At 42.1% G+C, this 60,947-nt stretch overlaps 2 protein-coding genes across 2 annotated transcripts; one reads left to right on the top strand and one right to left on the bottom strand.

Annotated features, from left to right (window-relative positions):
* The first annotated feature begins 18,147 nt into the window (after positions 1-18,147).
* Positions 18,148-47,298, top strand: TGFBRAP1 (transforming growth factor, beta receptor associated protein 1). The gene is made up of 11 exons (XM_004686187.2): positions 18,148-18,843; positions 25,461-25,655; positions 27,879-28,033; positions 31,542-31,624; positions 34,585-34,926; positions 36,488-36,545; positions 38,686-38,829; positions 39,561-39,704; positions 40,230-40,392; positions 43,529-43,962; positions 46,191-47,298. Exons 1-11 carry the CDS (start codon positions 18,156-18,158, stop codon positions 46,365-46,367), a joined length of 2,583 nt encoding a protein of 860 aa, XP_004686244.1. The 5' UTR covers positions 18,148-18,155; the 3' UTR covers positions 46,368-47,298.
* A 12,085-nt stretch (positions 47,299-59,383) lies between these two features.
* Positions 59,384-60,502, bottom strand: GPR45 (G protein-coupled receptor 45). Its single transcript, XM_004686186.1, has one exon. It carries the CDS (start codon positions 60,500-60,502, stop codon positions 59,384-59,386), a length of 1,119 nt encoding a protein of 372 aa, XP_004686243.1.
* Positions 60,503-60,947: the final 445 nt, after the last annotated feature.

Genomic DNA, 60,947 nt, shown 5'->3' with positions numbered 1-60,947 from the left:
CGAGTTCCCTGCGGGTGGGGACGGAGGTGTGCTGCTAGGGTGTGTGCGCGCGCCGACCGGAGTGCAGGGGGCGGGGAGCTAGTGCCAGTAAGATCGGGGGCAGGTGTGCAAGTGTGGGGGTCACGGTGCCTGGCGGGGTGAGCGAGTGTGTTGGGGCAGGTGTGCTCGAGTGTGCCTGAGCTCGGCGGGTGTGGATGCGGTGGTGTGCAAGGAGGGAGTGGGTGTGGAGTGGTTGTGTTTATTGCAGGGGAAGATCTGAGAACCCTGGTCCAGGATTTGCTGTAGGCATTTGGTTTTGGGGGGAGGGGAGGCCGAAGGGGAGGGACTCAGAACTGCACCCCAGGGCCCCTGGCTTCTGGATCCCTCCATTCCTTGTATGGAGTGGTCTTGTCGCTGCCACTGCAGTTGATGTTTCCTGGTGCTCCTGGGATTTGAGAGCTAAAATTCCGAATGACAAAGCCTGATGTAGCCCTGAACTGAGAGAATAGGCAAGGATATGATGGGGAGGAGGGCGGAGGCCTGGCATGCCCCTGTTGCCAACACAGGTCATGGGTGGGGAGGCTGTCACTCCCATAGGGTTTTTCTTTTTCACTGAAGGTGCACGTGGAAGTTGAGTTTTCTTCTCTCTTTGCTGTGTGTCTGTGTGTTCTTTGGGGATGACTTTAAAGACAAGTTGTGGTCTCCAGTTGCACCTGTCATTGCTTCTCTCCATTGGGCAAGCCTCCCCGTCTTCTTGGCTATTGAAAATGGGTTTCATAGGGTGCTTCTTAATGCACAGGGACTGTATTGAGTGCTGGAGTCAAAACCTGTCACAGCAGGGTTTAATCCCTGATGAAATGCTGGGGGCAGAGTCCTGTTTGCCTTCATGGAGGGCAGCCTCAGCTTCCAGTGTGAATGTGTTGACAGCTTAAAGCACTGAGAGAACTGTAGGAGAGGGTTCTATTGCAAGTGAGCTTGTTTTTCTCAAGTCAGAACTTAGCACAGGGGCCTCCCAGAGACCAGTTCTCCCTCTTTTTGCGTGAGCTTCCTGGTTAGCCAGAAGCTGGTGAGCCACTGGGTCTATGGGTTAGATAGGAAGTAACAATCTGGCCAACTCCTTCCTTTTTTTTCCCCCTCTTCCATTCTGCCAGCTAAGCAGCCTCAACAATCATCAAAGTGGCCTCTGTTGTGTAGAGAAGGTGGCTTGTGGCACTAGAAAGCACTGACTGGAGTCCCGTGTAACATCTGGAGCTAACCCTTCTCAGCCTCAGGTTCACCTATGCAGTGGAGACTGAGCTGCTCCATAGTGGTGATGAGCACTGAGCTGTGGATTCGCATCCTGCCTCTGCCACTCCTGTGAGCTTTGGACAACTTATTGTACTTTCTATCTCAGTTTCCTCAGTCAAAATAGGGGTGATGTTAGAAAAAACACATGCATTCTAATAATAGGTGCATTTTCAGGTCCCGGGGTTGGTGGGAGAACTATGAGGACCACACCTGAGGGGAGAAATCAGATATTGCACAAAAATAAACAACATTGTAAGAAAGTGAAAAAAAATATATAATAAAAAAGGTGCATGTGCATTTGGCCCAGGACTTGGCACTTAGTATAGGTACTTGTTGAATCATTAAACCTCAATATAAATGAGGTTGTAGGGTTATATCTCAACTTTAACATCAGTGGTATTATGAGTCATTTTTAACCCAGAGAATGTGCTTCCTTGGAATTAAACTTATGGGTTCTAAATTCCATTTTGCTGCACACATCATGGTATACATTTACAAAGAAATCAGGTGAGTGGTGTTATAATGCCCTTCACCTGCATGTCCTTGGCCTTTTCTCCTCCATGTACAACCATGAACAGTGAGACAGGAATGTCCTGGTGTGGAGGGAGTTGCCCACTATTGCAGGCCCCCCAGATACTCCTGCCTCAGTCTAGGTCTAACCTTGGGCTACAGAGATTTATTAGGGGACTCTTCAGTGAAGACTCACCAGTTCATGAGTTTTAAAAGCACACAGCTCACTGTTTTAACAATACTGAATTCTCTAGGCCTATTTGTAGCAGGCTTTTCTGTTAAGGGAAAAAAAAAATAGTGATTATGGCTTATTACTCCATGTTTAATATAAAATTTTCTGATGCTTTAAGAGAACCCAAGGACATTTAACTTACTGAGTTAAGCATCTTCATCTTGGTCAGAATCCAGTCTTCATTAGAAATGCATTAAAGCAATCATTCGTGCCGATCAGGTGTTTGGATACTGTTGAATAAATTGGCCCAGACTTTACAACCCATCTCCTCTATGGCACATCTGACCCATTTTTCTTTATTAAAAAATACATAACTTCTAAATTAATGTAGAAGTAATGGCTTAATTTGAGGCAAATTTAAAGCTACCCCAAGTGAGCTTTTGAGTACTTCATGTAGAATAAGCTTAATCATTGAATGTCTGGTGAAATTTTGCAGGTGATTTGAAATGAAATTCTTTTCTTGATAGTCAAGTGGTGAGTAAATTAAAGATTCAGAATAAATAGTGTATGTCAAAGGGGACAATTACCTATCAGTCAGTGGGTACTTGATGATTCCTTATGGCTATTTCAAGGTCCAGTATCGAAGTGTGTTATGAAGGAAATGCTAGAGACCCTTACTCCTATGCTGTGCCTCTTCCAGCCCCTTCCCTCCCCGTCTCCAGCTATAACTGTAGTTGTCACTATTATGGGATGCATAGATACATATGCACATGCACTACACCCACCATCGATATATACATATCTACATGCCATCTACAGGTCATGTGCACGTGTGTGTTTACATGTACATGCATCAGAATACTTTTGATTAGTATTGCACAGGAAAAAGGATGTCAGCTATTGTATATGTATATCAGGATAATATCTAGCCAACAAGTTAATATGTTAGACTTTGTCTTCTTTTTCATTTTTTTTTTTTTAATGTTCTTTCAGGTCACTGAAATAGATTTATTGCTCTGTAACTTGTCTTATGCTACCTCTGCCACAGGAGTGTATAAGGTAACATCCAATCACTGACAAGTAGTATCTTAATTTTCAAAAAGAGAAAAAATTATCTTTGGATCAAGTCAATAAATTTGTTATTCCAGCAGATTTTAGTATTGAGTCATTTAGGTGGTGTGTAAATGATGGATGTTTCTATTAAATGAAATCTTAAATAAGGAACATGTATTTTGTGAATCCTACTGCATTTCCTAAATTGAGGTTCTGCATTTCCAAGATAAGCTGATTTGGGGAAATGCATAGGATTATATATAATTTTAATTAGAATGTAATATATAATACATATAAAGGATATGTCTAGTCTGTATATGCTGCACAAAATAATAAAAACAGTCTCAGTTTGAGAGCATAGCTAATACCTGTGAAATCTAGGATATACACAATCTCAGTTCTACCCTCACTGCATTTATGTTTATTATTTCCTTATTTTTCTTCATGAACTTCTGGTATATGACTGAAACCCCAAGTGTTAGTTAGATTTTCATGTTTGTGAATCTTCTGCAAACCCTATATATTATTCAGGATATAATATTCTGCAGATTTCCCCCCTCACCATGAGATTTATCTTTGTAGATAGCTATAGTTCATTCTCTTGCTGCTAATACTTCGTGTCCGGGAAACTTGAGTTGTTTCATTGTCCCCTACCAGGACAAGATTGCTGCAACCTTCCTTGCTTATGCCCTGAACATAAGCAAAAATATAAATTCTTTAGAGTATATGTGCAGAAGTAGAATTGCCAGTTTTTCTCAGTAATGTCAAGGACTTTGGCCATACGTAAAGCCAGAATGTTCTTGTTCATTTAGAAGCTTCCAGCAGTAATATAAGTCTTCATTGCTCCATATTCTTGCAAACACCTGATATTACCAGACTTTAAATATTTTGTCAATTTAATAGATATGAAAGGAAGTTTCATTGTAGTTATTTGCAATTTCCAATGGTCAGTCGTGTTGAATATTTTTCCTCTTTTTTTGGCTATTCCTATTTCCTCTTCTGTGAGAGCTAGTTTCTCTATTTTATTCATTCCTCCATTAGATCTCATGTTCTTTTCTGTCTGTAGGTATTCCCTGTATTATCCAGGGGGGCGGTTTTCATGTGTATATCAGTGCTTACTGCTCCCATCTGCACCCATTCTTTTGCCCTCTTTGGTTTTCATTTTACTGTCTTTTGAAGAACAGTTTTATACTGCTTTTATATAATTTTAGAAATGTTTCCTCACCCTGAGGTCATAAGCACATTTTCTGTTTTCTTCTCAAAATTTTAAAGTTATGTCTTCCATGCTTAAGGATCCCAGTTCATTTGGAGTAACTTTAATGCATAGTGTATTGTCGGGATTTAATTCGTTTTCTTTTCTTTTTCTTCTGTATGATTAGCCGTTTGTTCCAGCACTGTGCATTGAACATCCACATACCCCATCTATACCCCATGCTGTCAGTGCACACTTGTTAACTCGAGGTTCTGTATGTCCTGTTTCTAGACACCCAGGTATATTCCCTTGGTCTCACCTCATACTAGCCATGTTATCTTAATAACAGTAGCTTACTACTTCCTCTTAACCTGTCCAGTCGAAAGTCCCTGTACCTTATCTTTCAGAAGTATCTTGTTTTGTTTTGGCTCTTCTCTGCCATATGCATTTTAGAATCTGTTGAGTTGTATGCACAGACAAACACACATACACACACACAGAGCTACTAGGATTCTTAGAGCAATTATGTATTTTTTCTGGATCAGTTACAGGATTTTTTGTTGTTGTTAAAAAATAATTCACATACAATAAAATATGTAAATCGTGTAAGTGTGCATAGTCAGGGCATTCTGACAGCTCTGTGCCCTTTTGTAACTAATACCTCAAATAAGAGAGACTATCACTGGAGAAGGTTTCTTTGTATTCTTTCAGTTTAGTTACCTCTTCCTCTCCAAAGTAAATGCTGTTCTGATTTCTGTCACTGAAGACTAGTGTTGCTTAATTTTGAATTTCATGTAAATACAAATAGACATTATATATGTTTTCTTTCATTCAGTATTATTGAGATTTGCCTATATTGTTGCTTTTATCAGTAGTTTCTTCCAAATATTATTTCACTGTATGAATCACACCATCATTAAATGGGTAAAACTAAGTTATTTCCTATTTGGGACTATTATGAATAAGGCTGCTACACAAGTTTTTAAGTATATAGGTGTATTCTGAAGAGAAATGGTACTGGTAGGTGTAGAATTGTGGGATAACATGATAAATGCATGCTTAACTTAATTAAAAAGAAGTCAAGCAGGTTTCCAAAGTGATGATACCCTTTTATATTCTTTCCATCAAAGTATGAGATTTACAGTTGTTCTTCAGCCTCATTAACTTTTCATGTTGTCAGTCTTTTTAATGATGGCCATTCTAATAAGTGTGAAATGGTACTGCATTGTGACTTAAATAAGTTTCTCTGGTGACTAATAATGGTGAGCATTATTTTCATGTTCTCGTTAGTCACTCATAGACCTTTTGTGAAGTGTCTATTCAAATTTTTTGTTCATTTTAAAATAAAATTATCTTTTTGTTATTACTTTGCAAATGTTTTTATATTGTCTAGATGTAACCCTTTGCCATATAAATGTGGTACAAATTTGTCTCCCTGAGTTTTTAACTTTTATCAACTTTATCAACTGTAAAGTTAGTGCTTATTGCATCCTAAGACATCTGTGTGTGCTCCAGGTTTCAAAGATACTCTCTTGTTTTCTTTTAGAAAGTTTTATAATTTTAGCTTTTGTTTCTATAATAATTTGATGGATCTCAAATTTTTGTATGTGGTATGAGGTAGAGATAATTATTTTCCCCCAAAGTTTACCCAGTTGTTGCAGCACTATTTATTGAAATGATTTTCCTTTTCCCATTCAGTAGCATTGGAGCCTTTGTCAAGAACAATTCAGTATATATGTGTAGATCTGATTTTGGTTTTTCTCTTCTGTTCCATTGATCTACTTGATATCTTAACCGCTGTAGTGTTTATTAGTAATTTCTGTAGTCAGTTAGTGTAGGTTATTCAACTTTATTCTTCATTTTCAAGATCATTTTGACTATTCTAGCTCCTTTCATGTCCATTTAATTTTTTAAATTAAGGTATAATTGACATATGACATTACATTAATCTCAGGTTTTCAACTTAATGATTCAATCCTAGTAGCTCTGTGTGTGTATATACATATATATTTGGGGAAGTGATCATCACAGTAAATTTAGTTAACACCCATGCACATTTACCTTTTTTTTTTGTGTTATCTCAAAGATCTACTGGTTTACCAGCTTTGAAATATATAATACAGTATTGTTAACTATTATGACCACACTGTTTCTGCCCTAGGACTTATTTGCTTTGTAGTTAGAGGTTGGTACATTTTGATCCCTTCCAACCACACCTACTGTCACCCCTGGCAGCCACAAATATAATTTCTGTATTTATGAGTTTTTATTAATTTCACATATACGATGTTATGCAGTATTTGTCTTTCTTTTTTTGAATTGTTTCATTTAGTATGGAAACTTTTAAGGTCCACCCATTTTGTCACAAATGGTAGGCTTTCCTACTTTTTTGTGGTTGAATAATATTCCATTGTATGTATGTAAATGTGTGTGTGTTTACATACATATACATATATAGCCAAATATTCTTTATCTGTTCACTTGTTAATGAACACTTAAGTTGCTGCCATATTTTGGCCATTGTAAATGGTATGCTGTGGAAATGGGGTAGGATACATATTTACCTTTATGTATTTTGGATATTAACCCTCAGCAGATAGATAATTTACAAATATTTCTCCTACTCTATAGTTTGCCTTTTAATTTTGTTTAGATAGTCTCCTTTAAATGTCATAAAAATTTTGAAACCAATTTGTTAATTTCTACATCAGAATCTGCAGAGATTATTTAAATCTTCCTTAATGTCTACCAATAAAATTTTATATTTTTTCATAAAGATTTTGTACATCTTTGCTAGAGAATTCTTTCATGACTAATTTTTATACCACTATAAATGTCTTTTTAAAAAAAATGTAGATAAGTGCACTAACATACTTTTGCATGTTTATTTATGAGTAAGGATAATCTTACGATCTTCCTTTTCCCTATGTTTTTATCTAGCCTGGATGTCAAAGCTATACTTTATACTGGCTTCATAAAGTAAAATGGGATGTTCCCCCCACCCTTTTTTATCCTCAAAAAAAAATTATGTGAAACTGGGATTATATGATTTCTGAAGGCCCAGTAGAATTTGCTGGGAAAAAAACTTGTACCTGGGGCTTACTTTATGGGACCATGTACTTGAAATCAGAATATAGCTGATATACTTGCATCATTCATAAACACAACCAAATCAGCTCTCCTGGGCTTGACTGTGTGCTTTGAAAAGAATTAGAAGTTCTAGGAGTGTACAAAGCTATTGTATCAGGTCTTCAAGTACAGAACACAGAAAAACAATGTTGAGATGGATGGATAATATAAAAATCTCTGTAACTGAGCACCAGAAAGAATGGAACTGGTAGTTTTGAGCTGAGGATTAGGAAATCTGAAGAATTTAAGTGAAAATGTCAAAAGCTACACGTTCCTTCAACAGTGGCTGCAGGTGTTAGCTAGAAGATAATTTTTCTGTGTACATCTGTCGAAAAAACTTACAATTTTAATGTTAGCATTTTCAAAGACACTAGATTCTACTTACCACTAGATAATTAGATATCATAGAGCTCATCACAGAATCTTTAAAATAAGTGTCTATATTCTTAATTTGGTAGAAAATAATTACTAAAATTATTTTGGACTTAATGCATAGTGCTTTATACTGTTGCTTGATTATTTTTCTAGTCTTATTCTGTTAATGAGATTGGGAGTCTCATAGGAAATGAACAGTGTCATATAATGTTGGGGTTTTTTTTTTTTTTGGTACATTTAAGAAATCTTGACTGCATTTATCTGTATTTGTACTATTATCCACTAATTTACTAGTATTTTTCAGTCTGCTTTTCTAACTACATGTATATTTTGGAGTTTTGAGAAAAAATTTAAAACATTGATCTTTAAATTATGGCTGTTTTAAAGGTGAAGTTTTAACAAAAAGTCAGTTTACATTTCAGATTAAATCAGTTTGCAATCATACAACAAAATATGAATTCACCTTAAGGGAATTTTAAATTTCATTATGTTAAAACTTCTCTGAATTCAAAACATAGTAAATTAGACTTGATGATATTAATACAGTGAAGTCTGGCCTAAAGTTTGTTTTATGATTCCTATTTTATCTAGGTAATTGTATTACATGAACTAAATGATGGAATTTTCCCTCTGCTTAAATAAATAAACCCATTTTAAGTAATAAAATGTTATTTTTTCAGCTTTTATTTACCTCCATGCCATTCTATTTTAGTCTATAATGTGTTATTGTTGGTGATTACTATACTATACATTTGCTTGTTCTGATTTATCTACTAGCTCCAGATTCGAACCCTTAAGCAATATATGCCCAGTTCCCTCAACTCCCAACCCCTTTTAACTACCACTCTATTCTGTCTTTATGAGTTTGGCTTTTAGATTCCACATGTAAGTGATGTAATACAGTCTCTATCTTTCTTTGTCTGATTTATCTTAACATACTGTCTTCAAGGTCTAGTCATGTCACATATAACAAGATACCCCTTCTCATGGCAGAATAATATTTTGCTGTGTTTGTGTGTATGTGCACATGCATGTGTGTATGCTCAGAACTGCTGTATTCATTCATCTGTTGACACTTAAGTTGTTTCTACATCTTGACCATTGTGAATAAAGCTGCAATAAACATGACAGTGTATGTATCTCTTTGAAATCTTGTTTTACATTCCTTTAGAAGTTTACCCAAATGTGGAACTGGTGAATCATATGGTAATTCTATTTCTAGCTTTGTGAGGAACCTCCATACTGTTTTCCATAATGTCTGTACAAATTTACATTCTAACAGTGTGCAAGAATTCCCATGTCTCTACATCTTTGCCAACATTTGTTGTCTTTTGTTCTTGCTGGTAGTCATTCTAACAGCTAGGAAGTGATACGTTATTGTGGTCTTGATTTGTATGTCCCTAATGATTTTATGTAGCTGTTAACCAGCGATATTTTTCTTTGGGTAAATGTTTTGTTTTGAAGATTTATTCATGCATGCAAGAATTGGGGTATAAGTCAGAGGTGTGTGGTTGGGATGTGAGAGGATTTACCACATAAAGTGGGGAACCTAACAGGCAGATATACTGAAATATACTGCTGTGGGGAGCATCAGATGAGACAGGAGACATCTGCTGTGCCATGTAGGTTATCTCCCTGGGCAGCTAGGCCAGGGATCGAACTCTTGTTGTAGTGGCTGGCAGTAGCTAAAGAGCCCTGTCTTTAACCCCGGCACCACCAGGGAGGCCCTCTTTGGGTAAATGCCTAATTAACTCTTTGCCCATTTTTAGTGGAATTTTTTTTTAAATTATGAGTTTTCTGTATATAATTGAATATTAACCCTTTGATCTACAGTTTGCAAATATTTTCTCCTGTTTTGTTGAGTGTGTCTTTTGCTGTGCAAAGGCTGTTACTTTAATGTAGATGAACTTACTAGTTTTGTTTTTATTCAGATTCTGTTATATCCAAGAAAAAGAAATAATTTTCCTGTACATTGTCAAGGAATATTCTTCCCTATGTTTTCTTCTAGGATTTCTAGGGTGTCAGATGTTTAATTTTCTTGTTTTCGATGTACTGTGAATGGGACTGTCTACTACTTCCGATTTTTTGTATAGTAACAAAAACTAAATTCTATATGTTTATTTTTATGTCCTGCAACTTCATTGAATGTTGTGATTATTTTTAATAGCTTCTTGGCTAAGTCTCTAGGATTTAAGAGATATCATCTGCAAGTAATGAGTAAAAAGTAATTTTACTTTTTCCTTTCAGATTTTTCCTTCTGCCTTATATTTCTTTGTCTTGCCTTATTATGGCTAGGACTTTCAGTACTCTGTTGAGTAACAACAGTAAAACTGAGTACCCTTGTTTCTTTCCTGACTTTAGAGGAAAAGCTTTGATTTTTTTGACCATTGAGTATGTTAGCTGTCAGCTTATTGTAGATTACTTTTATGATGTTGAGGTATATTTCTTCTGTACCCAGTTTGTTGAGGATTTTAATCATGAAAGGATGGTGTGTTTTGTCAAATGCTTATTCTGCATCTAGTTAGGTAATGATGTGGCTTTTATCTTTTATTCTATGAATATGCTGTGTTACATTTAGTGATTTGCATATGTTAAACCACCCTTTCTTCTCAGGGATAAGTCTCACTTGGCCATAATACTTCAATATTTTATTGAATTCAATTGGATAATAATTGTTGAGAATTTTTACATCTCTATTCATCAGAGATATTTGTCATTAGTTTCCTTTCATTGTCTTGTCTTTATCTGGGCTTGGTATCAGATCACAGTAATGCCAGCATTGTAAAATGAGTTTGGAAAGTGTTCACTCCTCCTCTGTAGTTTTTTGAAAGAATTGGTGTTCTTTAAATGTTTGCTAGATTCACCAGTGAAGCCAACTATTTCTGGACTTTCCCATTTGGGGTTTTTGATTACTGATTCAAACTCCTTAATCACTAGTGGTTTATTCATATTTTCTTTCTTCCTGGTTCAGACTTGGAAGGTTGTGTTTCTAAGAACTTGATCTTTTGTTTTAGTATATCCAAGTTGTTGGCATGTAAATGTCCATAATAATAGTCTCTCATAATACTATACACTTCTGTAATATGAATTGTAATATCTCCTCTTTTATTTCTGATTTTATTTGTCTTCTGTTTTTCTTATCCTTGCTAAAGGTTTGTCATTATCATTTGAAAATCTAGATTGTGAATTTGTTTTTGCTGTTATTTTTCTGGTCTCAATTATTTCTGCTCTCTACTTTGCTGTTTCTTTCCTTCTGCTGACTTTGGCTTAGTTCTCTTTTTTCCTAGTTCCTTGATGTATAGGTAGGTGGTTCATTTTATATCTCTCATTTTCTTAATATATGTATTTAAACTTTCCTCTCAAAACTCCTTTTGCAGCACCATAGTCTTAGCATATATTTTTTAAGATTTTATTTATTTTTTGCATAGAAGAACTGGAGCATAAACCAGAAGTATAGGTGGTAAGAGGATTCACCAGAGATAGAATGGAGAGCATAACTGGCAGATTTACTGAAAAACACTGCTAAGGGAAGCAACGAGCAAGACAGGAGGTCTGTTGTGCCATACGTGGGTCAGCTCCCAGTCTGGGATGGGGAGCGAATTCAGGCCATCATGTCAGTAGCACAGACACTTAACCCATGGTCCATTAAGGTGGCCCTGTTTTAGAATGTTGTTTCCACTTTCTCTTGTTTTGAGAAAAAAATTTATGTCATTTTATCTCTTTTACCTATTGGCTGTTCAGGAGTATTTTGTTTAATTTCTACATATTTGTAGATCTTCTAACTTTCCCTTTGTTGATTTCTAGTTTCATACCATTGTGGTTAGAAAAGATAGTTCTCTAAGACTTATTTTTGTATCCTTTCCTTTGGTCTGTCCTGGAGAATGTTCTGGTCCACTTCAGAAAACATATACTCTATGTTGGGTGGAATTTTTATAAATGTCCATTATGTCGTTTTGAACTAGTGCATAATTCAGTTTCATCATTCCTGTTGATTTTCTGGATAGGGCATCGCTCAAAGTGTGAAGGGGAAAGGGTGTCCTTAACGAATTCTACAGATACAAGTTTTGTGGACTCCACCGCCACTCCAGACATTGGAACTACAAATCCCAGCATCACCAAAGAATGATTGCTAGGACCCAAGGATGAAGTTAAGCAGCCATGTTTGATACAACTACAAATCCCATCATCAACAAAGGGAGGATTGGGAGGACCTGTGGGAGGGGTTAAGCAGCCATTTTGTTTGGATATAAAAGCAGGCATGTGGGCTTTGGGAATCTCTTGGCCTCGTAGCTTGTGGCTGGCCTCTTGGCTTCTTGCTGGCTTTCAGTGTGCTATTGGGGTTCCAGGTCAGCAGAATTAGTAGGACACATTAACAAGCTTATCTTTCTCTCTTTTTCCCTGAGTTATTCATTTCCCTTTCCCTTGTAAATAAATCCATTATTAACCTTTTTGGGTGTGCCTGAAGATGAATCTTACTATAAATCCCTTTAAGCCCACAGGCGAGCACCTATAGTCAGGCACCCAATTCACATTGGGGTTGCCCTGTAACAAAAGTAGTATGTTAAAGTTTCCTACTATTATTTTGGTGTTGCCTATTTCTCACTATATGTTTGTATTTACTTAATACATTTAGGTGCTCCAACATTGGGTTTGTATATATTTATGATTGTCATATTTTGATGAATTAATACCTTGATTTTTATAAAGTGACCTTTGTCTCTTATTACTGCTTTTGACTTAAAGTCTATTTTGTTTTGTACAAATATATCCAGCCCCACGTTTTTTAGACTATTTTTCCTGTTCTTTCTTTTTAAGCCTGTATGAGTTTTGTTTTTATTTAAAGATTTATTTATTCATGCATACAGAACTGGGGTATAGGCCAGAGATGCAGGGGCGGTGAAAGGATTTACCAGAGACAGAGTGGGGAGCAGAACAGGCCGACTGACACTGCTGAGGGGAACAGTGGGCAGGTTAGGAGAGGTCTGCCGTGCCATGTGGATCACTTCTGGGGTGGGGGTCAAACTCATGCTGAAGTGGCTTTAGCTTCTTAATGCTGTGCTTTAAGCCATTGCACCACCAGGGAGGGCCCTGTATGAGTTTCTAAAGCTTAAGTCAGTCTTACAGGCAGCATATTCCTGAATCATTAAAAAAAAATCTAGTCATTATATGCTTTTTGATTGGAAATTTGATTTCTGTACATTTAGAGTTGTTACTAATATGTGAGGACTTCTTAATGCCATCTCATTGATTTCTGTTTTTTCCTTTTTATATTTTCATTGTTTCTTTTACCATTTATTTCTGTCTACTATGTAAATTGGTGGTTTTCTGTGGTAGTATGCGCTGTTTCTCCTTTATTTATCTTCTATGCATCTGCTCTAGGTCTTGCTTTGGGCTATAGTACGGCTTACATAAGTCACCTATACATAAATAGTCCATTTGATCCTGACAGTCTTACTGAAATTGTCTGTAAAAACCTTACCCTTTTACTCTTCTCCTTTCATGTTTTTGATTACTTATATGCATCTTTTTATATTATTCATTAACACATTACAGTTGGTACCACTATTTTTAATAGTCTTTTGGTCTTTGAAGTATAATTAAGTGACTGACACACCATTATATATCATATGAAGTTTTCTAAGTTTGACTATAAATTTAGCTTTTCCAGTATATACTATATACTTCCATATATTTTCATGTTGCTGATTATTGTTTTTTCACTTAGCTTAAAGAACTACTTTCAACATTTCTTACAAGACAAGCCTAGTGGTGATGAACTTCATCAACTTGTTTGTCCAGGAAGGTATTTCTCTTTAATACCTGAAGTATATAGTTGTCAAATAGAATATTCTTGATAGGCAACTTTTCCCCCAACACTTTGAATATGTTATTCCACAATCTTCTGGTCTGTAGGGTTTCTACTAAGTAATTCCTAACAGCTTAATGGGAGGTTCCTTGTATATAATTTTTATGCCTTAATTGCTTTCAGAATTTTCTTCTTTATCCTTTTCAATTTATTATAATGCATCTTTTGCACTTTATTATAATGTATCTTTAAAAAGGTCTTTTTGCTTTTAGCTTCATGAACTTGAATCTCCAATTTCTCCAGTTTTGGGAAATTTTCAACTGTTGTTTCTCTTAAACAAATTTTCTCATCCCTTCCTTCCTCTTCTCTTTCTAGAATCCCAATTGTTATAATACGCTGATGTTATGGAATCCCTTTAGCTTGTGCCAGATGTCCTTGTTCTTTTTTATTCTTTTTTCTTTGTTCTCCTTTGATTGGTTATTTCAGAATTCCTATCCTCTGGCTCACTTATTCTATCTCCCATTCACTCTTCTCCCTACTTTGTTTCTCATTTCATTCACTGAGCTTGATTCTTTCTCATGATTTCTACCTTTTAATAAAAGGTAAAAAATCTCCTGTTGGCCATATACATTTTTCAAGATTTTGTTGAATTGTCTTTCTGATTTTTCTTGCAGCTTGTTGAGTTTCTTCAAAAAATTCCTTACCGATTAGATCACTAGTTTCATGCCTTTGAGCTCAATTATTGGAGAATTATTATTTTTTTCTTTAAATGGCATGTTTTCTTAACCTTTCATATTTCTTATAGTTTGTATTGCTGTCATGTTCGAAGTAGTGGACAACTTAAATCTTCATTAGTTGCCTTCAGATGGGATATTCTGCTCCACTCCCTTGGGCCCTCTTATAGCAAAATCTTTCACTTTTATGTCTTCTGTGGTTACTTCAACTCACTAGGCTGGCTACTGGAAACTTCTCTTTTGTTTTCCAAATGGTGATGCTGTAATTCAAGTTTGTGGTGACTAGGCCAGCAGCTTTCTGAGGGTGCTTCTAGTCTACTGGACTCACTCTCCAGCAGCCATCAACGAAATGCATCACAGAAGTGAGCTGCACAGTGTGGGCAGATATGGGTTTAGCATGTGTGCTTTGGAGGTGGTTGTTCATTCAGTAGGGGGAGCTCTGGGTGTGCAACTCAGAGGTTTATGAGTAGGCTTACTTCTGTACACAGTCCTTTTACTACCTTTTGATATTTTAATTGCCTCTTTCTGAATGTCCTTTGTTCCCCAAATCATGGGGTTCTTCCCTCAATACCTCAGGTCCTGCTGAAGAGAAATATGTATCTTCGGGCACATCTCCCATAACTTGATTGTCCAGCACTCACTCTCTGCTGTTATTTTCCTCCCTGAAAGAGGTTATCACCTCAGGATAAGTCAGCCAGTCCCATGCAGTGTTGCCTTGGAGTCATATGGCGGTGGAAAAGTTTCTCTTAACCCTTCCTCTGCTGTTGATCAAACTCATATTTTTTTTTTCTTTTTGCTTCAATGGCATGCTGGAATCTCCCCCCAGGAAGACTGGGCTCCTGCAAATTCTCTCTCTTATGTGCATATCTGTCCAGATCAGAATTCTCCAAGTTTTTTTTTTCCACTGTGGTGAGAGTAGTTTGGAAAGATTTGCTGGCTCCACTGGTTCTACAGCCCATGCTGAGTTCTGTTTGACTATTACCATATGTACAGGGCGGCAAGATTCCTCCTAATCCCTTGGCATATAGTGGTAGATCCCACAACACACACGGAGGTGATTTTCTTCTTGGATGATGTCTAATTTACTGTTTAAAAAGAGGAATGAGGGCTCTTCCTGGTGGTACAGTGGGTTAAAGCACAGCCCTAAGAAGCTATCTGTAGCCAATGCAGCATGAATTCGATTCCGTACCAGGGAGGTGACCCACATAGCGAGGCAGACAACTCCTGACTCACCCACTGCTCCCCTCGGCAGTGTGTTTCAGTCACTCTGCCTGTTCTGCTCCCCACTCTGTTTCTGGTGAAACCTCTCACCACCTATGCACCTCTGGCTTTATACTGCAGTTCTTATATGGATAAATGAATACATCTTTATACCATCATAATGCTGACATCACTCTCCTGCTTTTTATAAATTACCATTTAATTACTAAAGCAGGTACTTTATTTAAAGTCCTAGTAGGAAATTTTTCTTTAGCAAGACTAACTGTAAGTACCAGGTAATGAAACAATACTGCACCTTTAAAATACTATAGAACATTTTAAGAAACCAAATGCTTGTCATAGACCCCTCCCTTCCTTCTCTACCCATTCCAATACTGAGCCTACATGTGAAGTGTTTGGTTCTTTCCATATATTCTTTACTACAGATGTGCTTAGTTTATTCAATACACTGAATGAAGACAGAGGCTAGAATTACGGACAACATACATTTAAAAAGTTAAATAAGAAGAGATTGATTATGAGTGCCTGCAGCTCATTTCTCTGTTGCTTCTGTAAAAGGAGAGATATAATTCACATTAAACAGCTGAATCATTCTATCCTACCATTTTAAAAGACAGTTCTGACTGATCACTCAATGAAAGTAGCATTTCATTATTACTTTGCTTTCACAGACTTCGAGGTTTCAAAGTCTACATTTCAATATCTGGATCTTACTCATTAGCATTTAAATGGAAAAGAATATCATCTAGGTTGGACTTGGTAATACTATTTGGCCAGGACAAATAGATGGTTGTGTCTAAGAATTGTTTATGTCAGAGATTAAAAGTGAACACAAGTTCTTACCTAACCACAGTGTTTCCCTGACCCCCAGAGTTGCGGGCCTTTCTGAGCCCCAAATAGTTAGGCACAATTGCTCGTCTGTGATGCTGTGTCAGCCTCACAGCCTCACTGTCCCACCTCTTTTCCTTATTCCCTGTGGAGCTGAGCCTGTGTGACTGGGTATGGAAATGCAAGGGGGAGGGATTTGTGTGAGTGTGTTGGCTTCCATGTCAGTCTGTCCTTCTGAGGAGGTGACAGGTTAACCATAGCTAAGGGCAGAAGAAAATGTTATTTCATTTGTTGGTATGCATCTTGGGAAATAAAATACAAAGCAGGCCAATATCTGAGAGGGATGCATTAATCATAATATCAAGATTAGGTTTTACTGAGCGCTGTGCAAGTTGGTAAGCATTTTACATAATTTACTTAATCCTCAAAGAAATATGTGAACTAAATGACCTTAATTATACCCATTATACAGATAAGGAAATTGAGGCATGGAGAAATTGAGTTTGCCAAGATCTTATAGATAGTGATGGTGTCCCCAGACCTGGATACCCTCCTTCCTGGGATTTTATTGAAGATGGGAACTTGTGTGTAACAGTCACGTTATCAGAGGAAGGAAATATGTGTACCAGTCACTGTCCCAGTTGTCAAGGTACTATAAATTGTAGAGTTCTAAAAATCTTTGAGTTTAAAGGCACCTGAGACATGACTTGATTTCTCTCCTTTTCTGATGTGTGACTTTGAATATTCCCAAGAGGGCTTGCAGCCTTTGCTAGAATGTCTCGAAGGAGTAAGAAATTAATTCTTTCATGAGACAACCCTATTTTTGGATTGCTTGACATGCTAGACTGTCCATCCAGTCTCACTCCAACCTACATCAGTCTTCTGCAATTCTCGTTAGAGCTACAGTCTACTTTCCTGAGGGATTACCAGGTGAGTCTGCCTACCAGCTGAGAGACCAAGGATGGCTGTCCTGCCCATTTCCACTACCTTTGACTTTGTGGTATATGAAACCACAAAGTCCTTTTGACAAGAAGAAGAAAGTGAAGGGCTACAGTGTGGAGCAGTCTCTCTCCCAGGGACTGTCATCCGTTACGTGGCACATTGCTGACGTCCCAATTCTGAATTTTCCACCTCTTCCCCCAAAAGACTTGGAGCTTTGAGACACATTATCACTATTCCATACCAACATTACTTAACTCTAGAAGCCAGTACCTTGTTGGGGTCAGCATACCTGCTTCATTGGGGAGTACACCAAGGGTTTCAAGGTGTGGTTTCTCCTTCCATGTTTCTGGCAAGTTTCCAGGGGCAGAATTTAACAATATGATGTAGCTGTGCCCCCATGTTCACTTAAACGCAAAATCAAATGACCAGAGAAATTTAGGCGAAGACCCATAAAGATCATTTTTGCCTTTTTCTGAAATACTTTTTACTGAAGCGACATTGGTTTATAACATAGATGTACATATGCACAAATCACCAGCTGTATACATTACATGAAGTTTACCACCAAAAGTCTGATTACAGCCTCCAAAATATTTTTGTCATGATGTTGTTTAGGTGAATACCTGTGCTTGTCTCCTCTGGCACAGTGGAAGGAAACACAGTAAATCTCAGCTAGGTAGAGAATGAGAGACTTGCCCTAAATGAGAAGCATGTATACGGGCTTCCCTTCTGGGTCTCCCCCTTGTCCAGTGGGAGGAGACCAAATGGGAAATCTTTCCTTTCCTTTAAAATGTTTAAAACAGTGTTCAATGTTTTCTTTCGCCATATAGCTGAGGAGCGGGTTTATTGTGACTGGAGTTGTTCTGCTGATCCCTAGTTACTCTTACATTGACTTTTTTCTTCCCTCTTTCAGATCAGCCAGCAGACATGATGAGCACCAAGGCTTTTACACTGGTCTCTGCTGTGGAGCGGGAGCTGCTGATGGGCGACAAGGAGCGTGTTAACATAGAATGCGTGGAGTGCTGTGGCAAGCACCTCTACGTGGGCACTAACGACTGCTTTATTTACCACTTCCTGCTGGAGGAGAAGACTCTGCCCTCTGGCACAGCCTCCTTTACTGCCACTAAGCAGCTGCATAGACACCTGGGTTTCAAGAAGCCAGTGAATGAACTGCGGGCGGCATCAGCCCTCACACGGCTGCTGGTGCTGTGTGACAACTGCATCACACTGGTCAACATGATGAGCCTGGAGCCCGTGCCCTCAGGGGCCCGCATCAAGGGGGCCGTGGCTTTTGCCTTGAACGAGAACCCTGTGAGCGACGACCCATTTTGTGTGGAAGTCTGCATCATCTCTGTCAAACGCAGAACCATCCAGGTGTTCTTGGTGTACGAGGACCGGGTTCAGATCGTCAGGGAGGTGTCGACACCGGAGCAGCCCCTGGCCGTGGCTGTGGATGGCCACTTCTTGTGCCTGGCCCTGACCACTCAGTACATCATACTGAACTACAACACGGGTGTCGCCCAGGATCTGTTTCCTTACTGCAGCGAGGAGAAGCACCCAATCGTCAAGAGAATAGGGAGACAGGAGTTTCTGCTGGCGGGCCCCGGAGGGCTGGGTGAGCAGGATGCTAGTGTCTCTGCTTCCCACTGCCGTTTCTCTTTGCCTCTTCTCCTTGAATTTATACTGAAATCTGAAAGTTTAGTCATGAAAATGATTAGTCATGAAGAGTGTCAACACTGACAATATGTGGGAACATGTGAACAGACTGGCATAGCCAGTGTTTACTAAAATTTCCCAATACTAATACTGTCTTGTGAATGTGGAGTTAATGGAACAAAAATAGGCCAGTGTCAAAGCTAGTTGTATGTTGTGTGAAAGTGGAACCTGAAGATGGCCCCTGAAAGTTCCTTAAAGTAAATAACTAGAAATAGCAAATCTATAAATCTCTCTTCAGAGTTTCCCCAATGGGTGGGCTTGTTAGTTGATTACTATTACTCTTCTTTCTAGAAAGGAGTTGAAATAGCTCACGTAATAGATATTTGCCAGTATGAAGACTTCAGTATTGTGTCCATAATTTTTTCTTGTATTGACTTCAGTTTCATCCCAATGAAAAGTTTTTAGCAGCTAGTTCCTTGAAGGACTTTGACCTTTCTTGTATGGCCTTATGAAATAACCTGCACTGCCTTATCAAAATGAAGAATCAAAGCTGCTAACTGCAGGAATATCTGGTGCTATTTTCTATGAACTGTGGATGACTGAGGTTAGAATTAGCATGTGAGTCTTGTGAGAGCCAGGAGTGCTTTAACCTTTGACAGTCTGGGTGTGGCTTTCTCATTTCAAAGTGATGGTTCAAGCACGTTTTCTTGAGATCAGAGGCTATAAATGCAGCATTTCACTGAGAACATTTCAGTATGTGGGTCTAAGTTTCTTTAAAAAAGAAAACTGATATACTATTATAGTCCTAAAAAAAAAAGTAAGCAGTAATTCCTCAATATTGTCAAATACCAAGGCATATCACATCTCTCCTTTTATCATACACATGTAGAGACATACATAAATATATATGTATATGTTTGTTTTTCATTTTGAGTAAGATTCCACATAAGGCTATATATTGCCATAGACTGATAATCTGTTAAATTTCTCTTTAGGATCTTTCTCCTTCTCTTTTTATTTTTCATTCTTTTCCTTTTTTTAATAAACAAGATCATTTCACTGATAGCTCCCATAGTCTGGATTTTGATGATTCCATTGCCACTATACTGTTTAATATATCAAGCTGACCTTTGTGTGTTATCTGCAACTTGGTAATTAGGTCAACAGAGGTTTTGTCAGATTCTAGTGTTTCTTTTTTTTTAATTCCTTGTTTTGGAGAGAGGCAGCCTATTTCATAAATGGTGGTGTACTGTATCAGGATGACACAATTTGGGGGGTGGGGGTGGGAATCTTTTTGTGATGTAAAATAGTATTGCTGAGTATTGCCTGGGTCCATGAAATCATTAGCAGTGGCGAGCAGCATTCTCTTTCTGCACATTCCTCCTTCAGTGATACCTAGGCTGCTTTGGGAAGAGAAACTTCTCATTAAGTATTTGGTTGTCCCCAGGTATGTTGTATAAGAAAGGCAGGATAAGACGAGTTTCAATAAGTTGATTCCTTCTACCTTCCAGAAGTACCATTAGCAATCATGGGTTTAAAAAAATATAGTATGTCTTGGGCATCTGTTCTGGGTAGAAGTTTATTCAGGGTAACAGCTGAGCCCTTTTCATGTGACTCTTGAACTTTGGTAGCTGTCTTGCCTTCTGATACGAGAAGGTGTTCCAGGTTCACCTCTTGACTTTCCTGTCTTAGCTCTGGTTTCAGTGTTAGGATTGAAGGAAAATGACAGGCAGTCATATTTGGATGCATTTTATCCAAGCTTAATAGGTCTCAACTTTATGGACATTGTGCTAAGTGAATCAACCTTCCTAATTGTTCTGCCTTTAAGCTGTACAGTTGTAAGCAAATTGGAAGATGATGTATCACAACATAATAATATTACACCACTTTCATTATATAACTTCAGAAATTAAGTCCAAACATATTGCTATAATGAATACAGGTGCCCTATGAAAATTGAAAGCTCTGTGTTTTCATTATGCTTAACTTTCTATCTACCTAGTTGAAATTTTACTATTTTAAGAAATGCTTTGTTGAAAAATTTGCACTACAACTGAGCATGGTAACTTTGATCTCTACCCCTTGATAATGCTTCTTGAAGAAAGCAAATAATTAGCTACTCCTCACCTCCCCTGGCACCCTCTCCTTCCCAACCCAAACAAAAGGGCTGCTGGTCTTTTTAGAGAATACACAATGAAAATTAATAGTGGCTGATGGTGTACCATTTACATATTTGTTGCATTTGCACGTTGACTGCACTTACTCTCTCGGAGCAGATGTGGTTTTGGGTGAATTTGCCCTACAGTGGAAGAATAGTCACCATTGGGTTGTATCTTGTGCTTTGAGCTTCTGGGGTACCCTATGACCACCAGAGCTCCTGCACTAGAATACGCCAGTTGCAGAATGAATGAAAGAATGAAAAAATGAATACAAGTGATTTTTTTTTTTTTGGTAGCATGACAAGTGTTTTGAGTCTTTTAGAAGTTGGTCATGTTTTTCGTGCTGCAGGACCTTTAACTCTTGTTTATGTCAGTGAGCCTATGGTCAAGTTGTTTTTGTTGTACATTGTTTCACTTAAAGTTGCAGTTTCCAAGAACCTATGGGTTTCTTAGGTAAGATTTTACTAGAGTAGAAACAGAGCTTGCTCCCTACTTAGCAAGATCATAAAGTGGGCGGGTGTTGGTAACAGTCTGCTCCTGAGTGGATCTGCAGTACCCTGTATAGCTTCACCTGGACACCCCAGTTGCCAGATACTACTCTGCTCCTTTATCCTAGTAGAATCTGCTTTTCATTCTGTATAGCATCTTGATCTCTGTTCTTGATCTCTGAGCTCCATACTTTTATTTCAAGAACATTCATGTCAGAGCCCCTGCATTCACAGTTCTTGGGTCTGACAGTGCGAGACAAACGTGGTGACCCCAGTTTATTTCATTCCAGGATAAGGCTTGACAATGTTTGTTATCTTCATTCTCACAAGAGTTATGACATGTAAAATGTGACTGTCTCACCAGAAATTCAGTGGAATCTTCAGGATTGCTCCATGCCTGTCCCTTCATGGGTGTTAATTTTTCCAAATCCCTGGGTGAGGACGGCCACATGGTACATGATGCTCCTGACTTGTTTTTCTTCCCTTTTAGACTCTCTTTAGCTTGCTGGTTCCAAACTCATGAAAAATTCAAGATAGTACCAACCTAATTTCCTCCTCTAAAGCTCAGTCTTAATTTCCCATAGATTTGTACTCTTGTCTCTTTAGCATCTTTAATACAGTTGGGAAACATAGGTGCTGCAGTTGGTGGGTTAATTCAGACTTCAATTGTGTCCTCTCTGCCCAAGCTCCCTCCCCTGTGTATGTTGTCCCACCTCAGTATTGTTCAGCCTTATCTCTTAGTGCTGAGTCATCTGGGGTATTTTTCCACATTTCCATTGAGCTCATTGGCTTCTTATCTGCTCTGGAAAGAAATGAGAATAAAAGATCTTCACCAGCCTGTGGTTGTGTTCTGCAGAAACATTTCTTCTTATGTCATCTTGTATTTGGCCTTGGTTTTCAAGGAGCTCCAAGAAACAATCTGTTCCCCTCAGGAAGAAACCTTCATCCTCCGAGAACGCATTTGAACTACAGGCGTCCCTGTCCCAGAGCCAGTGACACCCCCTGTTGCTCTGGGCACACTGCCGCCTCAGCAACTGGTATCCCGAACCCTGTTTGGTTTCAGAAGGAGCCCTGTCTGCCCCTAACCCTGAGGCTAACAGCCCAGGGTGAGGCCTCTGACTCACCCTTTCTCTGGCTACACTGAGTCATGTGCCAGGTTCTTTGATGCACCTGTTACCCACCTCTGTTGGCTCCCAAGCCCTGGCCTGACTGAAGCCTTCTTCCTGATGGCAAGTAGCTGGCGGTCCCCCATCACATACGCCCACACACCACACACACACACAGTGCCTGAGTCCCTCCTTCACCACAGCCCCCACACCGACCCTGCTAAAGCATCCGTGATCCTGTGACAGATTCAGGCTGCTCTCCTCAGCCTGCAAGTTCAAGTCCCATGCTTCTGACTAACTTTCCAACCATCCTTTGCCTCATATGTGGTGTTCGCATGCAGTCTGTGCTCTGAGGACAACTCTCACGTCTCTGCCTCCCAAGACGCTCTCCTCTTCATATTGCCAGATGCCCCACCAGCCTTGGTGTCTCCTGCCCCTTGTGGGCCACTGTCCCTTGTCACTCAGCTGTCAGGACTTCACCTACCCACAGTGTTTGCAGAGCCCTGTAAGCCATTCTGAGCCTCTGCTTTTTTATTTCTTGTACAGTGACTGCCTATGTATTTTCCTTAGCCCCTTCATGTGTCTATAGATCTCTCCATACAAAGTCGGTGGCCGACATATAATAAGTACCTAGTAAATGTTTATTAAGTTCAAGTTGAGGCTAATGCTAATTTATAATTTTTCTTTCCGTACATACTCCATTTAATACATTAGTTGTTTTTTTTTTTTCCCATGTACTCTTTGGGGGTATTATATTTAACACAATGCTATTAAAGTGTGTTATCCGGTATTTAGCAATTGGACAGTTTGAAAGTAGACTCACTGAGTAAAGTAGTATGTGTAGTTTTGATGGCTACAACAAATTATTGCCCCAAAAGTTTTCCTTACACTGTACTAATACTCAGGACTGTAAGTTTACAAACTGACTAATGTGACAGTTAAAACTTGGTTATTTTTCTTTCCTTTAAATTTCTGTTCTTTTGCTACTCGTGAAGATGGAATCCCTTCACAAATTTGTCAGTTGTTAGCACTTTATCTTCTATGAATTGCTGATTCACAGCCTTTGTCTATTTTTCTATTGAGTTGTTAGTTTTTTTATAATGATTTTTAGAGCTCTTAAATGATTTTCACTTAACATGAAAATCTGGTTCAGAATGGCTAGGCAACTGTGACTCCTTTAGGGAAGTTGCACACGCTCGCACACACATAGCACACAATGTTCTGAGGTTGTGGCACAGTTTCAGTTTGGTGCCATTTCAGATGCCAACATGCAGTATTTAAAATGCTAAGCAGGGACGAGAAAGTACCGTTAGTATCATGCTGCAGGGAGGGCCTCTGAGCGTCAGGTGAAAGCAGAGCAGGCGTGATTCTATTGGAGGTGCTGAGGTTCACCAACAACTTAGAAGAAAAGAGCTACGTGGGTACTTGATATGTTTTCTGCATTTCAGTCTTCGCAACCACACAAAATTTAGAAGGGTCAATGATTTCATAAATTTAGGAATTTTGCTCATGGAACATATTTTAGGGACTTTGTTTTAATGGATTCACAGTATCATTTTCTGTTTTTTCCCTACTTCCCCTTTCTCTATTGTGTTTAGTAGAAACCAGTTATCTACCACAGTAGCGTCTATTCATTGCTGGCAGCCTGTTGTTTTTAAAGGTGTTTGATTTACATCAATTACATTGAAAACCGAATTAAAGTGGATTGACTTTACTTGGTGAATGTGTTAATGTGGATAAACCACAATATCTGGACTACATACAGCTCATGTGGAAATGACTATTTGATGTACAAGATGGATAAACTGTCATTTACTATGGAGGTTATTATTGACAAACACTTAATAGTCTGTCTTGAATTGCAAGATTGATTCTGTCCCTGTTTTATAGAGTATGGGTTTCCAAAATTAAACTTTAACTCTAAGCAGGGACAGTTCTTGATGAGACATCTTGTAGAATGTCTGGCACATCATAGATGTTTGATAAATATTTAAGTGAATTCATTCAACATCCATTGAACAATACTTATTGCTGAATGAATTTGTAAGGGAAGATCTGAAGGACTGGATATGGACAGTAAGCATACAAAGCTTCAGTTCTTTGCAAATAGTAGCTCCTGTGAGGACATGTACTTTCCTGTGAACATATGTAAACTTTTTCTAATCTTATTTTAATTGGAAGTAAATATATATTTTGGTAAAGTAGTTCTCATCACAACAATAAAATCATGTACAGTTCTTTACACATGAAGTATATTATTCTATTTTTTAAATTAAAATGATGGTGACACTGTATTCAGGTCCACCAACTTATCACTGGTAAGTCAAACATGAGAGACATAGGTGGGATTTAGGAAAACAACAGTTATTCAAGGCTAGTACCCTATCCAAAGATACCATCTTCCTAATTAAGGAAATATACAGACTAAAGGAATTATATAGATTTTTGGACCAGGATTAAGAACAAAGGAATTAAATTGTATTGGGTGAAAAGCAGGTTGGGGCAAAGAAATGTGGACTTGGCTGACGTTCACTGACTAGTCACAGGACACTTCATAAATGAAATAAGAGACTAGAGTTCTGAAATTTTTGTGTGTGTGTCCTTCTTCTGGGTTCTCAGTTCCCAGTTGGTCTTGGAGCTCAGCTGAGGACTGCTGAAAACTGGCCAGGTTTGCTGTGCATGTGAAAGCAAGTCTCAGAAAAGTTGAGATGAGTTTTTTTCTTTTGGGGTCTTAGCAATTTAACCCTTCACACTCATTTTCTAAGGGGGAGGGCATCTGCAGTTATCTGGAGGCCCCTAACTCTCGCTATGTTTCTTTTCTAGGCATGTTTGCCACAGTCGCTGGGATATCTCAACGAGCCCCTGTGCACTGGTCAGAGAATGTAATCGGGGCGGCCATTTGCTTTCCCTACGTCATAGCACTCGATGAGGAATTCATCACAGTTCACAGCATGCTAGATCAGCAGCAGAAGCAGACCCTGCCCTTTAAGGAAGGCCACATCCTACAGGATTTTGAAGGTACTAGACTACATAAGAAATCTAAGTCAAATATAGGTGTCAACTTTTTAATGACAGTATTTTTTCAGTAAAAGTCATTAAGGGCCCTTTAGGAGGCAAGCCTTATGTTTATCCTGGAAGACACACAAATGATGGAATACAGTCTCCAGACTTTAGGAACTTCAAGATTAATAGGAAGATAGATATTTGAACCAGTAGCTATGGCAGTTTAAGAGTCTGATCGGGGGGCTCTCCCTGGTGGTGCAACGGATTAAAGCACCGCATTATGAAGCTCTTAAGACGCCACTAAAGCACAAGTTCGATCCCAGGCCAGGGAGCTGACCCACATGGCGTAGCAGACCTCTTCTGACCTGCCCGCTGCTCCTCTCAGCAGTGTACTTTGTCGACCTGACTATTCTGCTTCCCACTGTCTCTGGTGAATCCTCTCACCCACCACACCTCTGACCTGTACCCCAGTTCTGTAAGCATAAAGAAATAAATCTTTAAAAAAAAAAAAGTCTGATCGGGGATAAAACCAATTGGCCGAGTAGAAGAGGGTGGGTTTCAGGAAATATCACAGAGGGCTTCTTGAAAGAGGTGAGCCAACCTTTAAGGATGAGTAGGAGTCAGCCTTATAAAAGAAACCTTATAAAAGAAACCTTCAGGTAGAGAGAAAGGCGCATGAATGTCTGGACGTAGGGCCGCACAGAGTTCACTGTGACTGCTGCCAAGTGTCAGAGGGAGGCCATGTGCGACAAGCAGACAGGACACTTGCGGGGGGAATTCCTTTTGTCTACAATGCTGTACCAGTGGAGGAATTTACTGTACTTCTACTAATTTTCATTATGAACATGTCAAACATACTGGAAAGTTGAAAGAAACAGAGTGAACCACAATATACCATGCACCTTGATTCAACATTTGTTAGTATTTCGTAGAATTGTTCAACAGGAAGTAGAAGACTCACATTTTATCTGTAATACTTTAGTACACGCTTTAAGGATAAGGGCATTTTTCTACATAATTATATGTGCTTCTCACACTTTGGATAATGGGCTCTACTATGTGTTCAGATTTCCCTAGTTAGCTTAACAATACCTTATGTTGATTTTTTTCTTTAAACCTGGAACTAATCTAGATTTATTTTTTTGCATTTGCCTTAAAAGGGCTGTAGCTCACCAAACACTACTTTCTGTTTTTGGTGTTAGGGTTATAAACTAACTAATTCTCACCATCCCTACACTAAGCATGACACGGGTTGGGGGCCATAGCCCACGCGTCGGAAGAGCACGTTTATTCACACCAGTATCCCAGTGCCTTGGCCACTGAGTGCTATGGGCAGGCCCAGGTATGAGAAAAATTACTTTGGTTGTGAGCTAAGCAACAGACATCCAGATTTGAGTGCATAGCAGGAAGACCAAAAGGTAGATGTGGTGGCGATGCAGACAAGGGAAGGCCAGGGCTGCAGTTAGACTAGGCCATGTGGCTGGGGTGGGAGCTCCGCTGTGGTGGAGTGGGATGGTTTGGCTGACCTTAATTTGCCTTCTGACAGAATAAAAAAGATCTTTCCATGACTTCCTTTAGTAGCTTAGAAAGTGTCTCCAGAAGGGAGCAGAACTCCGTTTAAAAGCTTCATCATAGAAGCTCATCTTGGAATGCAGTTCTGACTCTTCAGCGGGCCCTATATGAGTCTCAAGTAAAATGACCGGGAGGACAACAGTGTGGCTATGCTCAGTTTAACTCACAGAATTGTGGGGAATAGTAAGGCCACACCGAGATGTGTATCTGGAGGCAAGTGAGTGTGAAATAGTATATTGTGGCTCCACATACACTATAGTTTTCTGTAAACTGACCAACATAGAGAGAAAAAAAGAGTTTTATATATCAATTCTTGTTGATACTTTTAAGTGACCTCTGCTGCCTCACTGGACTATGTAGTATGTATTTATGAAATGGAGCTTAAATTATTAGCACTTCAAATTAAAAAAGGTTAGAAAAGCAAATTTTATACTTTGGAAATATAATATTAAGCTATATAATACTAACATTAACTGATAGTTGGCAATATGAGGAGAAGAAAAGGGAAGCATGATCATGTATAATTTCTCTAGGAATTCTGTGTTGGGAAAACTATGATGAAATTGATCAGCAGATCAGATAATGACCCCATTTGGGGGAGGCAGTATGGTTTTTTGCAGGCATTATGTTTTTTCCCTTTTCCAACACTATTGAATTTCTTCCCAGGAAGAGTGATTGTCGCCACAAGTAAAGGAGTTTACATCTTGGTTCCATTTCCTCTGGAAAAACAAATACAGGATCTTCTAGCAAGCCATAGAGTGGAAGAGGCTTTGGTTTTAGCAAAAGGAGCCCGGAGGAACATTCCAAAAGAAAAATTTCAGGTTTGTAATTAGCTAGTCACAAGAAGCCAGGCCTCTAAACCACCAGTTAGAAAACATTTGGATTTAACCAACAACACTGGCCCTCCCTGGGCAGTAGGCCTTGCACATACTTTAATATTTTGTGTTCAATTTTTCTGACGCATCCTCATTGTAGGATAGGGAAATAGTTTGCAAAGTCAGACAGTAGTTGGACTGAGGTTACAGCTCCTGACAAAGTCAGATTTGAGTCTCTAACTTAATTCTCATACTTAATATACCAAGTTGCATTTTTCATCAACTTTCTTCATTGATGGACCTTCAGAGAAAAGTCAGGGTGTATTGTTTTGTTTTGTTTTGTTTTGTTTTTTTACAAAGTTTATTTTTACAGGGTGTATTGTTTTTATAAACCAAAAGTGTGGCATCAGATTAATCCTAATTTACAATGTGTATTTTCTGAGATGGTTGAATTTTAAATTTATATTCATATTATCTAAAGGAAAAGCTTTGCTAGTCATACCAGAGACTATCTAATATTACATGAATCCATGTAAATTTCCTCAGGAGAAAATTTTTTGGCATCTATGAAGCACAAACTTTACTGTATAATAAATTATATTGATAGGATAACTTCAAATTATATCTGATGAAATTAGCATCTCTACATATTGTTACTTACATAATCACTTGTTGGGTTAGTTCAGGTTACTTTATGTATTGGAGAGTAACAGATCATCACATTGTGAGATGTCACATGAGTATCTAAATTAATTACTGAAGTTACTCATGAATTAATAATGATACCCTTGATACCAGTTCTCAGATTTCCACATTGATTGTGTGATTGTAAAATGAAACAATGATTTTTGGTCTTGCTTGATTTGTTTAACAGAGCGTGAGTTCTGGAAGTGATAGAAGACAGGATGTAGAATTAATGGTTATGGGAGTTAAAAAAGGGTATCTTTTCTACATTCCAACATGAGTTTAAAAACTTTTCTTCTTTATCCCTGTTTTTTTTTTTTTAAATCTTACTTGTTAGCATTCAGCAGGGGGCAGCAAAAGCAAAAAGAAAACGGCTTCTGGTAGTTTAGGGCCCTTAACTGGGCTGAGAACAGTCACTTCTGCAGGGTTTTCTTTCTAGCTCCGTGAGGTGATCGTGCTGAGAAAGCTGGAGATGAAGATTGTGTGCAGTTCAAGGCGATACTTAACAGATCAGTAGACAACACAGCCTTAAAAGCAGGTTTAGAAATCTGTAGATTAGAATTGTCTGATTTTGTTTCACAAAATTTCCAATTCTCCAAATTATAAGAAGGAATCTCAATTCAGTAATACAATACTAATACGGAGGATTTGACTTAAGTTTCATCTTGTATCCAGAACCCTACCGACCTCTCATACCTGGCTTGTGTTGGGCTCTCCACGTGCCCTCATTTAGAAGTCTGTTGCTAATTTACTCTCTCCACCTGAAAATTTGATAACTGTTTTCTGAAGGACAGACTAATAAATTCAAAAGAGAACAGAAGATTCTGTTGTTGAGTTAGCTCCAGTTCTATGAAGTTAATAGCCTTCTGCTCTTTTTTTACTCCTGCATGTTATCATCTTCTTCCTCCTAGCCTACCTGGCTCCAGGTTGGGTTACTCATCAAGTGAGCAGAAAACACTAGGAGGTGGCAATCATAACGGACAGTCAGGAAAGGTGACACTTTTAGGGAACCCAGTATGGACTGTGCTTGGTAAAATCTCTGATCAGCTGTGGGTCAGGGGATCAGATTCAGTGGTGTTCTCTAGGCTTTCTGGAGTCAACATCCACCTTGTGTCTGGGGTGAGGGTATCCTTTGCTTGCTGCTTCGAGGTCTCCATATATCATCCCCAGACTAGAATACAGAAACTAACTTCTATGCTTTTGGAGATTAGAATTGTGCACAAAAGTTGTCTCCTGCCCCTTTAGGGAGGGTAGGAAGAGATGACATTTGAATCCTGCAGCCACGAAGAACAAATTGTCATTTGGCTGATTTCTCATCAACAGGTCTGAGTGTGACTGAGAATTCTGCTTCCACAACAGATGGGTCATTTTTATTGTCTTTACTAAAGAGACAGTCTTAATTATTTCTGCTTTTGGAAATGTAACTGACGGCCCACACAACAGAACTTTGACCTACTTCATTTTGCTTATCATCAGGGGGTTGAGAAAAAGTTTTGAGTTGGAAATGGCTGGCGCCATAGTAGAAACATAAAGGCAGGTGTGAGGAGTGATGGATACCTGCCCTTTCTGACACGACCGAAGTAACTTCTAGGGGGGCAAGGTGGGACTGCCATTATGTTTTTAGAAACTCCTTGACACTGTCAGGAAGGCACCTTTGATAGTTAATTTGAGAGGCTAGATTGATGACTTTTAGGTGCCAACTGTCTCCCCCTCGTATTTCCACTTATTCAATGCCCAGCAGCACTGTTTTGACTGCTATGACTCTAGATGAACCACTTGAATGGAAAGAATTGGATTCCAGAATCAGAAATACCTGGTTTAGCTCAGTCATCAATTATCTGAAAATTTTGGCAAAGTAGTTCTTCAGATCAGTAAACATCTTAAATATGCTTGCAGTAAAAGGGTGTGGGGAGACTAAGCTTATGTGGGTACCATGCCTTCAAGGAACTTAAGGTTTTATAAACAGCATGATGGATTGGAAGGAGGAGGGATTAAGACATTCTAGAGTCCTAACTGGGAGTTGATGAGGGCCTGGGCCATGTTGATGAGGTCAGTAAGAACTAGTGAAGGACAGGGCCAACTACTACTTCAGAGAAAGGGTGGGTGAGACATGAAAACTGACCGGGCTAGATGGTGAGACAGGGGAAGGGTGGAACTACAGACACTGCCAGTTTCCAGTGTGTTTTGCTGTTTCTGGGTGTTAGCAGAACTAAGGGGTTCGATGATCAAGGGAATTGGGGTCGTACTGGGTTAAAGAACGATCAACTGACACCTTTGCTGAGGGAGTTCTATGTCAGGGAGGGGGTATGTGGCACCACCGGGAGATGCAGTGTTTCCTCACCTTTGGCAGGGAAACCCTGTCTAACTATTAAATGTTGTTGGCCTCGTGCTCTGAGGGATTCTCAGAAATGCTGCTATGAGGTGCCAATTCCAGAACAGTGATGGAAGGCTGAGCAGTTTCTAGACCACCAGGAGCTCTGGAGTTTTTCATTTCCATCTGAGCAATCAAAAATGGAAGCAATCATTGAAGTCCTTGGAGTTAGTGAAGAGAACAGAAGATAAAAGAATGCATTTGAGAAGAAATGAGGTTTTATGGGGGAAAATCTCATGAGGAGGAAAGAACTAAATAAGTGGTAATGGCAGGATTGATTGTGCATGTGTGCGTGCATGCGTGTGTGTATGTGTGTGATTTAATATGTCTTCTTTTTTCTTTACCTTGTAATTGCATTTCTTTGTGATAATTAATTTGTGGTTTGTGTCACAATTCAAGCTTTAGTTTCACTCTCCTGTGATGGTTTGGAAGACCTGAGAGATTTGTCTTCCCTTGCAGGTAATGTACAGAAGGATCCTGCAGCAGGCGGGGTTTATACAGTTTGCACAACTTCAGTTCCTGGAAGCTAAAGAGCTCTTCAGGTAATTTGAGGTGTTGGTAGCAAGACTTCCAAGTGTCCCTCTGTGGTGAAAACCTCCCTTTCCACTGTGACGCTCAATGGAAAGTGTGGCGCTGGGTAGACAGGGCTCCAGTTGGAAGAGGCGAGAATTGTTTTTAATAGTGAATACCATAGTGCTCACTCCTTCCTTTCACTGTTTTCCATCCTGAAGAGAGTGGAGACACACTAGAGACATGTGTAACAGTTCTGTTAAGAGAGGTTAATGCATCAAGACCATCAAGTCCAGAGGAGGGAATTCTAAACAGTGAACTGATACTGTGTGGAAGAGTCCTAGGAATATACTATCATTTGTTTTTCTTTTACTTCAGAGATTTTGTAGGAAGCTCTGAGTTTAGAGAAAAAACAGATGCTTCTGGGAACATTTGAGAAAACTATTGTTTTTCTAAAGATTTTTCTAATGACATTCCAGTTAGCTCTCTGAGAGAGTGGGTTTTTCCGAGGCCCCTCTGGTATTAAGAGGAATCCCATACCTCATGGCCTGGCTCTCCCTCCCCGGCCCATGCCTGCTTTGTGCACACCACTGCGGTCACATTGCTTCTCTCCCAGACTGTTGTACTTGTAGAGACCAAAGTTTTCGTGTGCTTGCTCTGCTGTCCCTGCAGAAGTGAGCTGAGCCTGCTCTGATAGTCTTTCAGCATCCTGCTAAAGCACTGCTAATAAAATTTTCAAAATGTCTAACTAGAATAGATTCTGCACAGTGTCGAGCCATGAAAGATAAGGTGTATCCACAGGCTCCAGACAGATCCTTTCCATCTTTGTAAGAGAGAATGCCTTTCTGCAGCGGGCTGTGTGGTGCTGTTGTCTGGGTGTTTTATTAAAGCCACCACAGCCCTGATCTCTTGCTCTTCCATAAAAGAGGTTGTATAGATTTGTGTGTAAAGGAGTCATTTATTGATTAATGGTGCCCTTTATAACTTCTACTTAAGGATGTCTGTGCTGTGCTCATCTGTTCCTGGAACAGCCCATAGCTTTCGTGCTGAAATGATTCTTTGCCCCTTTGCACGTAGGTGTTTCTCACCCTGTCTGGTGTTATTTCTGAAGAGCCATGGTCCTCCCCACTCAGGTCACAGTTGTTCCCCACTACATCTTTTTCTTATAGGTTAATTTGAAACACTAGGTCAGTGACCATGGATGCATTTCTGGAAAAGTTCACTGTAAGAGAATAAACAGAGATCCTGTCAATCTGTACCTCTCCTTTGTGAGTCGGCTTCTTAACTTTAAATTGACTGACTGCTGCTCAATTTTGTCACAAGTGTGCCTGGGAAATTTGAAGTTTGAAGATGCTCCAAAGACAAGAATAGTTCTACTTTCCTTCCTGAGCACCTAGCAAGCGCTGCTAAGAACTCATTTTTCTTTCCCTCATTGATCAGGGAGATTCCTTCTCAGTTCAGTGTGAAAAGCCACAGCTGCCGCCTAATGGCCACTGGCACTGGAGAAAGGCCCCGTGTGACCCAAGCCCCAGGACCTATGCTTTGTCTCTTCCCTCTGAGGTCAGCCAGCCTGTCTGTTTCCCTTTTCATTGAGCTATCTTGGCCTGAGTGTTAGGATGAGGAAAGAAGAGTAAAAAAAGGAAGGAATGCCCCTGCTTTGTGGCATGTCTACACCCGTTTGCAAAAGGGGGTGCGGTATAAGCGATGGGGTGGGAACAACCAGAGCAGAGACTAGATCAGGATTTGTCTTGGATCTTAAATGGCACACAGAAGTTTCCCAAACTGAAAATCGTACTTTACACTAGAGATGCTCAATATAGCACTTGATATTCTGGGCTGGGCAGGTGTTTGTTTGCAGGCTGTCTGAGCATTGTAGGGGGTATGACCGCAGCTCTGGCCTCACTCACAAGATGCCATGACTGGAGGGTTCCAGTCATGGCCACATGTTCCTAGTAAGAGCCACTCCCATAGGCAAAGGAACAAGGAGAGGCTCAGAGCACAACGCTGTTTCAGTGGACAACATAGGGAGGTAGAAGGGGTGGGAGGGGTGGTTGAAACTGAAAGTATAAGCTAATTTGGGTTCAGTTTAGGAAGGTCTTGAATGCCAAGCTAAGAGGTCTGAAATACATGTTGTGTGTAGTACAGGACCACTGAAGGTCAGGAGGAGGTTATGGTAGGAAGAGTGAAGGGGAAGGAGGCTAGAGGCAGGAAGCCAGGAGAGCAGAGAGGCATCTGGAGATGTAGTGGACCCTGAAGGATGTCCATCCTGAAGGAAGTGTCCATCCTGATCCTGCCTTAGAGGATTCTGATCTGTATGTCTAAAGGGAGCTTGTTTCCTCGGGCCAGGATTGAGACCCACAACTCAGTAACACTAGCTGTTCCCATTGTAGACAGGATGAGTAGGCTGCAGGGGGAGGGGGCAGGAGAGGGCCAGCAAGTTGGAGGACATCCTGAAACCCGGCTTCCTGGGCCTCATGAGGCTGGGTCGCTACACTGGCTTTAGTTGCACTTGATGTTATGCTGTGAATCACTATCAAGTCACCACAGAAGCAGCTGCTTGATGCCTCCATGTCTTCAGTTGCAAGATCATTACTGGGGAAATGGTAAGCTATATTCTTGTAAAGTCCCTTCCTTATGGACCATTCAATCTGTTGATAACGTAGTGTTAGAAAGGTGCTAGTTTCAGAAGGACATCATTTGCCTTGGTTTCCAGAGAGTCCTGTGCAGATCAGCTTAGGTGTTTTTATATTCCGCGTGAACATGGACTGTGAGTGAGCTTCACTGTGGTCCCAACTGTTCTTTCTTGGAATCAGCTGATGGTGTCTTAGTGCTTCACCAGGCTTGCAAATTAGGATGGTCGCTCCGACACACGACCAGATGACCAGCTCCCTGGTAGCGAGTGCACACGTGCACAGCCCTCCAGTACGTTTTGTGTGCCTATGTGTACTCTTTCTCTCTTTTTGCTTCATTTAGTTTGACACTGTAATTGCAGAAGCGGCCAGCTTGACGTCCGGGAGCTGATCTCTCTCTACCCCTTCCTGTTGCCCACCTCCTCTTCATTCACACGGTCTCATCCACCTCTCCACGAGTATGCAGACCTGAACCAGCTGACCCAAGGAGACCAGGAGAAGATGGCCAAGTGTAAGCGTTTCCTCATGAGCTACTTGAATGAAGTCCGCAGCACAGAGGTAGCCAATGGCTACAAAGAAGACATTGACACAGCCTTGCTCAAACTGTACGCGGAGGCTGACCACGATAGCCTGCTGGACCTACTGGTCACAGAGAACTTCTGTCTGCTAACAGACAGTGCTGCCTGGCTGGAGAAGCACAAAAAGTGAGTGTTCTCTTCCGGGAGCAACCAGGGGCTTCAGGCCTGGCCCTTGTCCACCACCCTGTAAGGAGACAGTTGCGAATCCGATGTCACCACTGTGATGATTTGAGTTCCCAAGGGCTTACTCAAGGGGCAGCCCATCAGGTTATAGCACTCAGCATGGCCTGCAGACCATGGCAAGTGTCTTGGGGAGTATTGACTTTCATACCAATTCGTTATGACAGAGATGACAGTTTAAAGCTATCATAGGCCTTGGTAGTGAAGAAAGTGTTCTTATATATCCTCTGAATTCCATCTAGGATGCTCCTTGTAAGATACCATACTGGTATGTTGGTAAAATCATGATGAAAATGGATAGAGTTAATAAGGGAGGCTTGTTGGTCTTGTTGAGAAAAGATGATGGCTTAAGACTGTTTTGTTCTGTGTGTGAGCTGGTGGGCAGTGCCTGTGCACAGAAGTAGTTGATCCAGAGAGTCCAGCCTGATACAAATAAGAGCCCACAGCTTCTTCATCCTGGACAGGGGGTCAAGTTTCCCGGACCATCTGTCCTTAGGATTTTTGGGTTTGTTGTTAAGTGATAGGAGTTGGGTGATCCCTAAACTCCACTAGGCAGTAAGATTCTTAGCCTGTGGTTTTTTCCCATATTTGAAATGGCAAAATGTTACTGAGGAGATCCCACAGAGACTTCAAGGTGATGCTGCTAGTTCCCTGTCAGGTGCCTGAGACAATGCAGTCTTGGGATTGACCACCAGAAAGGTGTTTTCTCATTTCTAGAATGTCCTTGGGAATAGAGTTATTTTATTTAGGAGCTAGAGAATGCATAGAGGTCTCATGGGATGGTAGGGTCTGGAAAGTCAGTGTACCTTTTTGAAAGATTAAGGGGAAGAGTGGGCTTCCAGGAAATCTTAGAGTTTGTTCTTTAAGGGAAGGAACTTGAACCCTGCACGGGTCAGCTTGTTGCAGTCACTGCCTTGGGAGGAAGCTGCCTGCCAGGTGGCATTGACTCACTGCCAGGCCATGGCCGTGACTTTGCTAATCCTTCCTTCCTGTCAGCGAAGAAATGGAAGGCTGAGAAGAGGATCTACTTGTTCACACTTCTACAGCCCTCGTGTAGTGAAACTCAGGACCTTGAACTCTGTGTGCCCCACCCAGGCCTCTCACTGACTGCTGTCCTCTGGGGTGCCTGGCTACTGTTGGCCTTCAGTGTTGTTTGTGTTTAGCCCCTTTCCTCTTTCAGTATTTGCTCAGACAGCATTCCTCTGACTACTCCCTAATAGCTCATCATGGCTCAATAAAGGCTAGCTGAGGAGATAAGAAATTCTATTAATATTTGAAGCAAACTGCAAAGCAATTCCAAAAGTGACTTTCCATAGTGTAATTACAGTTGTATTTTCAGCTTATCTTTGTCTTCAATATGATCTTTTTTTTTTTTTTTTTAACTGACAGGACATACATTTTACACCATTAATAGGATGGGGGGGCAAGGCCAGGGGAGGTCACTATGGGGGTGCCACCCACAGTAGATGGTGGGAGAGGGTGCACTTACCACGCTGTTTTCTTTCAGGTATTTTGCACTTGGACTGCTCTATCATTATAATAACCAAGACGCTGCGGCAGTTCAGGTTAGTTCTAAAGCATTTTAGCATTATTTAAAAATCAGCACCATGTAGCTTAGTATGACTTGAAAAAGAAATCACAAAATCAACAGAGCCCACTTTGGCCTGATCTACACCTTTCTTACAGAACACAACTATTACTGGTTTGGAGAGCATTCCTTGAGTATTATTGACCAACAGTTTTCTTTGCCTTTACCTCTTTCTAAAGAATATTATCAAAATTGAGTTTTTGAAAGTTTAAGAAATATAAACATGTCTTACTGAGCCACAGAGTATCTGCCACCTCTGCCTTATCGAAAGATCAAAACTGTGAATAAGAAATCGTACTTCCTACTATTGTAACATTGTCTTGCCAATGACTGAGGTAAATTACCACCCTTGTCATCTGTGAGGACAAGCTAATCAGGGCCACTGCTTGCCTGGGGGTATGCATGCTCCTAGTCAGGGCTGGCTTTGAACCTGGGGTCCAGGCGGCCCTGGCAGGAGCATGGGGCCGCACTTGCAGTGGTGTGTTTTAGCTGCTCTCTTACATGGCATCTTCATCTTATGACTGAGCTCTCTCACACTTGGTGTGAGACTTTGTCCCCTTCTGCTCCTCTTATCCACTGGTATTGCTTTGTGTCAGAGTTTCCTGTGCTTTTCTTTAATGTGTTTTGTGAATGTCGGGACATCAGCAGGGCTCACAGTCAACTTTGTGGCTTTGGCAAAGCCACACATGGCACTTGGTTGTTTTGAGAAACTGTCATGGTAACAGGGTTGCAAGAGAATTAAAACAAAACTGAGTTCCCACTAACATGTACCCAATAACTAGATTAAAAAAAAAACAAACCCAACAACATAGCATTCAAAGAATTATACCTTGATATAAGTGTAATAGGAACACTAGCAGAGATAGTGAGAAAGAGTACCAAAATTGAAATAATATGGAATTATTCTCCATATATGGCAAGTTGCACTTAGTTAAATGACACATTTCAGCCTTTGTGTGATCACGTTCTGTGGTTGGAGAAGTCAGTGTTGAAATAACTAGTTACATAAAAAAAGTTCAAATGCTGATGTGGGAATTGGAGTTTACACTGCCTGCATGTTCCGCGAGCCTCCTGCTGGCAGCGCGCTTCAAGAGGGCAGAGCTCTGGACAGGTGGTGAGCGCCTGCCCGCAGTGATGCCCAGCGAGCTGCAGGCGGTCTCCATCTCTCCTACCTCCACCGGGTGCTGCCTCGCTCTGCTGTCCTAAAATTTGGTTTCCCTTTACACAGCAGGGAGGTTTCTGGATGAAACCTTTACAGAGCAGGGAGGTTTCTGGATGAAATAGCAAAGGACTTTTATTACTAGAGTCTGTCACAATCTCCTGTGCAAAACACGTAACAGGAGGGGACAGAATCACCAGAGTTTTGAAAGTGTAGTATATGATTCAGAATCAAGAATCCCTGTGATGGAGAAGATGGAAATAGCCTAGCTGACGGATGCTGGTGAATTTTTTTCTGTGATCGTTTTGCTTAGTTCTTGAAAAAAACATTTTTTAATATAGCTACTCTTCCCATATATTATGTTTACTAATTGTTCTACTCTGATATCGTTAAAAAGGAAAGAAAAAGAACTTGGTGCTTTACTTTCTTGATTTGCTGGGCCATGTCATCTACATTTCTTATATCTCTGAAAGAATTAGAATTGATGTAAGAATTTAATAGTTTCCCTACTACTCTTAAGTACAGACATCCCTCGTTATCCACAGGCTATAGGTTTGAGAACTCCTTCCACATATCAAAAGCTGTAATGCTCAGGTCCTTTCTACACAATGGAGTCATCATCGTGTATCACCCCCACACATCCTGTGTACTTTAAATCATCTCTACATTACTTATAATGTCTAGTACAGTTTAAAGGCTACATGAAAAGTTGTTACGCTGTATTGTTTTGTAAATTTGGCAAGAGAAAAAAGGTCCGTACACGTTGTGCAGACACCATCCCATGCATCGTAGACCTGACCACAACTACACATTTCCCATCCATGGTTGGTTAAATCCTCTGGTGTAGAACCTGTGGTTTGGGGGGGCTTGGTTTGTTTAAAGGACTAGCAAATAAATGCTTTCTCTAAGCTAATTCGACAAAGTATAACCTTCCCTTTTTATTCTTGTTCCTTTTCAGTTGTGGGTGAACATTGTGAATGGGGATGTGCACGACCCCACTCGCTCAGACCTGTACGAATATGTTGTCGATTTCCTCACCTACAGCTTAGACCAAGAACTAGTGTGGAAGTACGCTGATTGGGTCTTGCAGAAAAGTGAGGAGGTTTGTGCTTTCTAAATGCATTCTTTTGGGAAGGACGAGGAAGAGGCGGTAAAAGCTGAGAATTGAGTTTAGTGGGGAAAACAGGATGGGGGTCAGATACTTTTCTGTTTCCTTTTTAACAACTTTCCTGGAGCCACCCAAGTCCCAGCTCTTAGAGAAGTTCTGTATTTCAGTGCTTCTGAGACACACTGTCTAGCATTGCACCACTTTTGTGCAAAAAACAAAAGGCACTAATCAGGTCACATTCTTAGCCTCCAGATATCAAAAGCTTTAATGCTCAGTCAAGTCATTTCTATACAATAGAGTCATCCTTGAGTATGGCAAATTCCCAATCTTAATCACCTCGGGCAGTTTCCTTTCTGTGAGCTGCCCCTCTTGCAGAATGTTGTTCTGCAGGAGTGTTGCCAGCACCCGGCTGTACCAGGCAACTCATTGCCCTTGTCAGTGTGCCCACCATGCGCACCCACCATCCCTAGCTTCCTCGTTTAATTTCTGACCCTTTTAAAAGAAAAGTCACCTGAATGTAGGCAGTGGGTTTTAGCTTTTAGCCATCGTTCCTATCTTTGCGTCATGCTTTCTGGTCTTATTAATTCTTCACGCTGCATTGTTTTTCTATATCACTGTGTTCTTGACAATGATTTTTCCCGAAGTATGAATGTGCAATGCTAAGAAAAAAAGGTAAGATGGTGACTTTGGAAAGCATAATAATGAAATTACTACTTATCTTTCAGGTTGGAGTGAAAGTTTTCACCAAGAGACCTTTGGATGAACAGAAGAGTAGTTTTAATCCCAACGATATTATCACTTGCCTTAAGAAATACCCCAAAGCACTTGTTAAATATCTGGAATATCTAGTTGTTGACCAGAGGCTGCAGGTGAGCAATTAGACTAAAGCATGTGGGCTGCCATGGCATGGTGAGGACTGCATGTGTGGAATTGAACTATAAAGGAGGCTGGCAGCCGGTGCTACCACAAGGGTCGTGCTCAGGCTGGACTGGATGGTCTGATGGGGAATGGAGATTTCTGGAAGATAGTGGAGAAGTTCATTGTTTTAACCTCCACCTCATGCTTGTTCAGCTTATATTTTTCTTCTCTTTTCCTTCTTTATTATTATCCTTAAAGGCAATGAGAGAAGCTATACCTTTCTGGAGATAATTAAATTCTGTAGCTTTTCCTTGTTAAAATGCAAAGCAACCCTTTTATACTTTCCCCATTGCTTATAAATTTCCCTTCTCTATAATTGTGGCTCCTGAGAAGTTTTCAATCCAATTGATATGCCCTGTTAATTGTCCTTGAGAGCCACCCTGCTCACCTCTGTGGGTTTAGTCTGGGACTTTTTGCTCCTGACAGGCCCTCCAGGTTTCCTGCTTGCAAACACTGCTTGGCTCTGTCTCCCACAGAAGGAAGAATACCACACGCACCTTGCTATCCTCTACCTGGACCAGGTGCTACAGCAGCGACCTGCAGGTGCCAGCAGCAAAGAGACAGAAGTCACCGAGATGCAGGTGAAGCTCCGACGCCTGCTCCAGAAATCCGATTTGTACCGAGTCCACTTTCTGCTAGGTGAGGAGGCTCTTAGTCCTCTCTCTGAGGGTCACTTCCCCGCAGGGAAGGGGAAGCAGAGGTGGCGGTTCAGCACAGCTCCCCAATTTGTGCCCACCCACTCAGTCCCTAAGCCTGCTGGTGCAGTCAGCCTTCCTGGAGGGTGGGGCGCAACTTGTCATGCCTCTATGCCCTAGAGACAGACATTGGCTCTCTCACGGATAGCTCAAAAGCTGCCCTAGTGGGATTGGAAGTCTCTATCTCTATCTGTGGCGAGCAAGGGGCATCTCTTCACTTAAACATCCTTATGTGGCTTCCAGAACTCAAATCAGAGTTCTTCCTTCTCTTACCAGGGTGACGCCCTTGGCACTGCCCTGCAGCATCTCCAGGACAGCTCAGCCTGAGCCCCGGAAAACCAGGGTAGTCGAGGCGGTGCAAAGACCAGAGTTCCATTTCAATACAGTATAAAACAGCCCAGGGCAGCGCATGCTTGCACGTGCAGAACTGACAGTAGAGCTGCTCTTCATAGGGTTAATACCGTATTTCTCTTTACAGCATTTTACTGTATTTTCTGACCACTAACTGCTGTCAGTTCTCATCATGCTCAGTAGTTATGGTCTCCCAAGTCTCTGTGAGCACCAGATATGCAGTCATTCCACCTATAGAGAAAAACCGGGCAAGGTTCCGGCAAACCTGTTATCATATTTTCATCAAGCAATCAATATATCCTGTTTATCCTGTTCACTAAGTGTTTCTGTTTGAAGGAACCTTATTTACTGTGTACTATTGATGGATCATGTTGAATTCACACCAACAACACTATAAATCAGGCCAGAACAGAGCCTGAGTTTTCTCCATAAGGCACATCACAGCCTTCTTGTGCTTAGAAACACTAGACAGCATTAGGCACATTTTAATGATGAATTCAATAAAAATGCAAAAAGCATAGCATTATTTCTTGCGAAGGACCCTTCTTTTCAACCTGAGAGCTGCCACAGACAGGTGGGGCCTTGCTTTGTTTGACCCCCGCTAGGGATGTGTACCAGGCCACTGGGGCTGCTGTCCACCTGCCAGCAAGTACTGGTACTTTGCCACTCTGCATCCCCACAAACAACCTCCTGTGCAGCACAAATGCTGTTGGGTGTCACAAATAAATATTAGCGAGTAGATGAATTTGCAAATATGGCATCTGAATGATGAGTATCAACCAAATATGCCGGACATAGGTTAAAAGGCTTGGTGTGCATTATGAGTATTTTCCACCACAACACTATGAAGTAAACCCTGTTATTCTCCTCATTTTTTACAGGCAGGTAGGTGGCAGCTTAGAGGCTGCCCACCTTGCCCCCAGCCATAGAGCTCACTAGTAGTATAGACGGCAGAACTGGGGCTGCTGTCCACCTGCCAGCAAGTACTGGCGGAAGCTCTGTGCTTGCTTGGCTAAGCACAGCTGCACCGCGGCTTGCTGCCACTGCGGTGGGTTGGTGCCTGTGCCACACCAGTTGAGAAACACTGTCACTGCCAGCCCTGACTTAGGTCATACTTGATGCACCACAGACCCCCATATGAAAGCCCTGGGCAGGTCATGAGTTTGTCAAGCAGTGTTTTCTTTCAGCTGTTTTCTGGAGCATGGGGAGCCCTGAGCCCTGCCTTGGGGGCAGGTGAAGTGGGGACAGCCTTCCAGAGGCGGGGCTGTGTAAATGAACAGAAAGGATGAGTCTAGCTGGCAGATAAGGCTGGGGAATTCCAGGGGATGGGTGTCCCTCACGGCACTGTGGAAGAGCACCAGAACTCTGAGCTCTGTACCTGTTAGGTGACCTGGGGTGTGTCAGTTTGGTTCATTGCAATAGGTTTCCTACAAAGCCTCGCCTGGGGGTTGCCTGTGAGAACCAGAAGTAAACAAGGTGACATGTGAAGAGTAGAATCGCTGCAGTGACCTTTACTTAACTGTCTTTGCAGCTCTCCTTGTGCCTTGAGTATGTAGCCACTTAGAAATGCTTTGCTCACATTTCTTGAGGATGGTAGTGATGTGTGTTGCATCCTCTGAACCTCATAATACCAGTGATATATTGTAAGGCCTTTGCCAAGGATTAGTGATCAATCTGCCTTGTCCATCAGGCCTAAGTGTGGCCAGAGTTCACATGCAATTATCTATAATTTGTGCTATTAATCTTGGCCCCTGAAATAGGTAGGATTATCAGAATAAAGCCTTCTCAGAAAAAGCCTTCTCAGAAAAAGAAATCTTATCTTCTTCTGTAAAGTATACAGAGGAAGCAGGAGGCAAAGGGACTTCACCACTGTCCTTGTCCTATGAGGACATGGCCTTGGCATGAACTCAGGCTTCCTTTCCAAGTTACTTTTGACCTGGGGACTTAAATTGCAGGAGAAGCAAAAGAAAATAGGGGTTTTAACAATATGAATTAATATTCCTTTCAATACAGAGTATTTTGAAATCAGATTAAAGGGACTCAGCACTTTTGGGAGGAGGAAGTATTAATTGCCTGCATTTAAGACAATGTAGTGCCCTTCAGCTTTTATAGGAAGATAACATAACAGGAAAACAGGACTAAGGAATAATTCATTGTAAGCCTGGAACTGTTCCTCACAGCTTCATGGGAACCTATGAGATCATGGGTCATTTGGTGGTGTTTTTTTTTTCATTCTCTCAGCATTGTTAAAGCTGTAGTCTGAGATCTGGCTGTACTCACAAACAGTCTGTCTTCTGTTTTCCATATACATTTAAAACATAAAAGTAAAGAAAGTTGCTCAGGGGTTAAAGACAGAGCACTATCAAGCTTCTGCCAGCCACAAAGCCAGAGTTGATCCCAGCCAGGGAGCTGACCCACAGGGTGCAGCAGACCTCTTCTGCTCCCCTCAGCAGTGTATTTCAGTCCATCTGCCTGCTCTGCTTCCCACACTGCCTCTGGTGAATCCTCTCACCTCCCACACCTCTGGCCTACACCCCAGTACTCCTATGCATAAATCAGTCTAAGAAGAAAAGAAACACAAGAATGCCTTTATCACTAAATCACAGCATGTAGCAATGTCTCGGTAGCCAGCTTTTAAGTTAAAAGCACTGGTGAAGCAATCCCTGTGGTGGATGCCACCCTGAGCGCATTCGGGCCTGCTGTTTCTCACTGGTGTACTCTGCCTCCAGAGAGGATCGAGGGTGCCAACCTGCCCATGGAGAGCGCCATCCTGCATGGGAAGTTGGAGAAGCACGAGGAAGCCCTGCGCATTCTGGTGCACGAACTGGGGGACTTCTCGGCGGCCGAGGACTACTGCCTGTGGCGCTCTGAGGGCAGAGACCTGCCCTACCGGCAGCAGCTCTTCCACACACTGCTGGCCCTGTACCTCAGCGCTGGCCCCTCTGCGCATGAGCTGACCGTGGCCGCTGTGGACCTCCTGAACCACCATGCCACCGAATTTGACACAGCTCAAGTCCTACAGCTGCTGCCGGGCACCTGGTCAGTGCAGCTCCTCTGCCCGTTCCTGACGGGGGCCATGCGGGACAGTATCCACACCAGGAGGACCACTCAGGTGGCTCTTGGCCTGGCCAAGTCTGAAAATTTAATCTACAAGTATGATAAGGTGAGCACCCAGCCCTTCCAGGCAAACTAACTTCTTGCAACTTTTTGGTTAAGGTAGATTTTGCCTCTGGATAATTAGTCTGCCCGTTTTATAACTTAGAACATATGATTCTTTTCACATAGAAACTATGAGCTACACAGAGCAGAAGCAGAAGCTGGGCTGGTACGTGTAACATGGGTGTAATTTTCTTTCCCTTTTAAAGAGACACTAATGCTCAAGAGATGGTGTGGGAAAAGCCAACACTGTGTTCCACTTCCAGAAACTTCCTAGTGTTTTAGACATTGTTCTACACCAACAGCATATTTCATCTCCACAACAGTGTTGTGCAGTATCTATATTACCTCATGTCACAGAACAGAAAACTGAGTTACTGAGAAACTGCAGAGTTAGTAAACGCAGAAGCCTGACTCTGAATTCCCAGGCCATTTCCAATCTCCAGGTCTTGGTTCCTATATCAGTCAGCACTGGCTGCTATTACGAATGCCACTGACTGAGTCACTTTAAACCACAGACACTGATTTCTACAGTTCTGAAGTCAGAACTTCAAGGTTAGTATGCCCGCAGATCGGGTGCCTGGCATGCAGACAGCCCCCTTCTCCCTGCAGGGAGAGTGAGCGCTATTCTCTCTTCCTCCTCTACTGATGCTAACCCTCCCGTGGGAGCCCACCCTCATGACCTAAGCTCAACCTGATTGCATTCCAGAGGCGCCACCTCCAAGCACTGAGAGTTAGGGCTTCAACCTAGGGATTTGGGGAATGACACAAACATTCAGTTCATGATGGTCCCCAAGCTTACGCCCCTCTGAGACAGCTCTCTTGTGATGGTCATATTCCTGCAATTGGTAGCGTGACGTCCACAGCAGAGTTCCATTGAGAAGCTGCGTGGATTCCCCGAGGCATCAGCCTTGGACTTCTCCCTGCCGAACTGCCACCAGCGCCAAACACGTGCTCCTCCTGGACACGACAGGCTGTTCCAGACCTCCCTGCCTTTGTGCTGACCATTCCCTCAGCCTGCACTAGCTATACCTTTATACCAGGGAAACCTACTCATTTCCCAGCCTGAGCATTTCTCTTGTGAAACCTTTAAGCAGGTATATCCCCTCTGCTGTCCACCCATCTGCCTCGGGCTTGCATTTGTAACCATTTCCCTTTATTTGTGGACTTTGGGTTCTTTGAGGGCAAAAAACTTCATTTTCCAGTATGTGTAGAGCCCAGGCTGGCTTCCCGAAGGTAAGTAATATTTGTTGCATGATGGATGAAGCCAATGAATACATGCACTAAGTTTCTACTCGAGCCTGCCAACAGACTAGCTTGACTGATAGACATGAGTGAGAATTGCAGAGTAACTTCACTTGCAAAGCTTACATCCTACAAGACAGGGAAAATGGAGTCACAGCTTAGTTCATTCATTACCTTTAAAGAAATGAAACATTTCCCAGTACCAGTCAGGAATGTGCCATTCATCAACTATGTGGTTTTGACTAAGTCACTGATTTGTGCCTTGTTCTGGTTTGCAAATGAGAGGACCAGGGAATCAGATAAATTCAGCTCTGCCATTACTGGGCTTTATAATAGGACTATCCTTAAATGTACAGAGTTGAGTGAACTTTTGAGAATGAATATGGATAGAAATGCTTTGGCCAGGCAAGTTGCAATTTTGCAAAATAAGAAAAAAGCTTTGTAACCTCTTTCGTTTCTCTAGCTACTAAAGGATTACTAAGGTAACAGTACTTTACCTTACTATTTTGCGTAAGAAATTGATATTTAAAGCAATCCTTATCAGTAATAATGATGTATGAGGTAATGTGTGCCACCTCCTAAAATTGGAATAACTGTTGTTAAATAGCAAACCCACCAAGTTAAGTTTTAAAGGCCTCATTGGAAGAGATTCATGAATTGGGCAGTGTCTAGCAGGTAGAGAAGTATTGTTCAAAGTGGAGGTTTGTTTAGATAGAAAAAAGCAAGAGGTTTAGGCCCAGGTGGTCTGTCTGTGGGGAATGAATAAAGGTTTTGTGACAGATTATCTCATTTTCCTCTGGGGAATGAGAAACACCTCATTGGTTCTGACCAGAAAACTCCATACCAACCCTTTGAGAGTACATTCCAGGGAGGCTGAAACTGCAGTTAGGTTAGGTGTTACGTCTTGGGGCACATTGCACAAGCCATTTGGGGCTTTGTATTTTTAACACTGTATGGGCCAGAATTTTCAATCTCTCTTTCTTTTTGCAGATGAAGCTGAAAGAAAGTTCAGTTCGGCTCTCAGACAAAAAGTGTTGCCAGATGTGCCAAAATCCCTTTTGTGAGCCCGTGTTTGTTAGATATCCAAATGGGGGTCTCGTCCACACCCACTGTGCTGCCGGCAGACACACAAACCCCAGCTCACCCAGCCCCTGTACTAGGACTTGAAGAGGCCATCCTGAGGGTGCGGGGGGCCCCTGAGATCTTCACCAAGCCTGCTGGACGCAGAGAGCAGAAGGCCACAACACTTGTGTCAACCGAGACAAAGGGATAGCTTCTGGGTCTGAGGAGACTTCAGTCAATGTGAAACAGGGACTCTCGCTGTGGATGCCCGAGAGAGAGACGTGTGAGAGTTTGCCTGCTTGGTACCTGGTAATACAAAACAGACGTCTACTTGGAAAGCAAAATGAGCCTTTCCCATGCAGTCCAGACAAGCTGGACTCCCCCTCCCCCACCCCATACCCTGATCTTTAAATACATATTTGCACTGGAAACATTGCTTCAGGGTGGCACAGAGGGGAACCCTCTCAGTGGTGGCGCAGCCAGGGCACAGAGCCATGCAGTGGCTGGTTTCACCTGGTGCACCTTTCCTTCCCATGGGTGCGTTCTCCCTCCTTGTGGCTTGGCCCCCCAGGGTGGAGGGGGGGGGGGCTTCCATTTCCTGGGGTTACCATGTGGCCTCTGCCTTTGCCCTTGGAAATGGCTGACTTTAGGGAAATATTTTTATTTCTTCCTACTTCCTGTTTGGCTCTCCCTGAAAGACATCTGTCTTGTTTACCCAAGCTCTCCCTTTGGGTAAATTTGTCTGCTTCTGGGACCCAACTAGTGAAGACCTCTCAGAAACCGGTAAAGCTGCAGGAGGAGAGCCGCAGCTGCCCCGTCAGCAGACAGGAGCACCGTAGCAGGCCAGTGCCCAGCTGAGTGTCCTTTTCCTGTTGCCTCCTCTGCTGATTTGAAACTCTACAGTTGACCTGTTTGACTAAACATTTTTATTTGAAATATATCATGTTTGTAGTTTTTCTCTTGATTGGAAATTCATCTGTCATATTCATTGGGGACATTTTTCTTGTTAAAATGTATCTCCTGTTGAATACTTGGGAAATGAAAGGGAAACATTATGAGCACAAACCACGCATATTTGCAGACAAGGCAGGTTTGCCTCCTCTGCCGAGCAGGGCAGGCGTTGGGGTCAGCTGCCTTTGCACAGGACAGATCCTTCCTGGCAGTGCTTCCACGCACCCTTCTGGGAAGTTCAGTCAGGCTGCCTTACCTCCCAGCACTTTACAGGCCTGCTCTGAGGTTTCCTGAAAATACAGACTAACGCCTCTTGTGCATCCCCATCTGGAAAATCCATCTGTTTCTAACATCGCAGAGAAGCTGAACCTGTTGTTACTTCACTGCCCTCTTTGAATTTCTTCATAGTGACTAACGATCCCGTTCGGAACTAACAAGAAACACACTGTACCCTCTGCCGTAACACTTGCCAAGCAAGCGTCTGCTTCCCCATGTAACAAGTGGGCACCGTGGATACTCACGCCCTGTCCATCAGTCCACGCGTTACTGATGGAGAGGGGACGTGGGAGCCCATTTTCTGTCCTTTAAACTCTTCCTGTACTTATAATGGTCAGTATGCCTCTTCCTTTTGTGGTTCTAAGTGGGCCAGAAAAGCAAAGATATCCATACGTTCTTTCCTAATTATGTCTCAATTACCTAAAGAATAAATGGTGAAGAAATTTTCCTTGGAAGCCACTGTCTACTCTGTAAATTGGTCTGACTCCAAAGCCTGTTTCATGAGTTGTTCCTGTGGATGCCTATAAGGGGATGATTATTTACAGAGCCACTGAATTTGGCATTTGTTCCTCAAAGGACAAGGTACCAGTACTTACTGCATTTTTAAAAGCACTGTTTCTTTGTATGCAAAATGGGTACAATCTTGAAAAAGACTTCTGATTGCTCACTCATAACTTGGGGACACTTGTCTTTTTCCCTCTGAGTATTGACCAATATTTTGAAATATTTGTTATCCTTTAAAATGGGAATTAAAGTTGAACAGTTTTCCATCTCTTCTAAATCCTCTAACAAGGCAGAATTCGTTGACATTGAGTAGAATTGTCTAGGTTCAAACTGTATCTTTCTCTAATTCCTACAAGATCCTTTCTCAAATCATTTTTAAAGAAATACATATATGTCTCTTTCTAAAGACCTGCTGTGTGTGATTCTAATGTGGAAGAGAGTAGTTAGAATCGTGACTTGGCCCATTTTTCCCTTGTTAGGTTCAGTATAACCATTCTAGTTAAAACAGCATGAAATAAACTCAGCTAACATTAATATTCGCGGGGCAAATACTGTCTATCTGCTGTTGCCTGTCAATTATTCAGAATGTCATATAGGCTGTGGGACATTGGACCTGTGCTCAGAACTGGAAAGCTCATGCCAATGAATTTGGTAAATATGCAGGGAAGCTGGGGTGACTGGTCACCCCTACAAGTTGATGCTTGTCACACCATTAGGGTAATAATCCTTGCTTCTTGCCTGCTCCCCTATGGAAATCTTTGTCTTTGCAACTTTATCCTTTGCCTCTGGTTGTGTCCCAGATACCCAAGATGTACAAATGTAAACTTGTTGATTTTATTAAAATTCTCTTATTGTTTTTTTCTGTAATTTCTTAAAAAATAAAAACTTGTCTTGATGAAGCAAGGGTTTACACACACATACACACACACACAATCTAGTTCACGGAGTTTCAGAACTCAGTTGTTTACACCTTAGCACCTCCTAGACTTACAAAGAACTGACCCCTCACATTCTTTGTTATATTCGTCTGAATTTTAAACTGTGTACTTCTGAGTTTATCTCCTGCATATTCTTAAGGTGCTCCTGGACATTTGTTACCATCAGATTAATCATGCCCTGACAAATTTAACAAAGATGCTTCTGGTTACTTCTTACACACTTCACCTTTAGCCAGATGCTCCTGTTGCTGCTCTTGGATTTAGAATGCTGAATATCTTTAAGGAATATTTTTTTTTTTAAGTCTTACATTTTACTTTCTTAGAATCGTGTTCATGGCAGTTCTTTGAGAAATCCTGGTGAGTGAATTTCACAGCACTGGCCCATGGTCTTTCATAGCAGGTGCCAGCCCTTGGAAGAGGCTGTGTTCACACAGCTGGAGCCCCCGACCCAGCTCCTGTTCTCCTTGCCAGTCTGGCTAGCCAATCAGTGCAAGTGGGCAGTGTCAGCGGATGTGTGTGTGTGTGTGTGTGTGTGTGTGCCATCTATATTCCATAATCCAAGTTAAAGAGAGCGAGGAGTTGTTGGGGTGATGGACCCCCAAGGCACAGCTAGAGTCCTGTGTGAGGCTTCTCTGCTTAGTCCCTTACCAAGTACAAGTGAAAGAAGAATCCAGCCCAGAGATGACTGTTCAGTCAGCTGCTGCTTTCAAGTAATCGGGGAGTAGAAACGTCAATATCCTTTTCTCATTTCTATATTATTCATAACCCAAGGTTCATCGGTGTTTCAGTAATAGAAGTGGGGAATTTAAGCTGAAAACCTGCCCTCAGAGGCAGAGGCTGTGGCTTCACACTGCTATGAGAATATCGCGAGGCCAGGTGGCCCAGAGTGTGTGGATGGCCTAACTGCCTGTGGGTGGAGGCAGAGATGGTGCTTGCTCAGTTAAATGGGCTGTGACTCTTACAAGAGTAATTGGATAGTAACTAACACCCCATTTGGTCTTAGCAGATCTGTCAACCTTAGTGTTTGAGATGAAACAGTTCAAGAATCTAGACCATATGGAGGAGAGACCCTTTCACCTTCTCAAAAACTAAATGGCTGGAGCACCATCTAAAGTCTTGTTAGTACCTTGTTCCGAGATAAGCACTGGAATTAATGAAGCCTGTGTTTCTTTCACTTGCAACGAGGGATGGGAAACAAATAGCTATAATTCAGTATGTCGAGTCGTAAATTACTTAAATGAGGCACGTGACAAAAAGGGATCAGAAAACATACATAACTCAGCAGGCCTAGTGTGAAGTGAGATGTTGCCGCTAGACGTGGGGAGACCACCGCCTATCAGGCTCCGACACACTCACCTGTGGTCCTGGACGAGTCCCATCGCCTGCACCTGTGGAGTCCTCAGAGATAAGCTGCAGCTGCTGGTGCCTGTGCCACTAATCTGCTGCTCCAAGCAAGGAAGTCAGGGCTCCGGTCAGGGTGGTCCAGCCTTCCTTCCAATAGCTGTCCTTTGTTGGGGCTCAGAGGTTAGCCCCAGCACAGGAACACACTAACATCCCCTGGATGCATCTGCGCTCTCTTGGAATCTCAGCCTCCAGACTCATTGTCTTGTTGGAATGAACAGAGAAGTGCCTCTCTGTGGGTTGCCCCCTCCACCCCTGGTTCCACTGCCATCTATAGGTGGTTTCCAGGTGCCCTTTCCAATGACCAGTTCCCATATGCCCCTTTCCTCCAGTGTCTCCAGGCTTCGGCTTTTCTCACCATCCAGTTTCCAGAGCCTTTCACCATCGCATCATTTTCCTCCAGAACATTTTCTAGTTTTCACTTTTCTAATTTCTCCGATAGCCCACGGTTGTGGGTAAGTCCGCAGGCTGGAGAGGCAGTGGGGCGAGGCAAGCAGGCAACCAAGTCTCCCAGCCCCCAAGAAACTTTACTCTTTTTCTGGGCTCTGGTGTCCTCTGGGGTCTCGCTTCTTCTACAGTCACGCTACGCACCGCCCCGCAGCCGTCTCCCTCTCAGCCACCGTCTGCGTGACACCGCCCTTATATACCCGGCCGCCAGGCTCAGGTGCGCCGGCTTCTGCGTGCCCATGCCACACTCCACGTGTCCACCATCAGGCATGCGTAAGTGGGCCCACGCGCCGAAACCCTGCCAACATTAGCACCATCAAGGCCTCGGGGGTAGCCACAGAGGCGCAAAAAAAACACGAGCAATTCATTATCCTACACCCACCTCCTGGGAAGGCAGATTCTCAGCATGAATACGAGTTATACTGCACCTGGCTGCCCATGGGGGACGGGGTGGAAGGGGGAAGGGGGCTCATCTCTATCAACACGTGCTCAGAGCAACTGGTACAGGCAGCCCTCCCTCCCACCTCTGTAGTCAGCAATTACCCCAAATGTGAACCCCAAATGTATCCTAAATTGTTTTCAATGCATTGCTGACTTATACACAATTCTGATTCAGGCACATTAAGTAAATATGATTTAGAGTACAGGAGAGCATTTCCCCAGTTGTGGTTACACTTCTAAACGTGTTATAGGACAGCAAATCTGTTCCAGAACAGGGGGAGAGGGGCACTCCTAAAGCCCCAAAACCTGCCTGCTCTAAGTGGGTTCTGCCACCCGCTGTTAACAAGACAAAACATATAAAACTTTAATGAAAAGGGACTTTAATACAGTAAATATACAATACGGAACACAAAGAATATAACTTCTAAATCAAACACCTGAAGTTACCCATCCCCTCGTGGGCGAAAGTCAACCCAAAAGGGATTGGCCCAAAGCAAGACCTGAAAGCTGCCACAAGACTAAAGCACCTTCTGGCCGGGACCCATGGAAAAGGGTCAGAAATGGCCAGACAAATCTGGGAGGAAAAGAGCAAAATCAAAATCAATATAAACACTGCCATAGTCACCTCCCTACAGGTATCTCACCCACATCTGCCTTAGCCAGTCCAGGGTCAGGAAACAAGCCCGGTTTCTTCATCACATGCTTGCTGCTCCATGTGGCTTCCTCAGGTCTCCTCCTTCTCCATCCTGCTTCATTCTCCTCTTCTCTCTCCTTTTTCTCTGCTCAGCTCCAACCTCCTTCTGGGTGGGGCAGGGAACCTGGAACTCCCCTTTTTTCTAGGGACCACCCTGTTACAAAAGCATTTGATTTCTTTGATCTCCTTTCATTTATAAGAATGTAGTCACTTTCTTTTATGAGTAAATACAGAAACTCAAAAATCAAAAAACAGGTTACACTATTAATAATATGGCTATATTTAAATACATTTTTACTGTGTATTAAGTTTCTTGCTATTTTTACAGGTTTTCTATTCTGGTTATTTGTAACTATAACAAAATATAATTTTAGCCATTTTCAGTGAGAGTTTAGTAGCATTAAGTACATTCCAATGTTGTACAATCATGCAACTATCCATTTCAAATGATTAGTATGTTTAATGCAATCCCCATCAAAAATGTCAGCAATATTTTGAAAGAAATTGAACAAAAATGTTGAAATGGGCAGGAACTCCAAAAGGCCTCAGATTGCAAAAGCTCCCTTGAGGAAAAAAGAGAGAAGTGGAACTATCACATTAACTGACTGCAAACATAATATAAACCAATAGTAATAATAACTATATGGTACTGGCACAAAAATACCATGGATTAGTGGGATAGACTTGAAAGTCCAGAAATAAATCTTGCATACATACCTTCAGCTATCTATGATAAAACAGTTACAGACTGCTATAATTTGGGGAGAATCAGTCACTTTAATAAATGGTGCTGGGAAAATTGGGAAGCTACACATAAAAGAATGAGGTCATATCACTCACTAACCTCCCCCCCACACACACACACAGATAAACTCCAAATAAATCAAAGACTTAGATATAAAACTTGCAACAATAAAATATATAGAACAAAACACTGCTGGTACATTCCATGACATTAATGATGAAAATGTGGCAAGAAAACTAATGAAGATTGCCTTAAGTTAAAAAGTTTCTATACACTGAGAGAAAATACAAGCATATTCAAAAGACTCTCTCAGGGTGGGGAAGTGCACTGGACTATGGTGATGGCACACTGGTGATTTGGTGATGGGAAGCCCACGGGGATTACAAGTGAGATGGAAAATGGCACAAAATGATGTAAAAATAAACTACTTTTAAAAAAAAAAGACCCCCTCAACTGGATTAGGTAAAATATTGACATAATAAGGAATTAACATCCAAATTATTAAAACAAAGCTCATGTAAGTTATTCAAATTATTGAATTATCCAAATTATTGAATTAACATCCAAATTATTAAAACAAAGCTCATATAACCCAGTTAATAAGGGTGCAGCAGATATGAGAGAGACCTACAATTCATCAGAGGATATCCAGAACATCAAAAGACATAAGAATAATTGTTCTTTGCAGCTTCTAACAAGAGAGATGAGAGATGTAGGTTACAGTCACAATAAGAATCATCTCACTACCATGAAAATGTCACATAGTAAAGAGGAAAGAATATGAAGAATATGAAGAAAAAGAACACTATCACACTGTTGATAGGGATGTGAAATGGTATATCCAATAGGGAAAGCAATCTTAATTTACCTTAAAGCAATCCCATTTTTGGGTATTTAGCCAAAGAATATGAAACCATCCAAAAAAGAAAAAACCATACATTCCATAATGTTCATTGCAGCATTATTTATAATTGCTAGGGCATGCTAAATGGCCAATAACTGATGATGAGATAAAAAAAAAAAGTGCTATGGCCATACCATGGAATATTAAATAGCCACAAAAAGGATGAAATGTAGTTATTTGTGACGAGAGAGCTATGTGTAGTAAAGCAAGTCAGAACAATAAAAACATACAGGGCATTTACATAGCACACAATTCAACAGCAAAAAATGATTTCCAAAACAGATGGATATAAACAAATTTTATTTTGGCTCTGTGATTAAAAAGGAGGGTGGAGAGAAAAGGACATGGACACATAAGGAGTGCTGGAGGGGGGCATAAATGGAAAAGCAAAGTAAAAGAAAAGAAAAAAACTACATGAAAGAAAATATAAACCAAATCACTCCACAATAGTGGTTTAAGGGGTTTCTGTGGGGTCTCAACACAACAGTAAGGGAAACAAAAGCCAAAATAAACAAATAGGACTACATCAAACCAAAATATGCACACCCAAAGAAGCTATCATTCAAACAAAAGACACCCAATGAATGGGAGAAAATATTTGCACTTCTTATATCTGACAGGAGGCTAACATCCAAGATCTGCAAAGAATTCATACACTAAGTGAAAAGAAAGCAAATAATTCAATCCAAAAAAAGGGCAGAAGAGCTAAATAGACATTCCTTCAAAGAAGTCACACCTGGCAAATAGGCACACAAAAAATGTTCATCATCATTTGATAACTCCTCCCATCCATGAGAATGGCCCACATTAAAAAGACCAGAAACAAGTGTTGTAGATGTTGTGAAGGGGGAAAAAGTAGATTAAAAGAATAACCAGAACCTAGTAGATATAAAGAACGGTGTTCGTGGACTCTAGTGTCTCAGAATAGCATAGGGTTAGAAAGGACCGCTGCCTGAGCAGAACTGCCTTCTGCAGTGTTCTGAGGTCTGGAGACCCAGTGACTCAACGTGGCTTGTAATTGCCACAAATAATTATTTCAGCCAGAAGCTACCAGGAGCAAGGATCTGAGTCGGGAAGAGCAGCCTCAGCTTCAGATCTATAGTGGATCATTTCAGCAGCCCCAGCACTCCCTATAAGGGGGACACATTTTCTGAGGCCTCACAAATGCTCCAGAGGCCTCCAAAATTCCGGAGAAAATGGGAGCCTTGGGGAGAAAGGGCCGCCTGTTTTCTTGAACTCTGTTCATGCTTTGAAAGTAAATTAAACTTTCCATTTTTCCAAATGCATGTCTAAATTTATTGATTTGTGTGTCCTGTATGCTGACATTCATGGTTTAGTGCAATTCTTCATGATGCTACAGCAAAATATTTAGTGAAAGAATATGGTGGCAGCATTTCAATGAGGGAGGAAACAAGAAATAGTTTCAAAAGACAGTTAATAAGAAGCAGCAAACCCGACTTTTAAAAACGATCATTGTTATGTTTTTCCTGCTTGGAATGGTTAGCAAAGGGACGGCAGATGCCAGAGCAGCAGAAGAAAGCACAGACTGAAAGGTTGGAACATGCAGGTTCAGTGAAGGAATTTGTTCCTATCACCCAGGCCGTGGAGAGCCTCAGCTGTTCACCTGAACATTTCAGCAGACTGAGCTTGCCTTAGATTTTCAGTTGCTGAAGGGAAAGTTCAGCAGGTTGCATCTAAGTTTCTCAGAGAATTTCTTTCTATTCTCATCAGGCAAACTAGGAAAAATCTATCACTGTAACAGCCTGCCCTTTTGCCCCGATTTTGGCAAGTTCTGGCACCATTCTGGTCCTTGGAACACCTTGTCCCTGGCTTGTCTAGGATCAAAGATGAGAGAATAGAAGGTAAACTGGAATTGGCTTCTAAAGTAACCCTGGACTCCTGCCCCAAATAATTCACATGTGAGTACACACTCACACACAGTGCTTATACTCTCAAACATCCTTTTATTCTTACAGAATCCAGATGCTAACCTCCCAGCAAGGGAATCTCCCTTTCCTGAAGGAGTAAAATTGCCACAACCTGGCTGGGTCCCTTCCCACGCTCCGTGGTGCCTACCCTTGCCATTGGCAGCCAGAAGTCACCTTGGAAATGATACTCTTTCCTTTATCATAATCAAATTCCTCAGTACAGTCTCATTCAATGTTAATGAATAAGATTTAATTAGTCATTTTTCTTATTTTGGCAAACTCATTCTTTGTGGCTGCAAAATTTCACATAGTTTAGCATTCATATCTCCATTCTTTGTGTCAAAAAGATTAAATGTGGTAACTTTATCTCCCTCATACAAGCATAAATGTGGACGGTTTCTATATGTGGTTGTGGATTCTCATATGCTGAAGGCAATAATAGGTAAAGTGGCAACCATCTTGAGTTGATTTGTTAAAAATGTGCCCACTTATGAACAAAAAGGTCATTTGTGAAATTTGTACCTAGGACTTCAGAATTTGTGTTAGGATTTCTTTTTCTAAGTCATGCATCTTGTTGGCCCAAATCACATTTTGATCGATTACAAGACCTCCCTGGAGTCTAGGCTGACTGCTGAGCACTTGGCTTTTCCTCTCACTGCTTGTGCATTTCCATAAGGCCAAAAGCCTGATGCTGGGTATCCTACAACTTCAAAGGCTTGGGAGCTGGGACCCTGACCGCCTGCACAAAGGGGTCCGGGCAACCAACTTCGGACACACGTAATGTAACTGGATTTGTAGTCCCTAGGAAGCAGGTCCTGTGAGCCATGTGTGGGGTAAGCACGGGGGTACTGGGAGTAGCAAACTTTTATTTCACCTCAACAGCAGGGGCCAAGATTCAAGATGAAAAGGCAGTAGATTTTAGGAGAAGCATAATTAGAAAGACACTTCAGTGATTTACTTGTGTCTCATTTTCTGAGGCTTCCAATGCGTCTGGGCTTCTCCCTCTAGGACAGTTATGGCCAAAGTTGCCACCCAAGGTCTCAAGAAATAATTCAGGTGTACCAGGTTTGGTTGTATCTGAGGTTAAAGATGAAAAAAAACAAACAAGCAAAACCCTACAAACCTCAGGGAAGGAAATAAAACTCAATATTTACACAATAGCTTAGGAAAGTCAAGTGCCTTGAGAGCTCATGAGGCCAGAGAGACTTAGGGAGGTGACAATCTGAAGTCACAGATGAAGACTAACTGGCTGGAATTACTTGGCAGGGTTGTGATTTTAGAGAATGTGCCACCCACCTCGTCTGAGTCCATTGCTTAAATATTCCCTGGGTGACTTCTTAATGTTATTTTCCTTTATGGTCATTCCAGCTTGGTTCTAGATGTCCTGAAGTTGTTCCTTAGGGGTTTTAGATACCCGATTCTTGGTTTACTTTTCATGGCCTTCGTGCTAATTTTGGCAAGAACATAGTCTTATACACCGAAAGAGCAATAATACTTTATTTAAAATATATACAAAATTATTAGAAACATAAATATTACTGTTCAACATACAGCATATAACACTGATTGGTGTACATTTTGGTACTTTCATTTGGTTTGGGATTTCTGATTTGCTCAAGACTCCTAAAGAACACTCTCCAAGTGCCCCCCTGAGAGGAGACACCTAGAAGCCTGGTGCTTTTTGGGGTCTGTGGTGTGACAGTCCTCTGGGACCTGAGGGCAAACCCCAGCCTTTCTGGGGTCACTTGGGATGCAGAATTAATGGGATCCTCCTCAACCAATTGCAAATCAGTTGCCCATTCTCCTCCTCCTCCTCCTCATTCTTTTTACCTCCCACCCCTCACCTGGGAGTAAAGGGAGGATGGATTTGGTGAGAAAAAAATGTTAGTTATTTTTCTGCCTGATCCTCCCACTAGGCTTACATTAATGTAAACTATTCCTCTCTTGGTCCTGCTTCCTTCCCTGGCTCCATCACTTTTAGCACAGGAAGAAGAGCATGAGAGAAGGGGGTGGCCTCTTCATACAACCTTGAAGAGAAAAAGAGGAGAAACAAAAGGGAGATCTGTGCTCTTGTGCCAAAATCTAGTCACGATCAGCCTGACATAAACTGGAGAGCTGCCTCTGGCGACAGCCTAAGCTTTGTTCATCACTCCAGCACACAGTGCCTTGCGTGTAGTAAGCACTTAGTAAGTGCTCGTTCTCAGAGAACTACATGGGTGCAGGAGGTCTGGCAAGCACAAGAGGACTACTGCACCATTTAGAGCCCGAGTGGTGGAGACATCAAGGCATGCTGGAGGTCCTCTAAACTCCTGACTCGGTTCAGAGGAAACTGAAGCCCAGAAAATAAGGTAACATGAACATAGTCAGTGACTTGGTATCAGGTTTTCCAGATTTCTCCTTACATCTCCTGCTCCCTCAGGATCAGAAACTGAGAAGAGAGCACCACAGTGTCAGTGGTGTGCCCAAAACTCCCAACACGGGAGGTTCTGTGTGCGGAGGGCAGAGTACACAGCACAAACAGAAAGGTTCCCCTCCCTGGAAATCTGGGGTGGGGGCCCATGGAGTGTGATACAGGGTTACGGGCGCTTTGGTGAGGGATGTAGTCACGCACATTTGAAGAAAGGTGTTCTTAGACCTCTGAATCAGAGAGTGTTGTAAACCAACGTTGCCTCAATAAAAAAATAATATAATTAATAAAATAAAATGTTGATTCTAAAAAATGAAAAGGAAAGTTCGCCACTGGGCAGCCTGGGTTTGAGGACCAAGCTCTCCCCGAGGTGGCCCAGATGGCAGCCGCCAGGTTCCTTCGATTAGAATGAGGTAGGAGGAGCAGAGAGGTCTGAGGGGAGCTGCCAGTGGCTCCAGTGGTCCTCACAGCCTCTGCTGCTGGCCCAGCTGAAGTCCACCGGGCAGTAGCTCTCAGAGGCTGCAGCCTCAGGGTGCCAGAGGAAACATGTAAACAAAGCCCACTAACCACATCTGAAATGGAAAACAAGTGGCTTGAAATGCGCAGGAACAATGAGTTGCTTGCAGAGAAGCAGTGTGCTTTTCCCACAGAACAGGGAAGGAGAACAAAGCTCCACAAGGAGTGGTGGAGGGAGAGGGAAAAGGGCTGAGGGCCAGACAAGGAAGGCTACGGGGAGGCTTCAGGGCACGGAGGTGCGGTGGGCCCAGCCTGGTAGGAGGGTTGTGGCAACATGCCTGAGTGCTCAGGGGCTTAGGCGGGCTTCCTCTCCGCCCCCAGGATTCCCCTGAACATTGTTGGCTTCCAACCACTGAACCGCCTGTGCATCACACCAGGAACTGAGGGGCACCGGGGACTCTGCCTGCCGGCAGGGTTTTGGTTTGCAAAAAAGATGAGTCTGTCTGATCAGAAATATGCTTCTGACTGACATTAAGAACCTTGTGTGTTCCCCATAGGCCACAAACACAATTACCCCTAAGAATGTTGGTGTCAAATAAAATGCACAATGACCCATAAAAAGAGACCTACTCAGGTTTCTCACATGAGAATTTGGCACCGTAAGGTTTTTCGTAAGCATGTGGAGAGGAGACTTGAGACAGAGACTTCCTCTGGCCCCATGCTCATCCAGTCTTGCTCTGACGGGCTCCTCTCTCTGCTCTGCTTTTCTGTCCAACTTCTAAACCCTCTGCCCATTCCCACTCTGACTTAACTACCTTCTTGAGTCCATTAGACCCACATACTACTCTCCAGTGAGAAACAAAAACAATTTGTTCTGAAAATTTGGGAGTCAAAAACTCATCTGGCAACAAATGATACCTTTGTGCTTAAATGGCCCCCACAAAATGCTGACCGGGACTAAAGTGCCCGGAGGCCCACCAGAAGGACAGAGGAGCCCCATTCTGGAGCCAGCCCACGAGCCCGGCTCCCCTAAACAGCAGACTGGTTTTCATTGCACACATAGACAGTGCTCGGCTGGATTCTTCTGCGGATCCGCTCAGGCACTTTGGGAGGGATTTGGAAGGTCTGGGGCAGCAACTCTATGCAAGCCTCGCGGAATTTTTTGATTCTCCAGCAGTAGACGATGGGATTGAAGACAGACTTGAGGTAGCTGAGCCAAAGGACACAGGAGCTGGTGGTATAGAAGGAGGAGCTGCAGTAGAACCTGCGGCTGAACACAGACAGAAGGCTGTAGACTGTGTGAGGCAGCCAGCAGAGCGAGAAGCCCACGAAGAGGATCAGGATGGTGGTGAAGGCCTTGGTTTTGAAGCTCAAGTCCATACTGACCTGCTGTTGCCGCTGCAGCCGCCTCAAACCCGCCCTGGTGAGGTGCCCCAGGTCCAGGCTGTCGCACTGGCTGTGGACGCGGATGGCATTCTTCCGGACCGTGTGCAGGATGCAGAGATAGGAGCACAGCATGACGCTGAAGGGCACAAAGAACACAGCCACCACCAGTGTCACGACGTAGGCACGGTTGGCCAGGAACTCCGAGTAGCCCAGCACACACTGAGGGGCCCGGGCAGGCACCTCCACAAATGTCCAGCCTGCAAGAGAGGGTGCAGAGACGCAGAAAGACAGCGCCCAGGAGGTGGCGATTATCACCTTGGCCCTCCGTGGATTCAGTTTGTCCTGACGCTGGACAATGATGAGGAAGCGGTCCACGCTGATGATGAGCAGGATGGCCACGCCCTCCAGGACAAAAAACCAGTACAGCATGGCTGAAAGCCGGCAAAAGTAATCCCCAAAGTGCCAGTGGACCGTGATCAGGGAGACGGCGGTAAAGGGCATGCAGCATAAGGACAGCATGATGTCCGAGAAGGCCAGCGTGGCCAGCAGTAGGTTGATGGCAGAGCGCATGGCTGGCCTCTGATACACGATGACGCAGACAACGGCGTTGCCCAGGAATCCCACCACAATCATCAGCATCATGACTATGGCCAAGGATATCCTGAGGGGAGCGGCCGGGGTAACCAAGCCGAAGTCCGACGCATGGGTCCCATTCGGCAGCAGGTATTCAAAAGTCGCCACGGATGTGCCGTTACAGGCCATGGTGGACACAGACAAGGCCAGCACAGAAACAGCCCGACTGGATCCTCTCTGTGCTTTGGTGGCAGCTATCTTCTGGCTGCCAGATGCATCTTCTTCCTGGATGCCCTGCGTCTCCTGGGCACTGGACTGGTCGGGAGAGATGTCTTTCTTTGGGCACACTAGTTGGGACTTGCCTTCACCGATCACATCCTCACCGTCTCTGCAACAACTGATGGTGTTCACGGTTCTGGACTTGAACACTCTCTGTAGCCTAGAACAAAGAAGGGCACAATAGACGGGGAGTTAGACTTCCCGAACACACGTTGATTAGGGCAGTGTTTAAATATTGCTGGTGTGCAATCCCACTCCTAGGTATCTACCCAAAAGACACAAAAGCACTGATTGAAAAAGATACTTGTACCCCCATGTTTATTGCTGCTTTATTTACAATTGGAAAAACATGGAA

The sequence above is a fragment of the Condylura cristata genome, unplaced genomic scaffold, assembly GCF_000260355.1.
Source record: "Condylura cristata isolate star-nosed mole 26May11 unplaced genomic scaffold, ConCri1.0 scaffold00020, whole genome shotgun sequence".
NCBI lineage: Eukaryota > Metazoa > Chordata > Mammalia > Eulipotyphla > Talpidae > Condylura > Condylura cristata.
This window is presented reverse-complemented; position numbering and strand designations above follow the sequence as displayed.

What these genes read in the sequence shown, in the direction of transcription:
- GPR45 (XM_004686186.1), bottom strand. Translation starts at nt 60,502, where the DNA reads ATGGCCTGTAACGGCACATCCGTGGCGACTTTTGAATACCTGCTGCCG.
- TGFBRAP1 (XM_004686187.2), top strand. Translation starts at nt 18,156, where the DNA reads ATGATGAGCACCAAGGCTTTTACACTGGTCTCTGCTGTGGAGCGGGAG. An exon ending in AAGACGCTGCGGCAGTTCAG is followed by an intron (nt 36,546 to 38,685) that starts GTTAGTTCTAAA and finishes GTTCCTTTTCAG; the next exon opens with TTGTGGGTGAACATTGTGAA. An exon ending in TAATCTACAAGTATGATAAG is followed by an intron (nt 43,963 to 46,190) that starts GTGAGCACCCAG and finishes TTCTTTTTGCAG; the next exon opens with ATGAAGCTGAAAGAAAGTTC.